The sequence below is a fragment of the Carya illinoinensis genome, chromosome 1 (assembly GCF_018687715.1).
Source record: "Carya illinoinensis cultivar Pawnee chromosome 1, C.illinoinensisPawnee_v1, whole genome shotgun sequence".
In the NCBI taxonomy this organism is placed as follows: domain Eukaryota; kingdom Viridiplantae; phylum Streptophyta; class Magnoliopsida; order Fagales; family Juglandaceae; genus Carya; species Carya illinoinensis.
In genome coordinates, this window is record NC_056752.1 from 39,999,839 (window position 1) to 40,064,922 (window position 65,084).

The 65,084-nt window shown below is 35.3% G+C and overlaps 2 protein-coding genes and 2 long non-coding RNA genes across 5 annotated transcripts; 3 read left to right on the forward strand and 1 right to left on the reverse strand.

Moving 5' to 3' along the window:
- Nucleotides 1-2,878: 2,878 nt before the first annotated feature.
- LOC122302680 lies at nt 2,879-5,060 on the forward strand. Its single transcript, XR_006240501.1, has 3 exons — nt 2,879-3,178; nt 4,026-4,073; nt 4,541-5,060. It is a non-coding gene; the product is annotated as an uncharacterized LOC122302680 (long non-coding RNA).
- Nucleotides 5,061-21,858: 16,798 nt separating this feature from the next.
- LOC122318671 (glyoxysomal fatty acid beta-oxidation multifunctional protein MFP-a-like) lies at nt 21,859-29,459 on the forward strand. Of its 2 annotated transcripts, none has more exons than XM_043136234.1 (18): nt 21,859-22,141; nt 24,829-24,900; nt 25,000-25,065; nt 25,159-25,218; nt 25,334-25,401; nt 25,492-25,573; nt 25,740-25,795; nt 25,917-26,219; nt 26,303-26,389; nt 26,551-26,725; nt 26,896-27,017; nt 27,116-27,279; nt 27,364-27,618; nt 27,730-27,851; nt 27,969-28,090; nt 28,221-28,369; nt 28,453-28,591; nt 28,998-29,459. In XM_043136234.1, the coding sequence occupies exons 1-18, from the start codon at nt 22,036-22,038 to the stop codon at nt 29,031-29,033; spliced, it is 2,184 nt and encodes a 727-aa protein (XP_042992168.1). In that variant the 5' UTR covers nt 21,859-22,035; the 3' UTR covers nt 29,034-29,459. The 2 variants fall into 2 exon arrangements, with proteins under 2 accessions (XP_042992168.1, XP_042992177.1); XM_043136243.1 differs by lacking the exon at nt 21,859-22,141 and adding an exon at nt 24,434-24,723.
- Nucleotides 29,460-43,890: 14,431 nt separating this feature from the next.
- LOC122318683 (glyoxysomal fatty acid beta-oxidation multifunctional protein MFP-a-like) lies at nt 43,891-55,404 on the forward strand. The gene is made up of 18 exons (XM_043136251.1): nt 43,891-44,199; nt 45,205-45,276; nt 45,357-45,422; nt 45,512-45,571; nt 45,676-45,743; nt 45,823-45,904; nt 48,791-48,846; nt 48,955-49,257; nt 49,345-49,431; nt 50,438-50,612; nt 52,948-53,069; nt 53,159-53,322; nt 53,399-53,653; nt 53,738-53,859; nt 53,976-54,097; nt 54,389-54,537; nt 54,615-54,753; nt 55,160-55,404. Exons 1-18 carry the CDS (start codon nt 44,097-44,099, stop codon nt 55,193-55,195), a joined length of 2,181 nt encoding a protein of 726 aa, XP_042992185.1. The 5' UTR covers nt 43,891-44,096; the 3' UTR covers nt 55,196-55,404.
- A 3,223-nt stretch (nt 55,405-58,627) lies between these two features.
- Nucleotides 58,628-59,830, reverse strand: LOC122318691. Its single transcript, XR_006244898.1, has 2 exons — nt 59,263-59,830; nt 58,628-59,013 (listed from the first exon to the last, which is right to left on the reverse strand). It is a non-coding gene; the product is annotated as an uncharacterized LOC122318691 (long non-coding RNA).
- Nucleotides 59,831-65,084: the final 5,254 nt, after the last annotated feature.

Consider the following 65,084-nt stretch of genomic DNA (forward strand, 5'->3'; position numbering starts at 1 on the left):
CCAAGAAATAAAAATGTACAATAAAAAATAATTAAAAGCTAAGTAAAAAAAACACTACAACTCAATATTAATAAAATAAAATATTTAAAGCCTAACAATAGAATATATATAAAGTATAGAGTAATTTAAATGTGAAATAGTAACTAATAACAAGAAAGCACATTAAAATAATTTACACGACTTAAAATCATAAAAAGAACCCAATGAATAACACATTAAATTTAAAACAAAAGAGTCATAAACCATAATAAATAAAATAATCTTTCTATACAAATACACGTAAAAACAGGGTATCACATCTTTGAATTCTTCCACTATGTTCACTGCAGTTTCTACAACCAATCTTGGACTAGCAAAATCTTATTCAAAAAGAAATTTATTCCTTCTAAACCAAATCATTTTCATAATCAACCCTACTACTTCTAGTTATTGTCTGTCACATTTCCTCCTCAAAGACCACCAAAACTACATAAAGTCATTTTCTCCACTTGAACTTTTCTTAAAAATACTTCCTTTTTCTACCCAAACATCTTAAGCAGAAGGACATCTCCAAATGGCATGCATTAATGATTCATCTTCCACTAGGCATACGGGACATAAAGGTGTATCAACCACCTATCTTCTATATAAATTTTGTCTAGTAGGTAAAATATTGTTGCAAGCTTTCCACAAGAAAAATCTTTTGGACCCTTGTACCTCCAACTCTTCGATATGCTTCCATACACAAACTTTATCGTTAGCTCTTGAAGACTCTCCCTAAGTATTCTTCTTAAGTGTTTGTGCCAAGTGATAAGCACTCTTGACTGTAAATATACCATTTTTGCTATAAATCCAAGCTTGCTTGTCTTCTCCCCCCATTCTACTAATCGGGGGAATATAAGATCTATCTCATCCTTCTCAAAAATCTTAGACATAAGAGGCACATTTCACTCCTTTGTTTCATCCAAAATTAGCTTGCTAACAATAGTTGTAGGTTCCAACATCTTAATAAGGGACTGAATTTTGAAAGATGACTTCTTTGGAATCTACCAAATTTTAATGTTCTTCCCATCCCAACTCTCCATTTCAATCCCTCCCTTAGTAGGCCCACTGCAGCACACATACTCTTCCAAATAAAAGAAGATAACTGCCTTGTCTTTGCTTCCAATATGCTAGAGTTCTTGAAGTACTAGCTTGTGAATACGCTAGCTACCAATGAGTTAGGATATTGTAGCATTTTCCAACACTGTTTAGTCAGTAAAGCTATGTTGAAATCCTTAAATCTCAAAATCCTAGGCCTCTCCCAAATTTAGATTTCCCCAACTAACTCCACTTCCTCCAATCGATTCCTCTTTCTCTGTTTTTGTTTCCCCACCAGAACTTAGCAATGGTGGCTACCATATCTTGACACAGCTTTCTTGACAGTTTGAATACACTTATTGTGTATGTAGGTATTGCTTGTAACATTGCCTTGATCAATACCTCTTTTCCAGCTTTAGATAAGAAATTATTGTTCCAGCTTTGGATTTTCTTCCATATCCTTTCCTTTATGCCTTGAAAAGTTTGATACGTTGATTTACCAATCATAGCTGGAAGTCTCAGGTACTTGTCATATCCTCCTTTCTCCTCCACACCTCCTACATCAGTGATTAATTTCCTTAAGCTAGCATCTGTATTAGAGCTAAAATAAATGGTGGTCTTTTGATTATTAAGAGATTGACTCGAGGCCCTTTCATATGTTTGCAAAATGGCCTGAAGTATTAGCCATTCCTCCTTCTACAAAAAATAACATTATCATCAGCAAATAACAAGTAGTTAGTTGAAACCAAAGATCTCTCTTGAAAAAAGTATTTTGAAATTACTTATGCTTATAAGACAAACAATTAAAAGGATAGAATAGATTTCACCAACACATGTTTTGCCACGTGTGCCTGAAATTATTAAAATTGAAATATTACTTTCAACTACTACTTAAATACAACACATTGTCTAAAATAAACAGTGCACGTGACACATTTTTTACATTAGAACTTAATAAACAGAACATTATAACTCTTAAGAAGTTGGAAGTGTAATGTCTCAATTTTGATGGTTTAAGCATCTGTTTGGGATTGCATTAAGGGTATTAAAAATGCTTAAATTGACTTAAAAATTCTTTAATGATAAAATTAAGTTGTTTGAGTGTTACATATTAAACTACTTTTTATTATCAAATCAGTTAAAAAGTACAATTGAGGAAAATCATCATTTTAATTTTTTTTCTCAAACATGCTTTTTTGGATAATGTTAAAAAAGACTATATATGAGTGAATATACCCATACAATTTTCAGATAATTATAATTTTCAAAAGATCAAGAATATGATCACAATTTTTAAAAATCAACTGGTCTTTTATGTTATTTCTATATCAAAAAAATATTTTTTCAATTTATTTTCAAATAAATATAATATATTTAAAAGTGTTTTAGATATATGATTGGTAAATAGATTTTTAATAATAGAATTTATTAGTTAAGTTTTAAGTTATAAACCCTAAAGTTAAAAACTATATTACTCACTACGATTACAAATATGCACTAAGTGTGGGATTAGAGCATTAAAACTGTATTTTTATTTAAAAATAATAAATAAGATATTAAAAAGATATAGGCTTTGCTACATACAGTCGGCAAATGCAGTCGGCTATACGGAATGAATAAAAAAAATTATAAAAAAATTTGTTTATATTCAGGGGGACCTACATGAATAAAAAAAAGTTATAAAAATAATTTTTTTTCATGTAGGTCCCGTATTAATTCACTTTTTTACAGCCGACTGCATCTGCCGACTGCAAAAAGTATTTCTCAAAAGATATAATAATAACAAAGGCTCAGAGCCGGTCGGGATGTAATACCCTTTTTCACACCAGCCAATAGGATCGCAACATGTATGAGAGGTATTTGTCTTCCAATGGATCCTACCTCACGAAACCAACTCTATTCCTTTCCCTCACCTCTCTCCTCTCCTGATTCTCTGCTCTTCCTCTCCCCTCTCGATTCTCCGTTTCCGTCCCAATTTTCTTCTTTTCCTCTCCCCTCCCAATTCTCTTCTTTCTCTCCTCTTCCATTTCTCTTCTCCCCTTTCTCTCTTCTCTCCCCCGCGCCCTATGCCCTTTCTCCTCTCCATCGAGTGATTTCGAAAGAACCAACCCATTAACCTGTAAGTTTATTTTGTTTATTATGCATTCTGGATTTAAGGTCGATTTCGTTTGGGCATATATTTATGGTCGACTTTATGAAAATTGATGGCACATTAAACAAATTAACCATGGTATTTGCTATTTTATAAGTTACTTTTTAATTTGTTTGTATGTTTTGTCTATTGGTACTTTTCAGTGGATTCTTTTTTACTGATATGAGACATGTGATAGTTGAAAAAACCATGAAGGGCAGATGCTAGTAATCAATGACTGATGAGTAATTTTTGAATTGACTAGTGGGGAGATAAGTTGGAACTCCGGTTTTTGTTTCTGGAACTAGTCTGTTAGTTTGCTGAACAAATTGTTATATTGTGACTTTGAAAGTTCTCTTTCTTTTTATAAGCAGAAGTATCTTGACATTATCAGTATAATGGCTTGGGGCTATACATGCATAGATGGAAAATTCTTTCCAGGTTTCTCTTAGGTCTTCTATACATGGGTCTATAACAGTATCTATGTTTTACGTATGTATTTATTGTTTAGTACAGTAATGTGCTTGTTCCTTTTAAACATTCACTGAAATCCTGGTGCTAAATTTCATTTGCAATTTTGCATAGCCTGGACATTGTCGGCAAGACCAGAATACAATAACCCCCTTTGGAAACGTAGGCCTAATGAAAAGTTGAACTAAAACAAGGACGCCTTTTGTGATATTTGTTGCTCATTTTTCCTCGCGCATGATTTTGTCTGTTCAATTCAAATAACTCCTGATGTATGTTTAAGTTTAAAAAAGTAGCTAATCCTTTTTAAGTTGATAATTCTTTTATCGTACTTAATAACTTTTTAATTGCTTATTTTGAGCTGCAGCTGAGAGAATACATTAATGATACAGAAGATTACATCATTAATATTCAGGTAACCAATCAAGAATTTAAGATTTTTTATTCCCGGCCGTTGGAGCATCTTATATGATCTGGAATAAAACTTCAATTATTCTGCAACTCGACAATCATCAAAATTAGCTAATTCAGGTGCTTTAAACTTCCTTGTGTAATCTTGTACTTGGGGATATTGCTAAGTCCTGGAATTTTCTGACTTATGACAAATTGAGATGAGATGAGATGGTGACATTACACGTCCACGAGAGTTTAGACCACTAGATTGGTTCTATTCTCAGGGTCTCAAAAAGTAAAGAATCTATGAGCAACATTCCTTCCATATGGACAAAAAAATAACTAGGGAACACATAGCTGCCATATGATTCTAAGTCCCAACACACCAAAATCCCACTTTTCAGACTTTTTTGGAGCTAGCTACCTTGTTTGTTTGCTACTACATGTAATGGATGATTAATGTATCTAATCCAATTGCATTCTTTGCAGCAATATGGAAAGTAGTGAATGAGACACCATATCTAGTATACAATCTATGAGGGCAAAAGATGAAGTGATCTCCGGACGAAGACCACTATATTATTGTGGCATTCCTTCCAAATTGCGGACGTCGGATAATCCAAAAAGTTTTGGTTGGTGGTTTTTGAATTGACCATATTAGAAGGTTAAAAAACAGTGTGGATTTTTCGAATAAGTTGATCGTGAAATGAAACAACCGGATTGTTGTAAGTAAACCTTGGAATTAGGACAATGAAGAAATGAAATGATAGCATATGAATGTACAAGAATAGAACACGCAAAATTCTAATCAATGAAAAAGAAGTACAAAAGCGTATTGATTGCGTTTTAGGTTTTATTTATTGAGTTATTAGTTAGTCTAAACTTTTTTAAAGTCAATGATAATGTAAATCTTTTAATGCTACATTAAGATGTACTTGGCTTATTAAGTTGTATTTATTTTCTGAATCAGTGCACATGGGTTGTTGCAGGCTGCATTCAAGTTGTATTATCAAGTTGTATTTGTTGAAGACTAAATCATATTTTCATCTAGTTATGCTTTTATATATATACACATCCCTTGAACTTTAAGATATTATACACATATCTTAACATAAGCTAGGTATTGAACTTTCAAATGTCATGGCCTGTTTTAATGTCACAGGCATTTTGGTGCTTGAATCTATCTTATTTATGTAAGCATGGAACTTTCTGGAAGTATCTGCTTTAGAGGTTGATACATATCTTTTCATTCAATGCGTACTAGAGTATAATGCTTAGTATTGTCCTCCAAAGTCGCCAACAATAGTTTGAATTGCAATTTCTTATCTACCGAATCCAATAACTATAGCTGACCAAGATGACAGTGATCGGTGCAAAACTGCAAGTATATAGTATCGTAGTTTTATAGTAAAGTAATGAGAAGAGTATCGTTTTTAGGAATTGATAACTTATTTTTGACAAGTATTGAAATTATACTAATCTCGACTTTATTTAGAAAAGTCACTACAATTTTTGTAATTGCAATTTGAAATAAAATCAATTCAAAGAAGATATTCAAAGGACAAGAAAACTATTGTTCAAAAATCAAATTAATGAGAAAGAAAACTTCTACGAACTCGATTTCACCTAATCCCTCAGTATGTTTTACTCATCTAACTAATTGAATTTAATTCTCTCTATTTGTTAGTAAATCTCTAAAAGTCTCTTTCGATGGTCAATTGATAATATTCTTATTCATCATTTTACATAAAAAGTATGCAAATTAATAAAGCAATAAAGCATTAAGACCAACGATTTTAATACTACATAAGTTCATACAAGTCTTTCGATCTTTATATTTACCTACGCCGAAATATCTAAGATCTATCTTATAATTCCCTCTTTCGATAGCAAATCACAATATTAAAATCATCTAATTAATGGTCAGTTAATTAGAAGTAATAAGTTCATAATAAATCAAACAAATATAGAAAAGAATTACTTTAAATTAGCATAGAAAAGTAAGTATAGTTTAGAATTAAATTATATCGTTTTCTTAAAATAAGGAAAATTTAGTTAATACCAAAAATTAAATTCAACATAAACGAATTCACCATAATTTTTCTGAAAAGAATTGAAGGAAATTAACACTAAAAAAAAAATACTCGTCATAGTCCGCATTGTCGTCCTCCAAGTCACAGTGTCCTTCTCTTTTTTTCTATTCCTTCCATTCTCTTTTTTTATTTTTTTTCATGCTGTGTTCCATGCAAAACAAGAGTAAAAAAATCTCTCCGTCCTTTTCAAAATGGATAAAATCAAATATTATTGCCAGTGTCTCGTTCCGTTAGTTCTGCTTGGTGCGTGTTGCAACTGGCTCCAACATTCAAAAATAGAAACTAGTCTTCCATCCTTGCGTCTAGCCTCCAAAATGGAAAATAAAATTAAATAAATTCCAAGGCTGCTACTCGTTATATGTGGATCCAAACTAAACCGCTAGCTTCCTTCACCGTGTTGCATGCCAGCTTGCATCTCAATGTCAAGTCAAACCCAAAAAAGTTTAGCGTCCATTTCAATGCCAAGTCAAATCCAAAAACTTCTTCATTCAATTCAAATTAAGGACCCCACGTTGCATGCCTCCACTTTTTCAATGGTAAGCGTCCTTTCTCTTTTTTTTTTCTTGTTTTTAGATTCATTCAATTTTGACTTTTAATTTCAACTTAATCTTTATCTTTAAAATAGTTCTGATGACCAGCTCTCATATTCAGATAAATTTTCATTTAAATAAGAGAGAGTCCTTTAGAAAATTAAATTGTGATCTACAACATGTGAGTGTATACTTAATGTTGCTCAAAGTCATATGTGGCAGTGGTGATTTGTTGGTGTAAAAGACTATGTGACACCCGATCGGCTCTAAGTCTTTCCCTATAATAATACCTACTCATAGTAAGAATTGTGGGCATCTCTATTAGAGGGGCTACAGTGCCACTAAAAAATACGGCTTATTCAAAATTTAAACGAGAGGCGGGATGAATGAAAGGAGTCTCTCTCCTCCTCCACTCTCCACATGGAGAATGGCTCTTCTTGGATGCCTAGTGTTGAAGTGTCCCATATTAATGCCAGTTAAGTATAAGGGAAAATCCCACATTTTGAGGTAGTTTTAGGAGTTAAGACAGGGTCATAACCACCCAATACTGGTATTAGAACCTAACTTTAGCAACAATCTCAACCCAACAGTCTACGGGAGAAACAAGTTATTGCTGTTCTGATCGAGAACTCGATGTGTGAGGGAGATATTATTGGGATAGTCCCACATCGATTGTGGAATGGGTTGATGGTTAGTATAAGTGTAAGATAAAGTCTTATCCCTTGAACTAGCTTTTAGGATTGAAAGATGACCATGACCACTCAACACATAGCGCATGTGGGAATTGCAGTATGTTTCACAAAGGTGTTTGGGGTCGATGATCTTGAAGTTCCACAAAAATTTTGAGTTCTAGCATTCATGAGAAGTTACATATTGATTGAAAGATAAATAATATTTACGGTCTTAGAATGTATAAATTTTGTGCATTTCCTTTAAAAATTAATAAATCTAAAATTCACATAAAAAAATTTTTAATAATAGACTTCAATTTTTTAAAAAAAATAAATTAAGGGTGTAAGTTGTTAGGTTCGGACAGGAAAAACTAACAGGACCAGATCAGAACAAACTCTAAAACAATCGGTCTCAGTCCTAAAAAGTGTGGACTGAATGGTATTCGGTCCAATCTCGAGGTATATAAATTTTGGACCGGACTAAATAGACCGAACTCATATATATATTTTTAATAGTTTAATATATTATTTTTATATAGTAATTATATAAGTTAATAATGTAATTTTTATCTAATTTATTAACATTAAACATATAAATTATTTTTTTAATGAATTAATTACATAATCTATATTAATAGTTCACTTAATTTTAATTTAACAATTTAAATAAATTCTGTTATTAATTTATTTGAAAAAAAATGATGAAAGAAACAAAAAAAATAATTGTACTGGACCAGATCGATAGGGGACGGGTCCCTATGGATGTTCGGTCCAGTTCGATCTGAAAAAAATGATAGATCATTGTTGGTCCATCACACCCTCGATCGGACTGATTTATATCTTTAAAATAAATACACAAGATTTACGTACTCTAAAAATATATCTAAATTGAAGTAAGAATATGATTATATCTAAAATTCATCTAGAAGACACTTTTATTACCGCTTTCGAATTTTGGAAAGCTGCTGCATCCACCGAGAAATTTCTCTTGATAGTGCAAATTTTTTGTTTTTATTTTTTAGTTTTACAACACGTTTTTATGTATTTTAAAAAGATACAAAAAAAATAAAAACACAATAGAATAAAAAATAAACAAATATAAATATTAAAAAAAATACACTCGGCAGCTTTTATCGTGGAATCACTCTTTAGTCTATGGACACATCATTTCGCTTTTGAATATGTATATGCGTTGACTCACTTTATGACTACATGCTTTAAAAATGTATTTAATATTATTAAAAAAAAGTTAGATGTATATCACATTCCACTGCCATAATCATTTTTCAATAAATTATCATTCATGTTTAATTGGTTTTGTAACTATTATAGGTAGGCGTGATGTTATTGGCTGCTTTGCCATTAGAGTATTGATATTGGTTTTTCTATATATATTTTTAAAATTATATTAATTTTATATATATTAAAAAAAACTTTCATATTAAATTATATATCTTTAAATTAAATAATAATTAAATATTTTTTTTCTTAAAATTATTATTTTTTTATAGATTTTACAATTAGACATGGCCACATGATGTCTTGACGTCAAAACTGTAAATTCTTCATCTGATATTGACATCAATTGATGTTAATGGAATCGAGGTTATCATTTTTCAAACAACATTAATGCTATACTCATCGCTATCAATATTACCGTTGATTTTTTTAAAATTAAAATATTAAAAAATTGAAAAAAATCACATTAAAATAACAAGCGGCGACTGGCGAGCTACCAGCCCCGCTTTTCCAAAAGCTACATATATAGGAGAAGGTAGGTGGGTCAACTGGTGGACTATTTGTGGGGTGGGGTGGGAGCGGCGATTTCGCTTGGATAATAAATTAATAGAAAAATTTAATTGTAAGTATAATTATATATTAATATATATTAATTTAATAAAATTAATTAAAAATTATATTTTATTAAAAATAATATTAATTTAAATTTTAAATATAAAATAATTAATTTTAATATATAGATCAGTACGTAATTTTATTTATATGTAATAAAATATCAATTAAGTAGTACCACTCGTGTGTAAAGTGTTTAACAGACGCTCTGCAAAAAGCTAATTAAGTAGAGAATTAAAAAATAAAAGAGAAATTAAGGAAAAAGAGGATCAGTAAATTAATTATGAATTATATTCAAGTCTAATAATTAGTTAGGTGATTCAATTGTCGACCCCACCCTACGAATAGGAGCAAGTTAATAGATTATCCATGTTGAAAAATTATGCGAGTAATATTATGGATAAGTTTTAGAGGGTCGAGGTTTTGCAACGTTACTTTATAAAAAGTAAATAAAATAATTATACTTTTACATTTTTTTATGCCTGACGTCTACTCTTTTTTCTTTTCTTTTTTTCTTTTCTTTTTTCAAGAAATCGTTTTATATAAGAACAACCACACTTATATTATAGAATCAGATTAAATAATTTGTGAAATACAATCAAGATATGAATTTCACTAAACTATCATGTCATTAAAATGCTAGGCATGTTTTGCCATTCTCTGAGCTGTTTCATTAGTCATGCATCCAGTATGTTGGATAGTACATTTCTAGATCAATTTCATCAGGTTCTTAATCTCATATACTAGATTGTCCTGTAAAGACACAATTCTCCATTATCAAGTAACTCATTAACCATAAGAAGACAACCACTTTCAATGAAAAGCTCGTGTATGTCCAAAGGTATGTAAACTTGTCAACCTTATAGGTAGCAATAATTTCAATCTCTATTGGATAATTTACCTCATTTTCTTTGTACTATTAAATAAGATGACTCCATCCTTAATGTATGTCTAAAGGTATGCAAACTTGTCAACCTTATAGGTAGCAATCAGTTCAATCTCTATTGGATAATTTACCTCATTTTCTTCTGTACTAGTAGATAAGATGACCCCAACTTTATCATCTCTGAAGATAATCCCAACACTTGCTCTACATTGATCGTGGAATATAGCCCCATCAACGTTCAATTTCAATGCCCCTGAAGGAGGAGGCAACCAACTGCAACTGAACAACTTTTTCTGCTTTTGGTGTTCTTGAGCTTCCTTATATTCATGAGATAAGGATAGGGCATACTCTACTACTTGCTTAGGTTTTAATATTTTAACCTCATACATCTTTTAATTCCTTCTATACCACATATCCCATGTCATAAAAAAAAAAAAAACTTCTCTGCATCCCCGTTACTCCCCTTGGGCATAACTTACAAGTTGTTGACGTCTACTTGTTTCATAAAGGATTTGTATGAAATTTATATACTTTTAAATTAAATAATAATAATAATAAAATTGACTAGACATTCTCAAGATGAATTAAATTGACAAGTATGCTACTAATAGCAACAAGTCTTTCTTTTTTTTTTTTTTTTAATTTGATAAAAGGAGACCATAGAGGAGAAAAATATAGTTAGTTGCTAATTATAAGGTTTTTCTTTGAGAAAACTTTCTGGTCACTATATCTGAAGTAGGCTTAAGAACAGCCTCCAATAGAATAAAACCACGTAGCCCACCCATTACTAAAGGAATGATCGTGCACTGCACTGAAGCTCTCTCTCTCTCTCTCTCTCTCTCTCTCTCTCTCTCTCTCTCTCTCTCTCTCTCTCTCTCTCTCTCTCTCTCTCTCTCTCTCTCTCTCTCTCTCTCTCTCTCTCTCTCCAAAAATGCATGTCACAAAAGCTAGCCTCTCCCTCATGCTCGTATGTCTCTCTCGAAGAGCTCGTCTCTCTCTCTCATCAAATACCTATCGATAATTGTGGAAGGCGTGGCAACAGAGAGGGAGGAGATGGAGCTGGCCGTTGGGCTCAAACTTGGAAAGGCAAATGGCACGGTCGGTAGTGGAGGATGTGCGACAAATGGTGGAGGAGAAGGTGAAGAGAGGCAAAGAGTGGACAAACGAGCGGTTAGGATTCTCTAGAAAGATGCGGCTAACAAAGAGGAACTGAGAGTCTGTGCCAGTACTAGAGTTGAAAGTGGAGGACGCAGGAGAGAAGTAGCTAATACAACGGCGATTGAGATGATAGAGGAAAAGGCAGAGGGAGACGGAGGAGAGGACTATAACGAAGAGGATGAAAATGATAATAAGAATGCTAGGGTGATGGATGACAACGTATGAGGCAGTGCAGGTGTAGTGTATCCCGAGACTATGCCTCCGAGAACGTTCGACCTTGGAAGTGGCAGAGAATAAAAAGAAGAAAATGACATGGTAATGGAATAATCAGAGAGAGAGAGAGAAGCAAATATATATACTAAGAGAGAACCTTCTGTCTAGTGGCGGCAATGTCTTTGGATGGGGGTGGGAACGTGCGGCTGGGTGAGGTGAAACACAGAGTGAAAATATGTTTAGGGATTTTTGAGAAAAAATCTTATGGGTGGCCCTCATAGCATGGCTTACTATATTATTGACGTGGCAATTTCTTATTTAAGACTGGTTTCACCCCAATAACAGAAGGTACCGCTCCAAAGCAGTTCTGTTTTTCTTTTATGTTATTGAATCACGTTTTTTTTTTTAATGCAGTTGTACATAGACTATCTCCGTTAATAATTTATATCCTACGTGTCATTCAAATCTTCTTGAAAATTAAAGAAAAAGTTACGGAGTAGCTACATATATTTATCAATTTTATTTATAAAAAACATACAAGATTTATTTTGTCAATTTTTTTAAAAAATTTATAATTTGAATTTATAATTTTATAATTTTTAATATATCAATAACTAGAATATAGAGAAGTGAGTTTCTCTTAAGTATAATTAACATTTCTCAAAATTATCAAGATCTTACTAATGATATATATTCTTTATTATTCTAAAATATCTTAAAATAGATGAAAGAATTATTAGCATGGATCTTATAGTCGACCATATTCAGACCCTGTTTGGAGACAGAAATAGTTGCATATCATTTCATTTCATTATTATAACGTTTTCAAAATTTCACATAAAATATAATAAAATTTTTAAATCTCAAAACAATAATAATATTTAAAATTCGATATTATTATAATATATTATTCAATTTTCAATTTTCATCTAAAATTATCTCATCTCATTTTACTATGTAAATTACACATATTCTCTCTCTAAAATAATTCACATTTTCAACTAAATGAGTTGAAATGTAGCAAAGGATGGTATGTTTGGCAATACAACTATTTTCAAATATTTTTAAATATTTTTAGAAAAGTGATGAAAAAATAATCCACATTTTCAACTAAATAAGTTGAAATGTAGCAAATGATGGTATGTTTGCCAATATAGCTATTTTTAAATATTTTATTCCCAAAAAATATTACTAAAAACAAAACATTTTCAATTCCAAACATTTAGTTTTTTAATCTAATTATTATCACAAATTTTTCAAAATTTTCAAACAAAATAAAAATAATATTCAAATAAATTTTTAGTCTATAATATTCTAATTAATTTTTTTTCTTTTATTTTGAAAAAAAAAATCAATAAAACATCAGAATCAATAAAAATCTAATTTCTAATATTCTAATTAATTTTTTTTTCTTTTATTTTGAAAAAAATAAGAAAAATCTAATTTTTTCTTTGTTACTATTCAAAATATACTTTAAATTTGGCTCAAGCGAACAGTTGATTCTGGTGGAAAAGGATAGCTTTCATTAAATTTTTTACTCAAAAGTAGGAAGAGCACGGTCCGGTCCGAGTGATGGTCCATCATTTTTCCGAATCGTACTGGACTGGACATCCCTAGGGACTTGACCAGACCAGACCGATAACTATCAATCCAGTCCGGTCGGTCCAACCATTTTTTTTAAATCAATTAATAAAAAAATTAAAATATTAAATTACAATTAAATGGCTTATTAAATGAGAATTACATACAAAATTATACAATTATTCATATAAATTAATACTGTTGCCCAGATGACTAACACAAGAGGGGGGGTGAATTGAGTTGTATTAAAAAAATAACAATTATAAATCAAATATATAATATAAAATATAAACAAAATATGAAATAACAATAAATATAAAGAGTAAGGGTAAGAGAGAAGCAAACTCAGTATGTTAACGAGGTTTGGCCCCACTGCCTACGTCCTCGCCTCAAGCTACCCCTTGAGAATTCCCAAATTCACTATTCAACCTCCTTCAGGTGGAGATAGAAACATATTACACCTTTGAACAACACCGCTACAAAAGATCCGTGTAGAACACCCTCTACACTTGCAATCACCTTACACGTGGTGATTCAACTATTCCCCGTGTAGAATACTTTCTACACGCACAAGGGTTATACACACCCTTTTTCTAATACAAAAGCTGATAGTGGGTAGGTTATCAGAAAACACTCCTCAATGAGTGAAATAAGAATAATACAGCGCAAACTATATCTCTCAAAATGAATAAGGATTAAGGCTCGATGCTTAGAGAAGAGAGAATGAAAGCTTTGAATGAATGTTGTATGCTCTTGGTGTTGTGAATGTGAAACTCTCAAATGATCTATTTATAGGCATATGAGACTTCATATTCAAATTTAAAAAGATTCACATGTCAAAAATAACATCATTCACTTTTTCAAAAAATTCAAATAAAAAGTTCTTCTTTTTTAATTGTCAAAGACAACATCATTCATTTTTTTAAAAAAATCAAACCTAATCTTTTACTTTTGACATATGACAAAATGAGCACACTTTCCTTTTCAAAAAATTCAAACCTAATATTTTACTTTTTGCATATGACAAAAGGAGCACACTTTCATTTTCAAAAAATTCAAACCTAATTTTTTACTTTTTGTATATGACAAAATGAGCACACTTTACTTTTCAAATTTTTCAAACAAAATCATCTACCTTTTGTATAAGTCTAAAAAAAACATCAATTACTTTTGAAAATATTCAAATAAAACATGCACATGTGAAAAATGACAATCAATCATCTTTAATATTTTCAAAGTTCAACCCTTTAATCAAGGCATGCACATGTAAAAGATGACAATCAATCATCTTTCAAAATTTTCAAATTTAATTTTCAAAAAAATTCATGCACATGTGGAAAATGTATTTTAATTCTTTATGATAAAATATTAATTTTGAGCATTAATCCTAATTTCGAATTTTAAGAGATTTACAACATTACTCTATGACTTTAATGTGAACTTGTTTCTTTCTTGCTCATGCTTGGTTCTTTAATGTGCTTGATTCCATTGTGTGAACAACTTGAGCTTGAAACTCCTTTATTCTTTGAATTCATTTGTTATCATCAAAATTCATGTGTAGATTTATAATCACATAAAACTTGAAACCTTGGGTTCAACAATCTCCCCCTTTTTGATGATGACAAATACTTGATAGAACTTGAAACCTGTATTAATACTTAAGCTCCCCCTGAAAATATGCATTAATTTTTCAAGCAAAAGTATAAATATAATTCCAAGCATATATAACAAGTTTAGCAATTTAAACAATGTTAATGTTCCAGTCTAAAACTTCTCCGCCTTTTGGCATCATTAAAAAGGATCGGCAGCAAGTAAATGGACCTGAAAAAAACGGTGCGTTAGTAGACACTGTAGATAGTTAAAATAAAAAAATAAATAAATAAATTTCATCCGTCCGTAACCCGACAAGTGCGGCTGGAGATTTGAAAAAATTGCCTGATGTTGTTGACAAACGAGATTGAAGGTTCCGAGTTTCTAAAAAATGTCATTTTCACCGATCAGGAAAAAAATACATTGCTCTTTGACTTGGATGATAGCTTGTCTTATTCTTTATGCTATCTCTATAAAATCAGTCCTGAAGTTCATCCAATCCGCATCAAGTTTTCTTCTCATCTCTATAACTCATCTGCATTCCTTCAACATTCTCATTTTAAGCCTTCTATTATTTTCTCAATGGCTCATTCTTCTAACATTTCTCTAGATCCATTCATGAGGCATTCTGCATCTCAACCTCCTGTCCTTTCTGCAGCTGCCATTGGTGCCATGTTGCAGTAAGAAAATAATAATCTAACTAATAAGTCAGATTCTGATGCTATTTATGACTTGGTGAGTCTTGAGACTCGCTACTCTTCCTCTATTGTTGCTTTTTCTCAGCGGCTACAAGCCAAAAATCATGAAGTTGAAAAGCTCAAAAAACAAATTGTTGTACTTCAACGAATTGTTCAAGAGTCTCACACAAGGGAAGGAATCATTCGGCAGAAGAATAAACAGTTGAAATCTTTATTAGATTCTTCATTCCGCTTGCCGGTTCCCATGGATAAGAATGACATGATATTGTATGAAGAGAATGAACGTCTCAAACATGAGGCTAAGAATCTCAAGTTTATGTAAAAGTATTTAAAAAATCTATCTCCATTTTTATTGACTCTGGTCTATCTTTTAAGAGATATTCATAGCATGCATCATACCTATTTCTCTTCTGATCATACATAATCTATCTTCTGGTAAAGGTTTTGTGAAAATATCTGCTAACTGATCGTGTGTGTTTGTGAACTCTAGTACTATATCGTCTTTCTGCACATGATCTCGAAGAAAATGATATCTTATTTCAATATGTTTAGTTATAGAATGTTGTATTGGGTTCTTTGAAAGATTTATAGCACTTGTATTATCACATTTGATTGGAATGTGATTATACATGAGTTTAAAATCTTCAAGTTATTGCTTCATGTAGAGAACTTGAGCACAACAACTACCCGCAGCAACATATTCTGCTTCAGCAGTAGATAGTGCAAAAGAATTTTGTTTTTTACTAAACCAGGAAACTAGAGAATGACCTAAGAAATGACATGCTCCACTAGTACTTTTTCGATCTATTTTACAGCCAGCATAATCTGCATCTGTGTAGCTGATTAGATCGAAAGATGTGTGCTTAGGGTACCATAACCCTAGGTTAATTGTACCACTAAGATATCTAAGAATGCGCTTAACTGCAATTAAATGTAATTCTTTTGGAGATGATTGAAAGCGTGCTCATAAGCACACACTAAACATAATATCTAGTCTACTGGCTGTTAAATATAATAAACTACGTACCAATCATACCTCGATATATCTTCGAGTCAACTGGCTTACCGGATTCATCTTTATCAAGTTTAGTTGATGGGCTCATTGGTGTTCCAATTTCCTTAGCATTTTCCATCCCAAACTTCTTCAGTAATTCCTTAATATATTTTGATTGATTGATGAATGTCTCACTTTTTACTTGCTTAATTTGCAATCCGAGAAAGAATGTAAGTTCTCCCATCATGCTCATCTCAAATTCTTCCTGCATAGTCTTAGCAAAAACTTGACACATATTTTCATTAGTAGCACCGAATATTATATCATCAACATAAATCTGAATCAAAAGAATATCATCATTTTCATATTTAAGGAAAAGAGTTGTGTCGATTTTTCCTCTTGAAAAACCTTTTTCAATCAAGAAACCACCGAGTCTCTCGTACCAAGCTCTAGGAGCTTGTTTAAGTCCATATAGTGCTTTTGTGAGTTTGAAAACATGATTTGGGGAAATATGATTTTCAAAACTTGGAGGTTGCTCAACATATACCTCTTCATTTATAAAACCATTTAAGAAAGCACTTTTAACATCCATTTAAAAAAGTTTGAAATCTTTATAACAAGCATATGCAAATAACATTCGAATAGCTTCTAATCTTGCGACAGGTGCATATGTCTTATCATAATCAATTCATTCTTCTTGATTAAAACCTTGGGCTACAAGTCAAGTCTTATTTCTAGTAATGACTCCAGACTCATCTTTCTTGTTTCTAAAAACCCATTTTGTTCCAATAATAGTATGATTTTTGGGTCTAGGAACAAGTATCCAAATATGATTTCTTTCAAATTGATTCAACTCTTCTTGCATAGCTAGAATCTAAGATTCATCAAGAAGTGCATCATCAATATTTTTGGGTTCAATTTGAGATAGAAAAGCAGTATGATTGCAAATATTTCTAAGAGATGATCGAGTACTTACACCTAACTATAGGCTTCCTCAATTTCTAATCTAGATTGAAAGGGTGAAAAGAAACCAAAAAATAATAATAACTTGAAAATAGAACAACAGTTTTTTTATAAAAAAAAGTGTTAAGGTATCGTTAGGTAAACTTATAACTCAATTCCTCGCCTCCTTTTCTTTCAACATGCAGGGTGTTTTTTTCTTTTTCTTTTTTTTAAAAAAATTCTATGCGACATCATGATCACGATTGGGTTGGTATATATGGCTGCGGGGAAGAATTATTTTGTCAATTCAACTACGATTTGACATTAATTTTTTTTAATTCAAAATTATCATAAAATCAATCGCTCAAAGCACATGAAAATTATTAATTTTTTACTCTTAATTATAATTAAATTGTAGTATAGTTTCATTTGATCATTTTCTAAAATAAAATGACAACAACAGTAGTAAGCATAAAATATCATATCCTTTTGATTGTTTGTTATTTGTTTTCAACAAAAGAGTAGTGTTAAGCTGCTGCCTAGCAATAACTGCTCGGCATGCCGCTTAATATTTTTGTAAAATTTTTATTTTTTTGTATTTTTTTATAGTCAATTAGTTGTTAATAGTCTTTTTGTTGTTATAAATTAGTCGTAAAAGCCCGTTTTTCTTGTAGTAAATTTTTAATATATTTAAATATTTTTAAAAAATAAAAAATATAATAACATATTAAAAATTACTTTGTTAATTATTAAATAAATTTTTTTTAATGACCGGTCAAATGTAATATTAGTAAGAGTGAATAGAATAATAAATTTAAGATAATGATACACCAACAACTCATTCATAATTTATACACAACTTTAAATATAATAATATTTTTTATTATATTTAAACGCATCAAATCAAAAGAAAAATCAAAGTAAAATTTAAAATAATATTATTTTATTACATAGTTATATAGAAATTGTTCATTAGAAGTAAGTTTTTTATTTTTCATAAATTTATTCTTAACAAAAATGATAGGAAAATGATAAAATAACTATTCATTTACAATTTCTCTACAACCTTCAAAAAAATAATATTTTTTTAAAATATTTATTATAATATTTATTTTAATTTACTGTGCTTGAAATTTAAAAAAAATATTATTTTATTCATAAATTATAAATGAATTGTAAGATATCATCTCCAAAATGATATGGACACATGTCACACATCATGGTGGACTCAACGTGGGCAGGACAATAGATATTATATATAAGCAGTGGGCTGGTATGGCAGTCAAGAATCATTGCATTTGGAAGGCCGTGGTCTTGTCAGTAAATGCGCCACTTTTGAACGGTGACCCGATTTATTATTATTTTGTGTTTACTGTTATTTCCACCTTTGTCTTTGGCTTCTTTGACTGTCGTTTGGGAATTTAGTGATTTAAGTGTGTTACTCGTTTGACACATTTCTCTACCGCATGATAAAATATATAAAGAAAAACTCTATAAAAATGGCTTTTAAGCTTTGAAATTAAGAAAATATTTTAGTTATAAAATAATTATATAAAAATAAATCTACAAACTGACGTGATTTGACATAATATTTCAGATTGTAAAATAATTTTTATTATAAAGTAAATCTAATAAATTTCATAAAATCATATTAGTTTGTACGTTTACTTTATATAATTTCTTTGTATCTATAACAGTTCTCTTAAAATTATTGGAATCGAGAGTAACTTATAAGATTTGTATAATTATGTATATTTTTAAGCCATGAGTATATATATTTCTTTTAATTTAAAATAACTCCAAAGTGCGTTAATTATATTCTTATATATAAATCATGGAGATCTTTTGAGTTTGAAGGAGATCTTTTGCAAGTGCCACGGATCGAGTATAGACTAGTGGAGGGTGCTTTGCAATATTGTACACTAAATTGACTTGATATTTCATTTCTAGTGAATCAATTGTATTAATTTATGCACCGGCCAACTATAGCCCATTAGTCTGCTGCCAAGAGAGTGAATCACTCCATCATGGTCTAGTATATGGTCATTGCTTCCTTAGCTAAATGACTTTAGTGACTTTGATTGTGCTGGTAACATTGATGATAGGCGCTCAACCACTGGTTACGTCGTATTTCTTGGACCTTGTTTGATATCATGGTCTTTTAAAAAATAGTCCGTTGTTTCTTGTTCAAGCACAGAATCAGAATATTGATACATGGCTTTTGCTATAACTAAACTGTATTGGCTTCGAATAGTATTCAATGACCTTCATGTTTCACTATCTATTGCTCCAGCTCTACGGTTTGATAACCTCAGTGCACTGTTGTTAGCCTCCAACCTAGTCTTCTATACTCGAAATAAGCATATAGAAGTGGACTATCATTTTGTTAGAGAAAAAGTTATATGGAAGGACATTTTTCTTCAACATATCTTCACTACTGATCAATTAGCTTATTTGTTTACAAAGTCTTTAACTAGTGCTCAGTTTCAACTGTTAAGAGACAAGTTAATAATTCATGAACTCCCCATTAACTTGAGGGGGCCGGGAATGTTAAGCTAGTGCATGATCAATTGAAGACCTCCAACTCATCATAACAAAATATTAGAAGATAATAGATCTATCATCAGAAAATTCAAATCCTCAACAACCTCAGTACCACATCTATATCTTAACTACTTGTGTATTTTAAATATTTGAATTAATTCAAACTTATGATAGATCTTATATTGTAACAACAATTGTGACAAACTTATCTATATTAGTACATGCATGGTCAGCTCCAAAGTAGCTGCCAATCACTATTAAATCTTACGGTCAGATCGATCGTGTAATTTGCGTGGAGAATAATTAATACAAGTACTGATCAAAAGCGTCGACAGCTTAGACCTTGATCGATCTGTATGGCCACCAACCCAGACATTCAACTGTTCAAAGACTAGTCATGTACGTACGTTTATATATCCAACTTTACTTTATCAAGCTGCTCCCATCCAATAAAAAAAAAAAAGAAACAAGTCAAGCACGCATGCATGCGTGCTGCCCTGCGTATAATAAGGACATTGAAAATTCAAATGATCACTAACTTCAATCCCGGCCAAAAAATGAAGCCGGCTAGCTCGTAGCTGTTAAAAATAGAATTATTCAACGAGTCGTCGTCCGGCGGCCTATTCACAAATCAATTCTATAGATCAAAGAATGTGATCGAGATAGATATATATTATAAATTAATTATCTGAAGACTATTGACTCAACAAGTGGCGTGCAAACATTGTTTATCATGCATATGTGACAAGCACTTCACCCAACTACATGTAGTTGGATCAGGATCAAGCGCCCCTAGCTAATTCGACCAAATCATGGTTCCTGCGCGCGCTTATGGGTTAATTGCATGCAGAATCATCAGATAATGATCAATTCTACAGTAGACTCGGACCACAAATATTCCTCATCTCCTTGGCAGCCAGCTAGCCAACGATTTAGAAATTATCTACTACCTACCTACGTACGTACGCCAAATATATCAGGCGATAAAGTACGTAAAAGATTATAAAATTGGAATTAAGCATCGATCAACGTCCAAATTTAAATTACTTATATGCATTCATGCATCATATGCCATATTATTCAACACCTTTTAGTTATTGCATGCACCTTTTTTTTTTTTTAATTAATCGACACGTATCAAGGACGTACGTATCAATTGTTTCAGCTAATCAACGGTAAAAACCACTATACATAGCGGTCATGACGTACCAATTGCCTAGTTTTGAATGAGCTAACTAGTCAATGACGTAGCAAAAATAAGCATCAAGTACTCTGTCGAGTAAAAATACAGGAAATTACCCCACTCGAAATATTCAAATCATGGAAACCGGTGTAGCTTCGCTTTCCGAGGGGTCAATAGACTCAATACATCAAGGTTTAAAATTTCGATCATCTTGTATAGATAATCATGTGTACACTAAATTATATACAATTAATAGGTAAATCAAAAACTAATTTCTTACCTTGTGCAATTAATTTCTAGATAACAAAAATTCTAAAACTAAATATACATTACTTCAAGAAAATAACTAAATCATGATATTATAATACACTGTCAATTATCACATGTCATAATACAAGGAGTATCAGTATGCATTCGGTTCATATCTAGTTAATAATTGTTTATGTAGTGAGGAATCATGTGTTTGGTGGGTTTTAAAAGTTTTCTTTTTTATTAATCAATTAATATTTAAAGGAGAAAATTCCTGATTTATTCAATTATTTAAGTTTTCGTATAGTTATTTTTATATATTTTTTATATATTTTACTGATATAATTAGTTGTATTAATTTTTTAATATGTAGTTAATTACATCAATAAAATATATAAAAATAAATATACATAAAATTTTTATTATTTTATATGAAATAATAATCCTCCGTTGATGGGACCCTCATGATTTGATTCTCCATAGAATTATGCAATTCACTGCAGCAAATTATATATAAATATATATATCTATATATATTAATTTATAATTACTTGTTTGCTTCCTTGTTGGAATTTAGAAAAGTCCATCGTCACTCTGCATGGTCAGTTAGACTCGCACAGGTACCACGCCGCCTGGCATCCAGATTATAAAAACCAACGATCCAACCTCTCAAAACAGACGGTCAGTCTTCGCTAGCTTCATTTCTCTGCGAATAGCGAGAGAGAGAGAGACACAGACAGACAGAGAGATCGTGAAGCAGAGAAGAGCTAGAGCAGCAGATCAGACATATTTATACATAAAATGGGTAGCAGTACTGCATATGGAAGAATAGAGATGGAGGTGGGAGCAGATGGGATTGCTCTCATAACCATTATCAACCCCCCTGTTAATTCCCTCTCCTTTGATGGTACTTTTCTTCCCCTACAAATTATCAACTCTAAAGCATCGATCGTATATATCTATATATATATATATATATTATGCCATTTTTTGTGTTTTATTTTTTTCACAAATATATTTGTGGTTTAATTATGCGTGAGACTCTTATCTGCGCTGCCGGCTTCAATGGTTCTTGCAATTTCAATTTGCCTTTAACCACCGGCCGGCCACACGTATTACATATGCATTTCATTTGAAAAGAAAAATCATTTACGGCTCGCTTGTGTATATACATATACATATAGATTTTGTTTTTGAGTTTTTGTTTTGTCAAAAAGATTTTCATGAATTTATCATGGGCCGGAGTCCGGAGTAGATCTTGTATAACTTGTTTCGACGGAGATGATCGAGAACCGGTGATGGAGAGTGGGTAGTGGGTAGTGGCTGTCACACCATATATGCAGGCCACATATAATATATATCAGCTTAATTTCCTTTAAATTCTCTCCGCTTATAAATTAGATGATACTTTTCTTCCTTTTTCTTTTTTTTTTTTGGAAAATTTGATACTTTTCTTATCGATCCCATTTACCAGCTTAATTGCCTGCATATATAACTTTCACTAGTCAATATTAATCATTACATGCAGGAAAAACTGGGTGTCGAGAAAATTTTCATGCTTTTGTTAAGACATGTAAAAACTCTTTAATTATATATTTTTAAATAGAAATATTAGATATAAGTTTTAAATAGATAAATCAGATACAAGTTTTTTAATAAAAAACTGGATCTTGCTAATAAAGAATAAATTTTATTACACTTTTTTTTTAGATATTATTCACTTTTTTATCAGAGTTTGTACTAGAGTTATCTGTTTAAAACTTGTCCAAATCATTTCTCATTTTTAAAACACAAAAAATAAATAAATAAATGTCTAGATAAATAGTAATTTAAAAAAAAAAAATGAAGAGGACGGCCATCGAGGGTGGCTTCCACCGCAGATAGTTTGACATGGGCCACCATAGAGTGACCAGAAACACTCGTACTATATCTATATCACACGTGATAGAAAATAATAATAATAATAATAATAATAATAATAATAATAATGATAGTCTTGAAAGTTCAAACTCAATAACATCTTGTATACGATTTATGTAATAGAATAACCCTTTTTTTTTTTAATTTTATTTTAGCTTTATCTTTTGATTTGATGTGATTAAATTTAATAAAATATATTATTTTATTTAGAATTGTCTATAAATTATGAATGAGATGTTAGCCTAGATCATACATACTACTCGATCAAAACTGGATCGAATGCATGGTGGGATGTTGTTTAATTTTAATTAATCAATTTTTGGTGGCAACTAATATTAATATTATAAAGCATTTGTTTTTGTTTATTATAATCATCAACATGATCATCATGAAAAGTTATTTATTTATTTTATATAACCATATTCTCATCAAGGGGTTCCACCGCTTTTATGTACAAAGGATGTAAATTAAATAAACTCATTTAAAAAAGTCGCCACCATTCTATCAAGAAATTTTTAAAAAATAATATTAGATACAAATTTTAAATGTGTAAATTTTATATAAATATTTTGTAAAAATGTGGACTTCACAAAAAATGAATTCTTCGTGACTTTTCTATAATAGAGTCTATTTTTTATAAAAACACTTATACAAAATTTATGCATTTAAAATTTATATATATCATTTCTTATTTTTAAAAGCTTCCAACATCCGGATATTATAGCTAGCAGTACTAATATTATATCTTTTTTCTTTATAGGAAAAAATAAAAAGCATTTACGTAAATCAAATGCTTGCGTCTCTATTTCCGTCTCTACTTTAGCTTTATTATAAAATAAACATTTATAATTTCTAACATATATTTTAAAAAATAATTATAGGATTTATAAAATATTAGATATATGTGCTTTCAAGGCTCTCATAACTTACTTCTCCAATTTAAGAGTGTGAATAGAACTTCTCTAAAAATATATAAGGAGATGGCCTATAATATTTAGAGTTTAGAGGAATGTTACTCATCATTTAACACTACATATTTTATATATTTTAATATTATTATTTTATTTTATTATTTTTAAATTAATTGAATTGTTCTTTTTATCATTTATATACCATATATTTGTTATAGAAAAAAAAAATAAATTAAAATAAGTATGATGTGTGGTGTGTATGAATGATGAGTAAAATTTTTCTAATATCTATCTAATAGAATAAAAAAAATAATATAAATACAAAAGAATCTCCCACATTAACGGTGACACACTAGAAGTGTGCCATGTCTTCTCCTATTTTTTTTTCCTTTTTCTTTTCTCTCTCCCACAATTTTTTTTTTCTCCCCCTCCCCCTGTGCCCTATCTTCCACTCCGGCCATGAAGGCCACCATTGCCTGCCGTCCGCCACGTTGCTCAGGGGCAATGCTCCGGGAACAGTTGCTTATGCATGACAAAACTCCTTCCCGGTCATGTCTCTAAAATTCAAACTTTAATGTCTGAATCGACCTTGCGATTGAGTAGGATTGACACAAGACTAACCTTTTCGTTTACATGAAAACCATGCATGGTTGCTAAAGTACTGTTGTACTGTCTCCCAGTTAAGAATATCGGAGTTTTGACTAATTGATATGATGAAGTAACTCTCTCTCTCTCTCTCTCTCTCTCTCTCTCTCTCTCTCAGTGTTGCGCAGCTTGAAAGACAGTTATGAGGAGGCATTAAGAAGAGATGATGTGAAGGCAATTGTTATTACAGGTGAGTGTGGAGATATGTCAATTTGTCCTTGTTGTGCATGACTGAAGTTATTTGAGATCTGGAGCTAATAATATCCTCTACATGATGTAATTGGAACAGGAGCAAAGGGCAATTTTGCTGGGGGGTTTGATGTTTCAGCTATTGGAGGATGTCAAGGGGGAACGAGTATGTTTTCCCTTCTTTTTGTTTTGAATATCGAAGTACTTCGACCTTGTTTTATAAGTGAATTATGAAGTCTCAACGTTTATGTGTTTTCAGTGGAGAAAGAACAAAGGCCTGGCTATTTAGCTGTAGATGTTATCACTGACATTTTCGAAGGTACGTATATATTCCGGTTTTTATCTCTGTCCTCGTTATTTCGGGTTGTTATTCAAAGACAGTACTCGATCTATATTCGTTATTTGACAGCTAATTGCTTTTTGTCTAATTTCAGCTGCGAGAAAGCCTTCAGTTGCTGCCATTGATGGGCTCACCATAGGTGGGGGATTAGAGATTGCAATGGTATGTGCCGAAATTTAATTCCTTCGGGCTAGAATCTTCTCTATCAAGTACTTCTTTTACATAATCTTTTTTATGTTTTTGTTATATCAGGCATGCCATGCTAGAATATCAACTCCCACTGCGCAATTAGGGTTGCCTGAACTGACGCTTGGAATAATTCCTGGACTTGGGGGTATGGCTGTTTTGCTTAATCATTTATGTTCATCTCTCTATTTGTATTTTTAAGAAACCATCAAATGGATTTGGAGAAATAGAATGAAATTTTTTCTTTTTATTGAGATTCTCTTAAATTATTATATGTGCACACGTCTAACACTCTGGCTCCTGATATGGCTCAGGAACACAGAGACTTCCACGTCTTGTTGGTCTCTCAAAGGCGCTTGAAATGATGCTGGTATGCTTGATCTGATTAATCTTTTCTTTTGCTTTTCTCTTTGATTTGGCATGCTAGCGACAGAAATCGCATTCATTTTTTTCTCAAATTCTCTATCCCCTCTTGGGGTGCGCTCAAACAGATGTCAGAGATAGTCAAAGGGGATGAAGCTTTTACGTTTGGTCTCGTGGATGCCATTGTTTCACCTGATGAGTTGGTAACAACTGCACGTCGATGGGCCCTTGATATCTTCGAGTCCAGAAGGCCATGGGTTACCACTCTTCACAAGACCGACAAGATAGAACCCCTTGGGGAAGCAAGGGATTTACTCAAGTTTGCCAGAGCTCAGGCCCAGAAACAGGCTTCCAATCTTAAACACCCATTGATTTGCATTGATGTTATCGAAGAGGGTATAATTGGAGGTCCCCGAGCAGGACTATGGAAGGTCCTTATCTGTCTCTAAGATTCTCTTTGTTCCCATGTTAACGGTGAAGTGCAACTGCTTGATGTTGTGTCTGATTTTGGCAGGAAGCTGAAGCTTTTCAAGAACTTCTATATTCTGACACTTCCAAGAGTTTGGTCCATATCTTCTTCGCTCAAAATGGAACATCAAAGGTTTGAAAAACAAAATTTTTATTGATAGAGCATAGTTGATTCATCCTCAAATAGTGAGAAAGAGAACCTTGCATATAGGTTTTTATTTTTTCTCTATAAATATAGTCCAATATCCTGAGGTTAATTTCCTAAAAATGCTCTCTTCACATAACCTTAAACAGGTACCTGGAGTTACTGATGTCGGTTTAGTTCCAAGACCAGTGAATAAGATTGCTGTCGTTGGTGGAGGACTAATTGGCTCTGGAATAGCAACGGCATTAATTCTTAGTAATTATCAAGTAATCCTTAAAGAAGTAGATGAAAAGTTCTTGCAGGTTGCGATTGGTAGAGTCAGAGGTGAGTCTAGAATCCCATATTTGCATTATAGTTTCTTATTAATTCTGAAAAGGAAATCCTGTTTGTTTTTCTGTGCATATTATAGCTTCCATTCTTGTGGACAGAAAATTCCAATTGGTCTTTGTTTCTAAAAAGTTGAATTTTCTTCTGTAATATTCCTTTTCATTCAGCCGACCTGCAAAGCAGTTTGAAGAAAGGGAAAATGTCTCATGAGAAGTTTGAGAAAACCATCTCTCTTCTCAACGGTGTCCTTGACTATGAAAGCTTTGAAGATGTGGACATGGTGATTGAGGTAGTTCACAATGCATTTAGTTTACCTTTATCATTGGTTTTTATTCAGAAAGTGGGTGAAAAAGATATTCAATATTCGTTGTTTGACAATTGGAACAGGCTGTTACAGAGGATGTTTCTTTTAAGCAACAAATTTTTGCTGATCTTGAAAAGCATTGCCCACCACATTGCATATTTGCAAGTAGCGATTGCACAATTGACTTGAACCTGATTGCAGATAGGACAAAGTCAAAAGATCGTATTGTTGGATCTCATTTCTTCAGGTAGTGCCAGATTTACCATTGTCGTTTTCCCTTCTGCAATCCATTTTGCTCAAGTCTAAACTATTTAGTTTTGCTTCTATGCAGTCCGGCTCATGCCATGCCAATTTTGGAAATTGCTCACACCAAGCAGACGTCTCCTCAAGTGATTGTTGACTTGATGCATGTTGGAAAAAACATGAGAAAAACTCCAGTTGTAGTTGGAAATGGCACTGGATTTGCCATAAACAGGATGTTCTTCCCTTATACACAAGCTGCTCTTTTGCTCGTTGAGCGTGGTACTGATCTCTATCAGATTGATGGGGCTATTACCAACTTCGGAATGCCAATGGGCCCATTCAGGTTTTTAATTCATACCTAAAATTATGACACAGTAATATTGATCTTGTTTGTTGTTGCCTGCTCCAAGTTCATTCACTTAAATGGCTTTTTTGTTCTATTTTATCCATGCAGATTGGCTGACCTGGTTGGACTCGGTGTTGCAATTGAGACTGGCACGCAATTTGTTCAGAATTTTCCTGAGCGAACATATAAGTCAATGCTTATCTCACTTTTACAGGAGGACAAGAGAGCAGGTATGAGTTTGTTGTTGAAACTGAAAGGAAAAAGTGATTAACCTATTGATTTAAATCTATTCAAATGTCAGTTTGGGTCTTTAACTATTCCTTGGTTTGCCTTGCACTCTGTTTCAGGTGAGACTACTCGCAAAGGGTTCTATGTGTATGATGAAGAACAGAATGCTAGCCCCGATTCTGAATTGGAAAAATATATTGAGAAGTCAAGGAGCATTTCTGGAGTAACCATTGACCCTAAGGTCTCTCTCTCTCTCTCCCACACACACACACAGAGATTAGCACACGTACCTGCCGATATAACATCTATATTTGGAGTCTGTCCCCCTCCCTCGCTCTTCTAATTTTTCTTGAAATTGAACTTGGAAACAGCTAATGACGTTGCCAGAAAAGGACATTGTGGAGATGATATTCTTCCCCGTGGTGAATGAGGCCTGCCGAGTCCTTGCTGAAGGTATTGTAATCAATGCAGCAGACCTTGACGTTGCTGCTGTTATGGGCATGGGTTTCCCACCTTACAGGTTTGTAAACTTCATTGGTTTAATGAAATTCCTGCTGAACTTCATGAAATTGTAGCTAACCTGTTGGGGTTACATCGGATCAGGGGAGGTATTATGTACTGGGCTGATTCTCTCGGATCCAAATACATTTGTTCAAGATTGGAGGAATGGTCAAAGATATATGGAGAATTCTTCAAGCCCTGTGCCTATTTGGCTGAAAGAGCTGCCAAGGGGACTCCTCTGGTGAGATATCTAAAACTGAATTTTGTTTATCCACTAAATGTAGCAATGAAGCTCTTTGATATTTACGAATCCTTGACGGATAACAGTAATAGATTACAAGAAGTGAAATCCATGCCCACATGGGGCTTAGTATTGTCAGAAAATCTTTGTTGAACCCCCCTAGCTTTCCACTGTTGGAAAACTCTTATAATTTATGGACTAAGACAACTTGGGTCCGTTCAACAAGCAACCACTCGCATACTCGTTCGCTTTCACGCAACACATGCAGCACACACTAATTAAGGGATCCAGTGCAGCAAGCAGCACCTCAATTTAAGCGTTGAATTAATTGCTATAGACGCATAGTAAGCTGATCATTGCTCGGTGGTATCAACTTCTAATGGTTCTATGCACTGTTTGGTTGCAGAGTTCTCCAGTGCAGCACGCAGCACCTCAATTGTAAGATCGAATTACTGGGTTGCATCTCCTACTTGGGTAAAAAATCTCCTTGTATTTCTTCCACGAGCCTCAGTCCCACAAGCATTTTGACCAATTACACGAGTGAGACCATCTTCAACAACCCCTTCGACCAATTGCAGTCAAGCGTACTATCAAAATGTTAACGATTTACTCGAGTGGATAATGATGACAGACCATCAAATAATGCTGCTGAAGATGTCGAGGATATCATCTGATCTCTCCTGCCAGTTGCAGCTTAGCTTTTGGAGCTCATCTCTCTGTTATATTCCCCGTTTTAACTTTAAATGTTGTAGATTATATCATTTTCATCTCTTATGTTGTAGAAGAATCCAAATAAAAAGGGTGAGCACCAACTGCATGTACAGATTGTTTATTGAATCGAAACTGAAGGAAAGACTGCTCTTCTTAATATGTTTCCACATAATCCCCATGAATGTTCTTTTTAATCTAAATCGAATTTCATATTAGAGTTAAACAACTCTTGGAGAATGAATGTTTTCGGATGCTATATAAATTTCGGTTTAGGTTCCAGCCTTCTAAAACAACTACAAAAAGAAGAAAGGGGAAAATCAAAATTGGAAGGGGAGCTACGGACTGAAAAAGGACATGGAAGGAGTACTTGTTATAATGATGATAATGGTGTCAATCATCTTCGCTCAGGTTGTTGTGGAAGTAAACGATCCTTCTGTTTCCCCTTTCTCACTCCCCCCATCTTCCTCCCTCAATCACCCCCTTTCAGCTTCACTACATTTGAATATGATTTCCGTGAGGAATGGTAAATTAAAATGTAAATATTAACGTAGAAATAAAATAAATGAGTAATTCTACTCTTAAACCCTTGTCTCTCCAACACCACACACCAGTGAGGTGGATTTATTTTAATCGCAGAATGTGCATTTTACCCACCCCAAATATCCTGAACCATCCCATCCCATTCAAAATTTCCCCCCTCACTTGCCCACGTTCTCCCTCCTTCGCCCACAGCGTTCAGGTGACGTGACATTTCCAACTTGCAGGTGCCGTCCGAGGTTCTCTCTCTGTACATGGCTGGGATATTTTACACTTATTTTACAGGTCTCCTCTTCTTTTTCGATGTGTTTGCGTTTGTTTATACATGACTGAGTTGTTATCACGAACATGACATATTTTATGTGGCCCAACTCTATCCTCTTTGTTTGGGTTTTCTCAAATACAAAATCGTAACTTTATATATAATGATTTGATTTTTTTTCTCTCTGCAGTACTCAAAACTACAGTACTAATAAACACAGCAATATAGAAGGATTTAATTTTTTTTATCTGCATTATTGAAAACCACAGCAGAAAGAAATGATGTAGTAGTAGTTAGTGGTCTGTAATCCACGGGAATGAAGTAGTATGAGCGAATCACCACTGGGTAATTGGAACAAAAAGTGAACCTGAACAATTATTAAATTTTCAACGTCTTTCACCATTATTTGGCTACCACCTAAAGGCCTAAAAGGGCATATATCCCCCTTTATTGGTAACCTCACACGTCAATCTCACGTCAATCTCTTATACAATTCACTTTCAGGTGTTCTATCTACGATTCTTTTCATCCTTGAATCGAATCAAGGTCCTTGATTTGATTTGAGCTACAACCTCCTAGGTGGAGACGTGTCCTTACTATTTTCTTGTAATGGCAGCTCATCTAATGGATGGCCAACTCCATTCACATAGTTGACATGTCTAGCAATCAGTTCAATGGGACATTGCAATCCTCATTCCTCCAACGAGCATGGAACTTGACCCCAGCTCATCCTCAAAAACAATAGTTTAACAGGCTCTATCCCTTCCTCTCCTTGCACTAATTCTCCATTTGTCCAGCTCTTCAATTTCTCTTTCAATGATCATAGTGGCTGAATTCCTAGTGGACTAGGGGGTGTTCCAAACTAGAGATCTTTCGGGCAGGTTTTAATCCTCTCAGGATTTATTCCACATGATATTTATAGTGCAACATCATTAGAAGAAATCTCCATGCCTTACATTTGATGGTAATTTATGATCATGTAGTATCTAGAGGGCCTATAATTGCATTGAACCAAAAAAGGGTTTGTCCTTTTTGCGTGATAACTATATGATAATTTAATCGTTTCAATAATTTAGAAGTGCAAAGTGGTGAAATGATTTATGTATTTTTGTTTAATAATTTTGTTTTATGAACTTGATTGAAATATCGTGATGGATAAAAAGGGAGATGAAAGGCCACCCGGGCCTTCTACATCAATTCCAACGACTCATGTATGATAGACATTGGTCATGATAATAATATAAATGTTGTGTCTAATATTTTCAATTAGTTAATGTATTTTTATTTGTATATTCAGGGATATTATAGTCTAGGAAATTTGTACTACTCGCCCTTTATGGTACATCCAAATGCATATCCAAATTCAAATACACATGGGGTAGCTAGGTAGATTATTTTCTAACTTTCTATTTTTTTTTTTTTTTTGTTTTTTTACATGCATTTGAGCCTCTCTAACACCGTACCTAATTACAGCCCCTATCAATGCGATGGGGGCAGCCAGAGATTATATGAGAAGATGTGCTCGTTGAGGGAAAGGGGTGTTGGAGGTGTCTGGTGATGGACAAAGGATGAAAACTATGACGTGGTGACCAGACTGAATTCTCCACGTCAGGTGTATTAGGGACCTCGGTCAAGTTCCTAAACACTATGATCTTTTGGTCTCGTTTTGCCTTGGGATGACAAACTATTTCTCGTCGTCTTGCTTGGTCTTGAACAATTTATGGCAATGAAGGATTCATAAGTTAATGAAGGTATGGTGTTTAGTGATGGATTTGATTATGATAATGAGTTATGGTGATCTAATTGATGGATTTGTGTGTTTGATGTGATGTAAGACGGGTTGATGATGACCCTTGGTGTTGGCACCACTTGGATGATGTTTAGGGTTGGTATGGTGAAGTGAGGTTAGGGTTGAATATTGAATGGATATGGCTGCAAATTTTGGAGGAGTTGTTTTGGGTAGTATAGGTTTTTGGTTAGGTCAAAAATGGAAATGATCTTAGGGTTTGTGATGTGTAGGATGAGATCCAAAAGTGTAGGAATAGTTTTAGGGTTTTAGGAAATGATTTAGGAATTGGTGGAGGTTAGGGTTAGGGTTTCCTAAAATATAGGATATCCTTATGGGAATTAGGGTTTATGGCTAGGCTTGTTGGAGGCAATAGATCTAGGATAGATCTAGGGTTTTATGGATTTATGGAATAGATTTATGATGGAATTTGGATCTATGGATGTTTATGAAGTGTTTGGTAGGTAAGAATGTGTATGGAAAGTATGTGGTAATGAGTAATTTGACTAGATCTCTTGGGAATGGTAGACCTAGGATGTTATATGAATGAAGAATTAAGAAATTATGGAATGGAATGGAATAGGCGTGATTTGTGTATGGAATATGAGATGATGCAAGAAAATTTAAGATCAATGGAAAATTAGATGAACAAGTATGAAAATATATATGAACAAAGAATAAATGACTCAACAAAGGAATGATGAAAACTCTCTTTTTGGTATATATGGATATTTGGAGAAATCAAATAATAGTAAGAATAATGCTTAGGATATGATTGATACACTAGACAATATAGATTAACAAACTAGGAAATAAATAAGAACAAAGATAGGTAATTGAATGAAAAAAGGAAAATACTCATAAGATTGATAAATAATTCAATACCAATTCACGAATTGTACAGTGATGAAAAAGATAAATGAATCACCACATATTCACGTATTGTAAGGTGATGATCATCTCCTTGGAATTCATGAATTGCACCCAAGTAGCCCAAATGCATAAGCAATGAAAATAGTCTCAAGAACAATGTAACCATTCTCTAGAGAATATGCCAAAAGATCAAAGATCAAAGATGTAAAATGAAATGCTAAGGATCCTATTTATAGACTAACCTAGTTGGAAACCCTAATAGGTTCCCTAAATAATGAAATGACTAAAATAAATAAATGATAGTGGCATGGGGCCCATAGCAATGGCCCTTGGTGGCTTGATCTGGCCTATGGGCAGGCTGTGTGTGTGGCTGGCATGGCCCAAACATGAGCTTGGGTGTTGGGCTGTCCACTGGTGTTGCCTGACATGGGTGGCATGGCCCAGATAGGTAGCCTGGGCTTTGACTTGTTGTGGCGTGCCTGCTGGTGTGTCATGGCCCAGGCATGGGCTAGGGCGTTGGTGCTAAAGGGTACAAGCAGGTGCCATGCATAGAAATGGCATGGTCTAGGTAGGGGCTAGGCTCTACAGCTGTGGGGCGTAGGCAGGGGCCATGCGCAGGGCTGGCATGCCACTAACTTCCCTCGGTCGCTACTGTGCACGCTGGTCATGTCATGGCACGGCCCTGGAGTTGTCATAGCCAGGTCGTGTACTGCTGATGTGCACCTAGGCATGTCACTAGCCTCGCTGGTGGCTTGGGCCTGCCACTAGGCATGTTGCTGTTGTGTGCATGGCCCAGTTAGGTGATCAAAATGTGCTGGCATCTTGCAAGCGTTGAAAACGTTCAACTCAAGTGCCATGTTTCCAAAGGTAAGCTTCAAAACTCCACTTCTGTAATTGATCAATGCATTTGATGTAATTAGAAATGGTCTTCCTAGGATGACAGGAGCTTGGTAAATAGTGGAGACCAGCTGCTGCATGTCAAGAACCACAAAATTCACTGGGTAGTAGAATTTGTCCACCTGGACCAACACGTCCTCTACAATACCCCTCGGTACCTTAACTGATCTGTCAGCCAACTGTAGCATGATGGACGTCTTTTTCAGCTCACCCAATCTCAACTGCTCATATACTGAGAACGGTAGCAAATTCACACTACTCCCCAAATCAAGTAAATCTCTCCCAATGCGTGATTCACCAATCATAATGGAAATGTTGGGAGAGCCGGGATCTCCAAACTTCTGAAGAGTCTCGCTCAATATCAATGTACTAACTTGTTCCCTTAGAAAAGCTTTCTTTTTCACATTCAGCTTCCTCTTCACTGTGCACAAGTCCTTCAAAAATTTTGCATATGAAGGCACTTGTTGTATGGCATCCAAGAGTGGAATATTGATCTTCACTTGCTTGAAAATCTCTTGAATCTCCGTGTGATACTTGTTCTTTTGGTCAGCTACCAATCTCTGAGGAAAGGGAACCACAGGTTAGTATCCCTTACTAGTCTCAACATCTGCACTCACAGGTTTCTTCAGCTCTGGTCTCACTACCTCTGGTTCTTTCTCAACTTCATCAGTCTCTATTACATCTTCAGGTGTAGGACCAATTACCTGTGTGTCCATAGGCATCTCTGGTTGGGGAACTTCCTTCACACTTCTCAAAGTAAGAACTGTTTTCGCTGTCTCCATAACATCCCCTGAGATATTATGCACTTGCTGTTGTTGTTGCCTATATACTTGAGGATTAGGCTGAGGCTGTGCTGGAAATTTTCCTTTCTCTAAGGTGCTCAAGGTTGTGCTCATCTTATTAATAGTGCCTCGCAACTTATTTATGACCTGAGTATTCTGATTATTTGTGGTGGCCTGAATCTGCATGAATTGCTTAAGTGTATTGGCCATCTGAGCCATACTGTCATATAGAGTCTTCTTTGCAGATGATGAAGGCTGAGAACTCTGTGCAGCTACATAAGACTGAAATCCAGGAGGAGCTACATAAGGATAGCTCTGAGGATTCTGATATGGCGGATACTGGTGCTGAGGAGCACCCTGATTAAATGGCTGCTGCTGAGGTGGTGGGGACCGACCAGGTTGATCATTTCTCCATGAGAAATTTAGGTGATTCCTCCACCCCGGATTATACGTGTTAGAGAAAGGCTTATTCTGTGCTCTATTAACCCAGTTAGCTGATTGCATCTGCTTAAACCCACATTCTTGAAATACTGGCATAATCTGGCAGTCTTGGGTCTTATGGTTTGAATCAGCACATATAGAACATGCCTCTACTACTTTCACAACCTTCACTTTTTCCATTTCCATAACCTCTAGTCTTCTAGTCAATGCAGCTATTCGGGTTTGAACATCGGTGTCTTCCTTAAACTCATATCTGCCCCCTCCAGAAATAGCCCTCAGTGGCTGTGCTGCTAATGGAACTCGATCAGTACGAGTGTTCCACTGTTGTGCGCTCTCAGTAAGGTAGTCAAAAAATGATAGTGCTTCATTAGGTTCCTTGCTAAAGAACTCCCCATTGCACATTGTCTGAACAAGCTGCTTGCATTCTGGAGTGAAACCAGTGTAAAAATAGCTCACCAACCTCCAAGATTCAAAACCATGATGTGGGCAAATGTTCACCAAATCTTTAAATTTTTCCCAACTGACCTGAAAGGTCTCATCAGGTCTCTGATTAAACTAGCTGATTTGCTCTTGCAAAAACTGAGTTCTCTGAAAAGGAAAAAAAATTTGTAAGAATTCACGCTGCATATCAGACCAACTAGAAATAGAATTAGGCCTCAAAGAATTAAACCAAATCTTCGCTTTATCCTTTAAAGAAAAAGGAAATAAACGAAGTCTAATGAATTCATCAGTAACAGCCCTAGTGATAAAAGTAGTGCAAGCCAACTCAAAATCTGTCAAGTGCTGGTAAGGACTCTCAGAATCCATCCCGTGGAAATGAGGTATCACTGACATCATGCCATACTTAATAGAGAAATTAGGTACATTTTCAGATAAAACTATGCATGAAGGTGTAGTGGTGCGAGTGGGTTGTAAATAATCCTTAAGAGTGCGTGGTGCAGGTGCAGCCATGTTTTCTTGTTCAATTTCAATTTCCTCACCTGACTCACTAATAGAAAAGACAGAAGAGCTATCTATCTCCAAACTGTGTATACTACTCTCAACACTCGATGTGACTCTAAACAACCTATTTGAACTGTCCCTCACCCATGACATGAAACATCAGTTTAAAGAGCATAACAAAAATAACGAGTTTAAATTTAAGCTAAAATACTTTCCCCGGCAACGGCGTCAAAAACTTGACTCACTAAAAAATGAGTAGCACTAAAGCTATCCCAAGTGCAGGAGGATGTCATGTAATAATTAGAAATAAATTCTTAAATCGTCTCCTCAGGAAAAGTTACTTAAAAATCAAACTCGTTGAAAATGGTGAAAAACTTCACAAAGAAAAAATAAAATAATGGTATGTGCAATGGATGAAAAAGGGTACTAGTCATGGACTAGATTCATGTTTTTAGATTTTGATTGTCGGATTGGAATGTAAAGAACTAATAGATTAAACTCAGAAATTAATAAAACTAAATTAAGAATTAAACTAAATTAGGAAATAATTGACAAAACATGCATTGAAAATTGAAAAGCCCCAAAATCAATGTTCTAGGGTTCATCATTATATTCAAATCATAAATTCTCAAATTAAACCACCGTAATTGTAATCACTATTAAAATGAAAGTTTAACGAAACGATAAAAATAAATAACATGAATTAAATGAATAACAAATAAATTACTCAAACGTCTAAATCAAAATTCTCCAAAGTAATTTAAAAACTCAAAACTGAAATGAAATAGCAAGTAGAGAATTGAAAAGATCAAGCCAATTGAATGGAGATGAAGATTCGAAGCGGTGGAAGAGGCTGAGCTGCAGTGGCAATTTGACCCCTCAAGGAGTTCTTCAATCTGCTGCAGTGTGAGTGAATGATCCAGTGAAAATTGTGTAGCTGTGTGAATGATCGATTGTATGAATCCTCCTCTCCGAATCTGAACGAAAATCAAAGGAAAAATAAATTCTAAGTGTTTCTCTAATCAAAACAGCGTTTTCCAGGCCAAAAGTCGGCCATAAGATGTAAAAAATCATTTATATACTCCGACGGCGGAATAAATACTAATCTGTAAAATGCGATATTCGCTCGAGCGGAGTGTCGAGCGAATATCGAGCATTCGACTCTGCCTAAATTGGCTCGAGCGGAGGGTCGAGCAAACATCGAGCGTTCCACTCTGCCTGATTTCGCTCGAGCGGCCAAATGCCTTCGCTCGAGCGATTTCCTTTCCCGCACACCCACGCGAGCCCACTATCGAGTGGAAGTCGAGCATTTGAATCTGCCTAAATTCGCTCGCCGCTCGAGCGATATGTACCATAATCCATAGTAATCAACAGTTGATAAAATTAAAGCAGAAATTCATGCTTTTAATCAATTAAAATTATAACTTTGATTTATTCATTTTTTCATATAAAATCAATTATAAAGTAATGAAAGAATTAATATATATTGGTTCCAAAAGCATTAAAAATGCAATAATTCAGCTCAATCAATGAGGTATGCCACTAGCCTTGCTGCTACTGTTGTGTGTGTTGGGTATGTCTTGCCATGGCCTTGGCGTGTTGATGGCCAGGCCATGGGCTGTCACGGGCATGTCATGGCTGGGCCATGGCATGGACATGCCAGCTGGGTGTTGCCGCATGTCAAGGGCATGTCCTGGTTGGGGCCATGCATGCCTGCTGGGCTATCTTGAGGGCCCATGGCACGCTGATGGAAGCTTCACTCTCACTCATTTGTGATTGGCGTGTTGGGTGATTAGATCTAGGATTTTTTGCTTGTTAGTTGGCTAGATCTAGGGTTACTTTAAGGCAACGCAAAGATCTAAATTGGTTGTTGGTAAAAATCAAAACTAACTCGGACTAGCACTTAACTCTAAAAAATATTGAAAATAAAATTCTCATTCATTGAATAAACATAACAATTATTGATTGAATAGCAATGCAAAGCAAAATATATATAGGAAATCCCCCTAAGGTTGGCACCACATGCCTCCAATTTCTTCCCTTAACCTAGATCTAGATCTAGATATCACTCTTAGATTCACTCCTAAATTTTAAGAATCCTAATTTTAAATAAACAACATCTAATACCTAAAATAAAAGAAATTAACTAGGAAAAAAATTAGGAATTAAACTAGGAAATAATATAAACATATTAAAAATAAATAAATCCATAAATAAAAGGATCATGGCAAGCCACCACCATGAATGGCGCCTCCACCCCTATTTTTTAGGAACTTGCCTTCTTGTCATCCAACCTTATCATTTTATCATCCAATCCCTAAAATCAAGGAATCGGTCAACACATGAAACTCTTCTAGTTGCACTTGTCTTAGACGCCCATCGCCTCACCACCCAAGCCATGCATGCAACCTAATGCAACCCTTCTAGTCTCAGCACACCTAGCCCTCCTAGTGGCATTGCGAATGGCTCTTCTCGGATCTCCATCAATCATTCATCCTTCAAGATCGACCTTGTCCTCAAGGTCCAACTCTGAAAATTGACCCTTGAGAATCCGAACACTCTCCCGTGTAGCATTCTCGCTTAGAAACCCCTTCCATTGAACCAAGGTTTCGGTTCTCACTTGACCACCCTTCCTTAGAACCCTATACTCCATGATCTTCTTAGGTTGGATTGTCATAATTCCATCTTCATCCACCACGGACATTTCACTCACCACCTTGGTTGGATCTCTAACCTTCCTCCTTAGCCATGAGATATGAAAAATAGCATGAATGTGAACCCCAACCAGTATATCTAGCCTGTATGCAAGCTGTCTGCACTTCTCCAACACTTGATATGGACCAAAATTCTTAGCCCTCAACTTGCTCAATGTTGCTTTAGATAGTGCCTTGTGCTCTCTTGGTAGGTACTTGAGAAATACCCACTTACCCTGTTCAAATGACTCCATACTCATCCCTTTATCAAAATGCTTCTTTATTTAGTCTTAAGCACGTACCAAATTCTTCTTGATATATTTCAAGACTTTATCCCTCTCTCTAAGTTCCACATCCACTAAATTATTTGGTGAACTCCTCAATTTATAAAATATAAGCACCCCATCATAACCATTTGAGAGTGACAACCTCTCCACAAAATCCATGGTAACATTCTCCCAAATTTGAGTAGGGATTGATAAGGGTTACATCAACCTCTTAGATTTGCTACTCTCACTCTTCACATTTTGGCAAGTGTCACATCTCCTCACATACTCCCTCAAATCAAGAGGCACCTCGGCCGCTAACTCCCTCTCCAAGCCGCCATCCTCCACTTCATGCCCCTTGGTTGGGAGGCCAATGTGATAGCCAAACATTACCCCCTTATCTCAAGATCTTCTCCATCTCACTAGGCCATGTGGTCTTGCATCCTCCTCTTCCTCTCATTCTCATGATCACCCATTTATCCCCTATCATAAACTCTATAGTCATTTTTTTATAATCCGCCACGATCTTCCCCAACTCCTCTGACCATTGCACACCCACACCACATCCAACCCAACAATTGGCAAAAAAAAACAAGACTACCACAATCTCAAGATCTTGTGTTTTCAAACATACATTTTTATAAACTTTTCTACACATCAACTTTTTCCCACTAACTACATTGATCTCAAATGGAATGATAGAAGTCATAGACAACCCCAAGCTCTTGGCCACCTTTGAATTGATGAAGTTCAAAGATGAACCATTATCAAAAAGTACCATTACCTCCATCTTGCCAATATGTGCTTGTGTTCTTATCGTTTTAGGCCCGACAACACCCGCCAAAACATGAATAGAAATTTGAGGGTCTCCCCCCACGGCCTCTTGTTGATTTTACTCCTCTTGCCTTACTTTTCCTCTGCTACATCTTTCTTTTCCTCGGACTCCACCTCCATGAGATTGATTTGCTTAGCTTTGCATTTGTGGCTCATAATGAACCTCTCATTGCAATTGAAGTAAAGCCCATTCTCTCTTCTTCATTGCATCTCTTCCCAAGATAGCCTATTCACCCCGCAGGTAAGGGCTTAGATCCACTTGATGTGGTTCCACTAGGACCTCCCGGTGAGAAGTCCTTGCCAAAAGTCTCGTTTGTACCACTCTTGGAAACCATTGGGGGTGGTTTCCTCACTTCAAACCGGATACTCTTCTTTAAATCTTGAAGTTGATCATCTTTGATTCGTGCAACCTCCAAAGTTTGCATCAAAGTCTTTGGTTTTTTAAACTTTACTTCCGCTGCCAACTTGCTCTTCAAGTCGCCCACAAAGTTTTAAATAAGGGTCTTCTCCAACCACCCATGTGCTCTAGTGGCTAAATACTCAAATTCTTTTTGATAATCTCTTAAAGATTCAGTTTGCTTGATTTTTGAGAGAGTCTCGTGGTAATCCATATATTCGGTTGGCCTAAATCTCCTCAAAAGCTCATTGATGGACCTTTTCTACTTCAACTCCCACTTTTGAGCCCCATATGTCTTCGCCCATCCATTGCCACTATTAATTGGCCTCTCCCACATGAAAGTAAATGGCATTAGCATATGACACTTTTGCATGGCCCTCCATGTGATTGTACTCAAAATATTGTTCGGCTCTACTAACCCACGTACTCGGGTCATCACCATTGAATTTTGGAAAGTCCATCTTTGCTTTGAGAATTTTCTCCCTACGTGCTCCTCTCCTCTCTTCACGATTCCCTTCTTCTCCTTCACTTTCCCTGGTGAATTCCTCATGAGTGATTGAGGAATCTTGAGAAGATGAATCTGAATCATCCACCCTCTCATGGCGTTGGCTTTTTCTAGATCTAACGGAACACTCGGGACTATAAGCTCTTCTTTTATGGCATCTTCTCTCTCCATTCCTCATTTGATCTACTAATTGATAGAGCACCTCCTCAATCCTTCCAAGCCTTTCATTGTGGCGATTTGTTGTGCCTCCAAAGCAGCTTCAATGTTCTCAATACACTCCCTATGAGTTGGTTACCGATTAGCCATGATTTCTTCTTCTTGGGTTGCATCTCTCAATGAAAGTACCAATTGATGGAAACCCCACTCTCACTTACTTGTCTTTGGTGCGTTTGGTGATTAGATCTAAGGTTTTTTACTTGTTGATTGGTTAGATCTAAGGTTACCTAAGGCAACACAAAGATCCAAAATGGTTGTTGGTGAAAATCAAGACTAGCTCAGGATAGCACTTAACTCTTAAAAGTATTGAAGAGAAAATTCACATTCATTGAATAAACATAACAATTATTGATTGAATAACAATGCAAAGCAAAATATATATAGGAAATCCCCCTAGGGTTGGTGCCACATGTCTCCCTCTCTCTTCCCTTAACCTAGATCTAAATCTAGATCTCACTCTTAGATCCACTCCTAAGTTTTAGGAATCTTAAGTTTAAAGAAACAACATCTAATGCTCAAAATAAATGAAATTAACTAGAAAATAAATTAGGAATTAAACTAGGAAATAACATAAACATATTAAAAATAAATAAATTCCTAAATAAAATGATCATGGCCGGCTACTACCATAAATGGCACCTTCAAACCTATTTTTTAGGAATTTGTTATCTTGTCATCCAACCTTGTCATCTTGTCGTCTAATCCCTAAAATTAATGAATTAGCCAACACATAAAACTCTTCTAGTTACATTTGTCTTGGATGCCCATCCCCTTACCACCTGAGCCGTGCATGCAACCCAATGCAACCATTCTACCCTCAACATGCTTAGCCCTCCTATTGGTATTGCAAATGGCTTTTCTTGAATCTTCATCACATGCTTACGGCATGTCTATGGTGCTGACATGGGTATGTTATGGCAAGGGCCATGGCATGACAGCTGGGTTGTCCTGGGCGTGGCCTACGATATGTCTATGCGGTTGAAACATGTCATGGCAAAGGCCATGACATGCTGATGGTGCTGTTAAGTGCGTGTCATGGCGAGGGTCATGACATGCCTACATAGCTGTCGGGGATGTGCCATGGCAACGTGCTAATGGGCTGCTGGGTATGCTGATGGTGCTAGACATTCTGATGGTGCTGGATATGCCGATGGCCGGTGAGGCTGTCAGGGCATGTCAGCGATAGCGTTGTAGGGCTGTTAGGGCATGCCAACAGCAGTATCGTAGGGCTGTCAGAGCTAAGCCATGGTTTAGTTAAATGGAAACATGTGAGTCACGTTTCAATTGACCCATGTCATTCCCGCAATCTTCCTAGGGTATGCATTAGACCCCCAAAAAAGTCTTCCAAAATTAGGCTCAACCCCTTAATTGGTCCGATCTCAGATATCTATATATGTCTAGGATCTTATCTTAAGGCGATTTTTATTGGGATATTGACAATGGTGTTGGAGTAGAAAATCAGTATAAAAGTAAAATTTTATCAAAATGAGAAAAATAAATATTTTGTTATTTTAATGAAAAATTATAAACATAAATTTATATATTATACTTTTTAATTTTGTTAAATATTTGATCTATGTATAATGAGTAAAATAATTTAATTAGATTAAAGTTAATAAATTTTAAAAAAATTATAAAAAATTTAAAAATACAAAAATATGGTGGGACAGATTTATACTGACAAGGTTATTATTTTAATACATTGCTGACGCAAGTAGATACAGTGGACAAGATTGAGGACGGTACATCGACAATCGTGCAACCTTGGAAACATCAACCGCTTGCCATTCTCATCCGATCTGCCAGATAAGATAAATAAACATAATTATTTTTCTTTTCTAGAGGAATACTTATTATAACGTTAGGCAGGCAATCAATCAGAGTAGGCCACGACATTAACGTATTATCCCTACGTGGCTTGCCGTCGGAGAAACACGACCCTCGTGAGGATTTTGAAACTTTCAACGAAAAAAAATACTTTGATCTTTGTTTTTATAAAACAAAAGACTTATCACGTATGAGGAAGCTCCGCTTGCCACCACAATGCGTGAGAAACCTGTAACCCTACCGCTTGTGCTTTAGGTCAATGGGATTTTTACCCCTTTTTGTCTTTAAGAAAACAATAAGACTAGCCATATAGATTATTATTAGGACACAATCTTCGTATTACAAAATGGAGTGTTAAATGCATCATTGTCTGATTCACTAATTAAAAAAATATTTATATTTGAATTAAAATAAAAAAAATAAAGACAGGATTCGACCTTAGAAGTGCAACTCTAATATCATACTAAATTATCAATTATCCTAAATTATAAACAAGAAGGGGTGGTGAAATACTCTAAACTAAAAAACCTTCATTAAAAAATAAAAGAAATGCTCATCATAATATTTGGATTGGAAACAAATTATAACTCAAACACATTTTATTATTATTCATATATAAATATAATATTCTAATTATTCAAACGGTCCTAATAGTTGAGTTAAAATTTTTATTTTGAAATTTAAAAATAGTATTGTTTTTAAAATTTAAAAAAATTATAATAATTAAATAATGAGTAGATAAAAACATATAATTAAAAATTATTTTATATTTGAATGATATTTAAAATATATATATATATATATTTAAAAATATTTGAGAATAGTTATATTGTCAAACATACTCTTAAAATGAAAAAAATTAAAAATTTGGATCTCAAAACTAAATATATCCAAGCTAAATGGATATTTGACTTATTTCCCTGATCTTGAATTAACCTCTTAGTCTTGATAATAATTTTTTTTAATACACCCAAAACATTGCAACGGGCGATGTGAAATTGCTTAACATCAATTACCATAAGATTAATAAAAATTTTATATGTAATTCTTTTTTATATATTTTATTAATATAATTAATTATATATTAAAAAAATTAATATAATTAATCATTTTAATAAAATATACAGAAAGTATGCAATGTGTATAATTGTACTTGGCGTGCCGCGACTCTCGAGCTAATCGAGAGCTAATGCCTAATGGGCAGGAGCCAATGGAGCGTGCCGCGACTGTCGAGGAGCAGGATTGGGATTAACGAACCTCCTCATCCATAGAGACGTATATACGCCACGGGGTTCGCCGGTTCGATTTTTTTTGTTCCAAGATTAGCCCTTCCTTATTACGAACTCATCCAAAACGTCACTATCTACGGTAATTCGCACACGCCAACTTCCTCTATCGATAATTAAAAGTCCCAACAAACCCATCAGAGAACTAAAAGCTCGAATAGGACTAGCTTCAAATTTCAATTATTTGTGCGGAGTGCCAGATAGAGAGAGACAGAGACGGAGATAGAGAGAAGCATACCAGATACACGTAATGGGTAGCGGCTCAAAGGGAAGAACGGTCATGGAGGTGGGAGCCGATGGAGTGGCTCTCATAACCCTAATCAATCCTCCTGTTAATTCCCTCTCCCTTGATGGTATACTTTTTCCTTGATCCAAACTCTTATCATGGTTGCCCTTTTCCCTCGTACCCATTGAAAATTAGAACTGTGTTTTTCCTCTTTATGTTTATTCAGGGAGAATTAAACTTGCATGCGTTATTAGTTTTCATTTCTTGCCGAGTTCTCAAATTCGGGTGAACTTTGGTTGATTTTGCCAATTCTATTTGGGGTGGATTTTTGGAAACTTTTTTTGTGGGTAGAGGATGGAAATTAATAATATGATAGCAATCAGCGGGATCAAAACTTATTTGTTTATTTTACAGATAAATTGTTTGTTGTTTGTGTTATTTGCAGTTGTAATACCACATTAGACGTTATGAGTAGTCGAAAGGGCTGTGAAATTAAAACTAAGATCAGTTGTTTAGATCTTAGGCCCCATTATTTGGTGAATTATGTGTCTTTTTCTTGTTAGATGTGTCTCATGCATACTTTATGTGCACATGGAAAAAACCTCTTTTGGTCATTAATAAAGCCTTAACTTGGTGAAGGATTAAATATTTCTGGTCCTAAAAGCTTGATTCACTTTGGGCTTTTTTCAATGATAAATAAAAATTCATATTTGGATCAATAGAATCCGACTCCATTTTCCCTATTTCCTGGCACTTTCTCCAAAGTTTGAGTCGGTGCAGGGCGAGAACATTAGTCTTGTCTTCAAAACATTGGAATTTTAATTAGAATAATGCTACTTTGCCCCTCCATTTTGTCCCTTCATTTTGACCACTAATATATTTATTTTTTTTAATTTTTTTCAAGAAGTGACTATTAGTGTATTGGTATTTTTTTCCTATTTTTAAAAATATTTAAACATGTTAAAAAAACATGAATAAGAAAAATGAAAAAAATTAGAAAGGGAATTTGGCCTAGGGGGCACGCCCAGCGGTCAGTACTGGGCAGCACTCTAGCAGCACTCTTTTAATTAATCTGATCTCTCTCTCTCTCTCTCTCTCTCTCTCTCTCTCTCTCTCTCTCTCTCTCTCTCAGTGTTGTTCAGCTTAAAGGATTGTTATGAGGAGGCCTTAAGAAGAGATGATGTGAAGGCCATCGTTGTTACCGGTGAGTCTGAAGATTTGTTAATATGTCTTGTCCAGCATTGGTGTTGATTGTGATATGAAGCTAGCATCTTATGTGAGCAGGCGCAAAGGGCAAGTTTTCTGGTGGCTTTGATATTACAGCTTTTGAAGGAGTTCGAAATGGATCGAGTACGTTAGCTGTTTTTCCATGTTTCATATTCTGCTAACTGCTAATTCTCTCTCGGTTCCTGAAATGATGATTTGTTTTGTGTTTATAGTGGCGAGTGAAACAAAACCTGGCTATGTATCTATAGAGATTATTTCCGACACGGTAGAAGGTACATATTTGGATTTTATTCGAGTTCTTGTTGTTTAAGAATTGCTCTCCAAGGAAATTGCTTGATAACTGTTCACAAATTGATCATCTGCTTTTGTTTTTCAGCTGCAAGGAAGCCTTCGGTTGCTGCCATCGATGGCCTTGCTTTAGGTGGAGGATTAGAGGTTGCAATGGTATGTATTTCCATCTCTCTTGGACTGGAAGGGTATCTTTGAACTTTGTTGTTTCATTATTCTCAGTTTTCTGTATCAGGCATGCCATGCTAGAGTATCAACTCCCACTGCTCAATTAGGGTTGCCTGAACTTCAGCTTGGATTAATTCCTGGATTTGGAGGTAAGTCTGCTTTGTCCTTTTTATTTTTAATATATACTACTGATGGAATCATTATGTTTTATCTGTTTCCTATGTTTGAATCAGAACTTTGAAGTTATTATTTTGCAGTTTCTATTTTTTGATAAGTAACAGCAACACTGTAACATAGAAATTGCAGTTTCTATTTGTTGGGGGGTGTCCACAATACCGCTCATGCAACTGTTCTAAAAACAGGCCAGCAGGGTGTGATGTTGAATGCCATAAAAGACTTGAGTGTGTCTTCCCTAACACTAATTGGTTTTATGTAGATTGGCAGTTCACGATCTGACACCATTCATATGCAAAGTGGGTATCTTCAAAATGAAGATCCTAGATGCATATTTTCAATCAAAATCTAGATAATCGATTTCATTATTTTGCATTGATCTTCCAATGTTGAAGAAATTTTGAATGGTGCTACCTTTGAACTGCACTTGTTTAGCCTTGTTGAGTTGGCACTTAGGCAGGCTTTTAAAGGACAGCAGCATGAGATGGCTCCTCCACAGAAGTGGGCAGAATTATGGCTATAAATTGGGAAGATGGAAGTAGCCCATATACAATCAAGCTAGCAAATGAGACTATTAAACTTGTGTAGTGCAAGAGATCAGCATTTGTGAGACATTATGATACAGCATTTTTGGAAGAAAATGGAGGGAGTTGGTTAAGATTTTTTTTGTCCTGTGGTTGAACAGAGGCACAATAAGGACGAGGGAAGGATAAAAGAGAAATACTAGTGGGGGCTGTACATTGTGAGAACTATATTATGGACCTATGTTAAGATGATTAGATTTTAATTATCAAAAGAGTAATTCAGTTGGCTGACCACAAAACTGGTGAGAGCATGCTTTTTACTCAAGAGTAGAGATGGTATATCTTTTGGCTTTTGTTTATGGTCTTGTTTTGAGGATGGCTTATCAATTGAGCAATATTTTATTAGACAAGCAGAATGGCTTAGCCAATCACATCGTGCTTTTTTTTTTTTGGGGGGGGGGGTTAAATTACAGTATATGTCGTTCATTACTGACTTATGTAATGTTCATAAAGACATACAGATTTAACTGCACAAAAACATGTATATTTTTATTAACTATAATTGGATTCCCTTGAACATGGTCATGCTATTTTAAACAAGAAGCATAATTTTATCCTCTGGTTTCTTCTTTCAAAGACTTTGCCCATTTACATTAGTGCGAAGGGCCTTCTTTTAAAGCATTGGCTACAATAATCAACTAGAGGGGCCCCCTCGAGAGCAGCTTCTATATGGGATACAATGATTGAGAAAGTAGAGCGTTGATTAGCAGGATGGAAGATAATGTACCTGTCAAAAGGTGGTAGGATTACCCTGATAAAGAGTACATTATCTAATCTACCGATCTCTTTTTTGTCCCTATTTCCTATTCCAGCAAGTGTGGCGCTTCGTATCGAGAAATTACAAAGGGATTTCTTTTGGAGTGGAATTGGCGAAAAGTTCAAATTTCACCTAGTAAGGTGGGAGAAGGTTTGTAGGCTATTTCGAATGGTGGTTTGGGCATTAGAAATTTGAGAATCTTTAATCGGGCGCTACTTGGTAAGTGGTTGTGGCGATATCATAAAGAACCAAAAGCTTTTTGGAAGATGGTGATTGAGAGTAAGTATGGAGGATTATGGGGTGGATGGTGTTCTAACGAAGTAAGAGGGGTGTATGGAGTGGGGTTGTGGAAAAATATCAGACGAGGATGGGAGGTCTTTTCTCGCTATACCAGAATCAAATTTTGGTATGACACTTGGTGTGCTAGTGGTGCACTTAAGGATCTATTTCTGGCCCTTTTCAGGGTTGCAAGTGCCAAAGATGCTTCAGTGGTGAAAGTCATGGTGATGGTAGGGGAACAAATCCAGTGGAACATCAATTTTAGCGGGGCGGCCTAAGATTGTGAAATGGACAGTTTTGAAACCTTTTTTAGCCTTTTGTACTCAACCAAACCAAGTAACCAGCATGTTGATTTATTGTGGTGGATACCTACAGGTAAAGGCATGTTTTCGGTTAGCTCGTTTTATAAGTCTCTAACACATGAGCCTTCTATTCCGTTTCCATGGAAAAGGCTTTGGAAACACAAGGCCCCTCTCAAAGCAGCATTTTTTGTGTGGTTGCCTCATTGGGTAAGATCCTTACAACAGATAATTTGATCAAACAAAGGGTGATCATTGTAGATTCGTGTTGCATGTGTAAGAAGGGGGGGCGAAGCTATCGATTATCTCCAACTACATTGTGAGGTAGCTCGAGGGTTATGGAATGAGGTTTTTCGTAGACTAGACTTGGATTCGGTTATGCCTGAGATAGTAGTGACAGTCCTAGCTAGCTGGACAGATTTAAGAGGCGACAACCAGATCAAGGCTATATGAAAGATGATTCCTATTTGCATCATGTGGTGTGTGTGGCAGGAGCGCAACGAACGGACGTTCAAGGACAGATAGATCGATGGAGGAGCTGAAAGCTTTCTTTTTTAGAACCCTTTGTACTTGGGCCATTGCCGTTAATTTTAATGGCCACGATTTTCATTATAATCTTGCTTCTATTGCTCCTACATAGCTAGGGCATTCTTTGTACTGAACATGGCTTTTGCCTATTCTTTTATTAATATACTTTCTTACTTATCAAAAACATAATCAACTAGATCTTGTCAAGCAACATATGAAAAATAGATTTGACCAATGTTGTTGCCAGTCTATTATTTAGAGTCAATTCCATAGACGTTTTTTTGCCATTCTTTAATTACTTAGGCTTTGAGAGGTCAATGCAAAAAGGAAAGAGAGAGAATAATACATGTATAAAGAAGCTTGTTATGAAAATCTTCTAGAATCATTACTTATGTTGGCATACTCCATATCCAGGAACACAACGGCTTCCACGTCTTGTTGGTCTCGCAAAAGCACTTGAAATGATGCTGGTATGTTTTGATTTGCCTTTTCTCTTGCTTGGCTCTATTGATTTTGAGTGCTAGCAACATAAATTTCAATCATCTTTCTCTAACACCTCTGGGTGGGTGCTTGAATAGATGTCAAAGCCCGTCAAAGGAGAGGAGGCTCATACTTTGGGCCTTGTGGATGCAATTGTTTCACGGGATGAGTTGGTAAATATTGCACGTCAGTGGGCTTTGGATATCTTTCACCGTAGAAGACCATGGGTTGCTAGTCTTTACAAGACCGACAAGATAGAGCCCCTTGGAGAAGCAAGGGAAATTTTGAAGTTTGCAAGAGCTCAGGCCCGGAAGCAGGCTCCCAATCTCAAACACCCACTGGTTTGCATTGATGCCATTGAAGAGGGTATAGTTTCTGGTCCTCGGGCTGGACTCTGGAAGGTTCTTATCTGTCTCTACTTGTCCATTTTTTTCCCCTTCAAAAAGCAGTGGCACGCCACAGCTTGATGGTCTGTATGATATTGGCAGGAGGCTGAAGCTTTTCAAGCACTTCCACATTCTGACACTTCCAAGAGTTTGGTGCATATCTTCTTTGCTCAACGTGGAACGTCAAAGGTTCGAGAATGAAAATTTTATTTTTCTTGAGCATTGTTGATTACTCTTCTAATTGTATGGAGAAGAACCCTTCAAATAGGGTTTTTTTTTTTTTGGTGGGAGGTTTGGGGGGTGTGGACTGCTGATCTACTAACAGTACATACTAATCAAGACTTCAATTCTTCTCCTGTTGAAACCTGTTTGTGGACGATGACTAAATTTAGGGAATCTTTTCAGACAGATATGTAGTCTTATTATTATGGAAGATTTGATTTTGAATAAAGCTTTGGCTACTCAAGTAGTGGAATTGAGTTAATAGACGAATAAGAAAGTTTGGAGCCATATTGGGTAGTATGATGTTGAATATGTTTTTATTTTATTTTATCGGTAAACAAGATTTTATTGATCATGTTGGAATATGTTGGCATTAACTTGTTTATGAGAATGCTTATCCTAATTTCGAAGTGCTCTGTTTCAGGTGTTCTTATGTATACTTCCTGTGTACACGGGCTATGCCTATTTCTGTCAAATCAATAACATTTATCACTTACTTATAAAAAAAATAAAAATAAAAAATTTTTGAAGTGCTCCATCATTCATGATGCTACTCATGTGTAGTTTAGCTGGCATTTAAGTGGACCACACCATCCTGGGTGGTTAGAATGCTTTTAATCATATTGGTGTTTCCTTAAAAACTTGGCCCTTGAATCAGGAATTTCTGGTTCAGCTTCAGGTTTCAGAGATTGGTAGTTCTGTTCCTTGTAACTCATAACTTAAGTCAGGAGCATGGATAGATCTATACAACTGTTAATCTAATTGTCTTGGTCAATCATGAATTTTTGTTTTTTATTCCTTTCTGTAAATGATCTTATGAATTCAGTCCTATGTTCTAGAATAAGGGTAGTCCAGGTTACTCCTTGCAAACTTGTTTACAAACATATCTTCTACTTTTTAAGGTTCCTAGATTTTCCTTATTGGAAAAAATAAGACAAATTCTGATCTTCTCTTTTCTCATATTCCTAAACAGGTACCGGGGATTACTAATATTGGTTTAGTGCCAAGACGAGTTAATAAGGTCGCTATTCTTGGTGGAGGACTAATGGGCTCTGGAATAGCAACAGCATTGATTCTGAGTAATTATCCAGTCATCCTTAAAGAAGTAAACGACAAGTTCTTGCAGGCTGGGATTGGTAGAGTGAGAGGTGAGGCTAGCATTCCCATCTTCAGATTATGGTTCTAATTAGTTTCTCTGAGAATTTCAGCGTGGCTTTTGTTTCTAAATGTTGTAACATACTGCTTCATAGACTTGTAAAAAAAAAAATCCTCTATAGTTCCTAAGGCCTCATTTGGTTACACAAATGAGATGAGATAAGAAATTTGTGAATAGTAGTGAGATGATATGTGAATAATAGTGAAATAGTTTGAGCTAAGATGTATTATGAGATTTTGGGTAAAGGAGAGAGAGTTGAATAAAAATATTATAAACTTAAAATATTGTCAAAATATAATCTTTTTAATATAATTTTTGTTTTGGGGTTTGAAAAAGTTGAATTGTTTTTTGTGTTATGTTTGGAAGTTTGGAAAAGTTCGAATGATTTGGTAATAATTAAATGAAAAAGTTGAAAATTTCAAATTGAAAAGTTTTTGTGTTTGAATGGTGTTTTATGTTTGGATGTTGAGATGAGATGGATTGAGACCATTTGTGAAACCAAATGGGGCCAGATTCTTTTATTTTTTTATATATAGAATTAATTAGAGATTTTATTACCAAGAACAAGCACAACCCAAGTATATAGAAAGTATACAAAGGAAATACCTACTACACTCTAGAAGCAGGAAAAAGACCAAAACTGATTCACTATAATATCATCATCCCTTACAAAAATCCTAGCCCACAAACACAAAGTAGAAAAGAAAAAATTCCAAAGTTCTCCGAGAGAACGCTCTGTCTTCAAAACATCTCTCATTACTTTCCAGCCAAATACACTACATTAAACACAAAGGAATCATATTCCATCTGGCAGCTACACATTTCCTTCCCTCAAAACCTCTCCAACATGCAAGAAGATCTATAACTTCCTTTGGCATCACCCAATAATAAACCTGTCCGACTCAAAACCTCATACCATAAAGACTTTGCCACTTCACAATGAAGAAAGAGATGATTTACAGATTAACCGTCCTTCTTGCACGACACACCAATCAGCAATGTGTGTACCACGTTTTCTAAGGTTATCCATGGGTCAAAACTTTCCCTACGGCAAACACCCAACTGAAAAACGCCTCCTTAGTAGGAACCTTCAATCTCCAAATGGTTTTCCAAGGGAAAGCACAACCAGAATGACAAGTTAGCACCTTATAAAAAGAACTAACAGAAAACTTGGGACTTTCCAGCATGGTCCCACGGTAAACTGTCCTCCTCTCTTCCCTGCATCACTTTTGAATTATAAATTGTTCCCAACAAATCAGAAACATCATTCACTTCCCGGTCATTTACCTCTCTGATAAAATCAACATTCCACAGAATATTGTTATCCCGCCACAGCAGCATTTTGATCCCTTGCAATCCTAAAGAGAGAGGGAAAATCAGATTTGAGAGCTGATTCCCCACACCAAATATCATGCCAAAAAAGAATCTTCTTCCCTTCCCCCACCTTAAATGTAATGTTTCAAAAACTCCCCCAACCTTTCATAATGAACTTCCATAAACTCACCCCATACGCTCCTCAACAACATTCTTCCATAAAGCATCTCTCTAAATGATATGTCTAAAGCCATTTCCCAAGAAGTGCTTTGTTAAACATCCTCAAATTTCTCACCCCCAATCCTCCACAAGAAAATTGGTTGACAAACCTTGTTCCAACTAACCAAATGTAACTTTTTCTCTCTCCTATACCTCCCCATAAGAAATTGCGATAATTTTTCTCAATTCTTTTAGTAAACCCTTGCTGGCAAAGGGAAAAGTGAAAGAAAATACGTGGGAAGATTAGACAGCGTACTCTTTATCAAAGTAGTTCATCCCCCTTTAGACAAGTATAGCTTTTTCCATCCATCCAACCTTCTCTCGATCTTCTCGATCACCCCTTCCCATAAGGAAACAGATTTGTGAGAGGCACCCAACGGAAGACTAAGATACTTCAGCGGCAACGAAGAATTCTCACACTCCAAAATATTAGCCAAATCTGAAATATTGGCCACTGCACCCACTGGAACAATTTCAGACTTGTTAAGATTAATACTTAGACCCGAGACAGCTTCAAAACATAACAACAATGCTCTCAAAAATAAAAAAAAATGTTCTTGATTAGGTTCATAGAAAATTAAAGTGTCATCGGCAAAGAGAAGCTGAGATAATTTAATGCTATTCCGATCCTCATTTCCCACCTCAAAACCTGACAAGAACCTTCCTTTTACCGTCACTTCAATCATTCTACTCAATGCATCCAAATAGATTCTGCTCTGGTAAACATAAATTTTCAGTTAGTGTTTGTTTTTAAAATGTTAATTTCTTCTTTTACAATATTCCTTTTCATCCAGCCAATTTGCAAAGCCAAGTGAAGAAAGGGAAAATGTCTCAAGAGAAGTTTGAGAAAACCATCTCTCTTCTCAAAGGTGTCCTTGACTACGAAAGCTTTAAAGATGTGGACATGGTGATTGAGGTGGTTACAATGCATTGGTTTACATTTGTTATTGTTGTTTATTCAGAAATGGGAAAATATTAACTATTTGTTGCTGATGCTTGGAACAGGCTGTAATTGAGAATGTTTCTTTAAAGCAACAAATTTTTGCTGATCTTGAGAAGTATTGCCCACCACATTGCATACTTGCCAGTAACACCTCCACAATTGACTTGAACCTGATTGGAGAAAAGACAAGATCCCAAGATCGGATTGTGGGAGCTCATTTCTTTAGGTAGTACCAGATTTACAGTTATATTTCTGTCTGCAATTTTGTTTTGCTCAAACATTTAGTTATGCTTCTCATGCAGTCCGGCTCATGTCATGCCACTTCTAGAAATTGTTCGTACTAAGCAGACATCTCCCCAAGTAATTGTTGACTTGCTAGATGTTGGTAAAAAAATTAAGAAGACTCCAGTGGTGGTTGGAAACTGCACAGGCTTTGCTGTCAACAGGATGTTCTTCCCTTATTCACAAGCTGCTATTTTGCTTGTTGAGCGTGGTACAGATCCCTATCAGATCGATAGGGCAATTACCAAGTTTGGAATGCCAATGGGACCTTTCAGGTTTAACATCTTTTTCCTTTTGTTGCTTCTTAAAATGGTCTAATTTGTTGCTAACTGGCCCTGACATTTATTCTCTTCATGCAGATTAGTTGACCTGGTTGGATTTGGTGTTGCAATTGCAACTGGCATGCAATATGTCGAGCATTTTCCTGAGAGAACTTATAAATCAATGCTTATACCACTTATGCAGGAGGATAAGAGAGCAGGTACAAGTTTTTTGGTTAAGAGTGAAGGGTCAGGTGGTTAAATTATTGATTAAAGTTACTCATATTCAGTATGCAGCTTTTAAGTATTTCTTGGTTTACCATACACTCTTCCCCAGGTCAGTCTACTCGCAAAGGGTTCTATATATATGATGAGAAACGCAAAGCTAGCCCAGATCCTGAATTATATAAATATATTGAGAAGTCAAGGAGCATTTCTGGCGTAACCATTGACCCTAAGGTCTCTCCCTCCCTCTCTCTCTCCCACACATGCGCTACACACACCCACCCCTAAAGACACGGTATATTGTCACGTAATCATATTTTGGCGTCTGGTCTGTTTTACTATGCTGGGGAATTTAAGGAGATCTACTACTGCAATGGTAAACGGCAAAATGGTGATGGCTTGAAACGTATGTGTGCACGTGTGAAACATATTATGTACATATATATATATATATATAAGATAATATTAATGGTTTAATATGGAAGTGTCCTATCTCCTCATTTTTAATATATTGAACTTGAACAGCTGGTGAAGTTACCAGCAAAGGACATTGTGGAGATGATATTCTTACCAGTGGTAAATGAGGCCTGCCGAGTCCTTGCCGAGGGTATTGCAGTCAAAGCAGCGGATCTTGACATCGCTGCTGTCATGGGCATGGGTTTCCCACCTTACAGGTTTGTAATTTTCATTGGTTTTGAAAGAGGTCTCAACACTATAAATCGTGCTAACCCTGTGGGTTACGTTTGATCAGGGGGGGTATTATGTTCTGGGCTGATTCTCTTGGATCCAAATACATCTATTCAAGATTGGAGGAATGGTCAAAGATGTATGGAGAATTCTTCAAGCCTTGTGCCTATTTGGCTGAAAGAGCTGCCAAGGGGGCTCCTCTGGTGAGAAATCGCAAATCATATTTTGCCTAATCTCTAAAAATTGAAATGAAGCTCTGTACGTACTTTGGGACTAGGGATTGCCTCCAATTTTGAACTGAATTAAATCCTTTGGGAGTTGGGATTACCTATTATTTTTAGTTGATTTAGGCTGTAAATTCCACTCTTGGAAACTCCTCTGATTTGTACTTATTTATTTTCTAGGAATCACATATTAGTTCACTTCCATACTACAATATACATAATCTATAATGGGTCAAGATTAATATGGCCACGTTCAGTACACAAATTTTAGAAATATCGATCTGGTTTGAAGAGTTAAATTATTTGAGTTATAAACACTGTAAATTCGTTCCCCCTGCTCACTGTTATTTTTCTCTCTAATGGTTCTTGCACTGTTGCCTTGCAGAGTGCTCCGGCGGAGCAAGCAAAATCTCGGCTGTAGGATCTTCTGCTCGTTTCTTTGCCGGCCGAGAATTTCCTTTTATGTTCTTCTTATGCAATAATTTTTATTTTCCTATAATCCTTTTTCCCTTCACCACCAATAGATAGATGGCTCTGGAGGAGCTAAATAATGTGTATGAGATGTTGGAGACTAAGCATTTCAAGTTTATATGGGCATTCATAATAAAAGGCTCAAGTGTTACGGTTAAACTACCTTTCATCATCTATTATTGCAATTATTAATAGGCTTTTATCTTTGTTGATAATATAAAGGAGAGCTCATAAACTGTTCAAACGACACTTTAATCAACCACATTTTACGTTTATTTGAGTATAGAATATGTTCAACCTCGCATGCCTTTTTTCACCTTCAGAAAGTATTGTCCCTGTAATTGCAAATAATCATACCTCTTCCTATTTGTTTATTAATAATTTTAATTAAAAAAATCCTTTGATAAGACAAAAGAACAAGCTCAATCAGACATAAAACCCCGATGAGAAATTGCTTTGCCTTAATGGAATATCTTCGAGCCCTTTGTGTCGTCATTAACGATGGAACATTTAGGGACGTGTAATTAGATATATGCTTTAGTCATAAATACATCTCATGTAAGAAATTTATGATTAGATATGATGTATTTATAAGATTAATTTTATTATAAAATAGATCATCGTATTATATGAATGCTAGATTATTCTATATTTTGAATTTCCAACTCTGATTGCGAAAACTTCCATTGCGGTGGCCAATTAGACATGCAAGAAAGTTCTACATAGTCCCAATACCATATATATGATTTTCATCGACGTTCCTATGTGTATTGTACGTGGAGCAATTTGCGTGTAAGGGACAAAATTCAGAAATCTGATGGTCTAAATTTAGGGTCTGGACTCTGGTCTCCACCTACTTTTCAATAACACTAAATAATAATCTCTAAATCTATCATTATTTCATGTAGATATATATTTATAATTTTTATTTATTTTAATTTTAATGGTAATTGAAATATTTAGTTCCTTATGAAAAGAAGCACTTATTAAATTTTTAAGGTTTATATTATTCAAACGGATATAGTATTATTATAGCAATCTTATTTTTTTAATGGTCATATTTTCTCCACGGTTATATTTGTTTTAACGGTCTTATTCTTTCAACAGATATATATACTTTTCCAATTGTTATATTCTTTTACTATAAAACAGAACTTTTTATCAATAATTTTATTCACTTCAACTTGAATTTCTTTGTAAAATCATTTTTTTCATTTTCTCTCGTTAGACCGTTCGTTTTTTCTAAAAATACACTTCTCCATTTAGATTTTGGTTGATTTGGGCTTCTCATTGATATATCTGGGCTTCTATAATTTTTTTTTTTTTTTAATGTTAACTTGAATAATTAGATTTTGCATAAAAATGTGTATACTGATCAACTCCACAACGTGTAGCTCACAAATTATAATGCTAGATTAGCTCACAAAAAAGCAAAATGAAAAGAAAAAATGTATGGCAAGACATTTTGACTGGTTACATTTGGTCATTCAAAAATCCTAAAATAAAATTTACTGTAGATTTAGAGAGTTAATTGTGAGTATATTTTGAGCTGGCTAGTCAAATTTGAAAAAAATCTAATTGTAAGTATAATTATACATTAATATGTACACTAATTTATTCTGATTGATCAAAAAGTAGATTTTATTAAAAACAGTACTAATTTAAATTTTAAGTATGAAAAAATCAGTATTAGTATGTAAATTAATACACGACTTTACTTGTATATAGTAAAACTCGTCAAACTTTAAGTTCAGCAAGTCAATGCATTTAACCTGATTTAGGTGCTCTAAGTTTCCCACTGTATTAATTAAAAAATACTGCTACATCTACAAAATAATTACATAATATCAATCTTATAAATTGACTTAGTTTCATCTAATTCGCTATATCTATTTTATAATAAAAGTAATTTTACAATCTGATAAATCATATCAAACTATATCAATTTGTGAGATTACTTTTATGTAAATCTTTAACGGGATTCCACTAGTTTTAGCAGCCAAAATACGTCTCATATCTCAAGCGCATGCCTAACAAACAAAGGATGGAAAAAAGAAAACAGAAAACAAAGCGACTTAAGAAGTTCAACTGTTTATTTAAACAAAGCCTTACAACCAAATCATGTGCGTTGAGAGTGCAAATTAATTAAGAAGTTTAACTATTTATTTAATTAAATTAATCAAATTAAGTTAGACATGAGTGCTGGTAATTAATTGAGAGAGGACACGTCATGGTCCCCTCACTTTTTGAATCCCTTAATTTTTTTTTTTTGGCGAATCCCTTAATTAATATATATAGATAATGACAAAGACCCTCCTTGACTTTTGGTAATTCTTTTTATCTATCTATAAAATATGCTTGATTAAAAATAAATAAATAAATAATCTAACCCTTTTTTTCTGCGGCAATCTCTGGTGAAAGCAACATAAAAATCTTTCTTCTATCTCCAGTTATCACAAAAGCTGTCAATTATGATATTATCGTATCTTTTTGTATTTAATTTCTATCTTTTTTCCCTTCCAAGATTAATCATTAAACAGCTTGCATGCATGCATGCTTGGGATCGAGCTGTTTGTGCGTCTCATCACCCAATTCAATCACTCGAGCTTACTTTCTGCAGCACATCGATCTGGACATTATTATTTTCTTCTGGTAGCTTCTTCTTCAATCGTAGTCTCATCAGCCAGATTCTTCTTCTTCTTCTTCTTCTTCATTTATACAGAGCCTCGATTCAAATCAATCGTAGTCTCATCAGCCAGATTATATATTTTTGACGGAGAGTATAAATTATGTATATCATGATGCGAGGTTGGCTGCCCACTGTGGGCGCCATTGATTTGAATTTCCATTAAATTCCAAAGAGTCATATTCGGGACACAGTGGAAAAATTAATAAATGAAATATTTTGTTTTTCTTGTACGTTTTCTCCAGAATTTTGTGACACCATATATAATTTGAAATATCCTCCTAAACCTTGCAAGAAAATAGAAATTTAAACTTATATTTTGTGCAACCGAATGACAGAACTGATTTTTCTGGTATAGGTACCAAATGGATCTGGGTTTGTACTTGGAATATCGCAGCTTGTGCTATATACGATATACAGAAAGCCCATCTCCCCCAAAACTGTTTCAGATGGAGTGGAAGAAGGATGGCAACATGAGCCCCTCGTATCCTAGCTAAGCTCCTCGAATCAAGCACACGAAATCATGTGACACATTGAATATCTATATATGCCGTCTAGTTAGATTCATTGGCTGGCATTTGGTCTCTTGTGCGTGCATGTGTTCGTTTTTACACCCAGATCAAGAAAGTTTTGCAGTGCATTTTTTTCAGCTTTACAAGTAAACTAATTGACGGCATAGGTCCCCATATATCACAATACACCAAATCAAAAGAGGCAATACATTTATGATTACCAATTGGAAAGGATAAGCATTTTTGTTTAGCAATTGGACGTATAGTACAACTGTACAAGAATCAAACTTGGAATTCAAAATATGAATGTGTTCATCTAAGAGTTGTAATCTAGAAAAAGATGGATACCCTAATCTAAAGTGTGCCATAATGCTACATCAGATTGAACAAAAGAGCAAGTAGAGAAAGATGAATTCTTGCGAATAGCAGATGAGCTGGGAACAGTCAACTTATAGAGAGCATCTTGCAATTCATCCATCCCAATCATCTTCGAAGTTGCTAGGTCCAACAAGAAACATTTATCAACTTGAAGAAGGAAGCAACAGTTGACTGTTTGGGTTAATTTTCTGACTAAGAGAAGGTTGAAAGAAAAAATAGGAACACACAAAACATTGGTTAGTGTGAGGGAATGGCTTAAGATGATATCACCAAGGTGTGAAACCTCAGCATAGGTACCATTAGGCAGCTTGACTAAAGTAGAAACTACAGTAGGTATGTTGGTATAAAAACTAGGAGAAAAAACCATGTGATCTAAAACTCCACTATCAATGATCCAAAAATAGCAATTAAGTGAACTGGCAGTAGCACAAGTGTTGTTACCTGAAAAGTTTGGAACCAGTGCCATGTTAACTGAAGGAATGACATTGTTGACTAAACTGGCAGGAGAAGAAACTGGTTTCAGTAAGGCCAGCAGTTGTTTGGCATTGTTCCACAATTAGGGGCATAGTAGATGAACTCTCAGTGGTCTAGACTGTATTAAAATAGGCAGGTCCACCTTTTGCCTTGTCTCGAAACTTATAGTTAGGAGAATACCGTGTAGTTTATAACATTTGTCAAGTGTGTGTCCAAGAATACTACAGTGACTACAGGTGACTTTGCTACATGCATTTGCCTTAAAATTCTTAAAAGAATTGTCTGGTTATAGACTCAACAGGGGCGGAATAAGTATATCTTTGGCTAACAAGCATTTGACGCTTGTACAACAAGAGAGAAAGCTTTGTTAATAGATGGAATGGGATCTATCATCAATATCTGACACCTCAAAGAATCAAAAGCATCAGTAAACCCCATGAGAAATGTCATCACATAATGTTGATTATGATAAGCAGCAAAATTTTTTGAAGAATCACATGTGCAACCTCTACAATGACAAACAGGCAAGGGTTGATATTAACAGAATCATATCCCACCAAATTAGCCATTCCATGATCTTAGCATTCTATTATAATTGTAAATTATTTCCTTCCTTTTATAATTGTTACCATAGAAAGACAAGGCATGTACTATATATTTTATACGATCCTACACTGTAAACACACTTTAGAAATATATTCAATTCAATTCTTGACATGGTATCAGCCAAACAACGTTCCTAAACCTTCAAACCCAACATCTATCATGGCCGAACCCTCCAACCCCCCTCCTTCTTCTCCTTCTCCCTATCTCCTTCATCCCTCTGATTCTCCTAGCCTTATTCTCGTCTCTGGCCAACTTACTGGAGATAATTACCCCAAATGGCAAAAAGCCATGACTCGTGCTCTCAACGCCAAAAACAAACTCAGTTTTGTTGATGGTTCCCTTCTTCCACCAGACACCGACTCACCCAACTATTCTCAATGGAATCAAACCAAGGACATGGTTCTTACCTGGCTTCTTAACTCCATCAGCCCCTCCCTAGCCAACTCTCTTGAATTCCATACCGATCCGCGTGAAGTGTGGCTTGATCTTCAATCTCGTTTCTGTCATGGAAACAACGCACGGGTCTACCATCTCAAACGAGAATTAGCTTCCCTGCATCAAAACACCACTTCCATTCATGACTACTACAACCAGATTAAACAAATCTGGGATGAACTTACTCATCTCCAAAAATGCAGTGATCTCAAAGAATTTCAACAACAAGCAGAGGATGAAAGAGTTTACCAGTTTCTTCTTGGCCTCAATGATTCCTTCTCTCAACTGAGAACCCAGATTCTAACCATGGAACCCCTTCCCCCCATCACCAAAATTTTCTCTATTTTATTTCAGGAGGAACAGCAGCGGCTCCTTCACCTTCGGCCCACCTCCACCGAAATCACCAGTTTTGCTGCCCACTCCAGTGGCTCCTCGAAACCACCCCTCCGATGCTCCGAATGTGGCCGGAACGGCCACACCCGTGACCGGTGCTGGCGCATCATTGGCTACCCTCCAGGCCGAGCACCTCGCCCAAAGACCCAGCCTTCCCTTCTCGGTAAACCACCGTCGGGCCCCTCACCGATGGCTCATCAGGCCTCCTCGTCCACCACACACTCACCGGTACCCGGTCTCACACCTGAGCTCTACCAAAAGCTCCTAGATTTGCTCAGCCCACCGAATCCCTCCAGCAATTTTGTGGGTAATATTTCTTCCCCTTTCTCTTCCACTTCCGGCCGAACATGGATCATTGATAGTGGAGCTAGCCACCACATGTGCCATGATCGGAATTTATTTTCTGATTTTTCCTCCCTCTCCAATCCTCCGAATGTTTGCTTGCCCACTGGTTCATCACTTCCCATTGAAGGGATCGGCACCATCCCTTTGACCGATTCTCTCATTTTAGCTAATGTCTATTTTGTCCCTTCATTTCATTTTAATTTACTTTCTATACCTCAACTCACATCAACTAATACTTGCCTTGTTCTTTTTTCTTCCACTCAATGTCTTTTTCAGGACCCACAATCGACGAAGCTGATTGGAGCGGGTGAGCTTTGCAATGGACTTTATGTATATCGGACTCCCTCCGTCACGGCTTTTTCTACTCAGACTCTCGCTAATAAGATCCTATGGCACCAACGCCTAGGTCACCCTTCTCGTTTAAATATTCCCACTCTTTTTAATAATAATCCTTGTATTATTTCTGATTGCGATATTTGCGCTCGTTCAAAACATACTCGACTTCCTTTTCCATTAAATGCTAATAAAAGTACTTTTGCTTTCAATCGCATTTTTTGTGATATATGGGGTGGTTACCATACTTCTTCACTTTGTGGTGCTTATTATTTTCTCACTATTGTCGATGATTTTTCTCGTTCCACTTGGATATACCTCATGCGCCATAAATCTGAAACTTATACTCATCTCCTCCATTTTTTTGCACTTATTCAAAATCAGTTCGATACCATGATTAAAATCATACGAACTGATAATGGACAAGAATTTCTCTCCCATAAATTTCAAAATTTTCTTCATGACCACGGGATCATTCATGAACGTACCTGTGTCGAAACTCCACAACAAAATGGTGTTGCGGAGCGAAAACACCGGCACCTCCTGAATGTCGCTCGCAGTCTCCGCTTTCAAGCGCATTTACCCTTAAAATTTTGGGGCGAATGTGTTCTCACTGCTGCTTATCTTATTAATCGCACCCCCAGTCGTATTCTTCAAAATAAATCTCCTTTTGAACTTCTCTTCAATATCTCACCCAATTACGCTCACTTACGCGTTTTTGGTTGTCTTTGTTATGCTCAAACCCTTCATGCTTCCCGTGATAAATTCTCACCTCGTGCCTCCAAATGTGTCTTTCTTGGATATCCCGGTCATCATAAAGCTTACAAGCTTTATAACCTGGATACCCACGCTATTTTTTATTCACGTGACGTTACCTTTCATGAACACATATTTCCATTTCAAACACTCTCCCCCCCTCCAGATCCCTCCTTACCTATTATTCCTCTTCCCGTTCCCGAGCCCATCTTACCACCACCATCTCCTATTTCTTCCCCCTCTATTCCCGACACCCCTCCACCACCCCAATCTTCTCTCTCTCTTCGTCCTAGACGTACCATCACTCGCCCTGCTTATCTACAGGATTACGTCTGTCCGACCCTACATACGGAGTCCACTGCATCCTCATCCGCTGCATCAGTTTCAGGTACTGCTCATCCTTTATCTGCTTTTCTTTCCTATTCTCGTTTTTCTCCTTCTCATCTTACCTTTTTAACTGCTCTCACCACTTCTGTTGATCCTTCCTGTTATTCCACTGCCAATCGCCACCCTCATTGGCGTGAGGCCATGTCTGCTGAGCTCCGAGCCTTAGAAGGCAATGCCACCTGGACCCTCGAACCCCTTCCTCCTGGTAAGAAACCCATTGGATGCAAATGGGTCTTCAAAACTAAACTCAAGGCCGATGGTTCTATTGAGAGGTACAAAGCTCGACTAGTTGCCAAAGGATACACTCAAGTTGAAGGTCTTGATTATCATGAAACTTTTGCTCCGGTTGCCAAAATGACCACTGTCCGCTGCTTACTAGCCGTCGCTGCCACCAGAAATTGGGTCATTCACCAACTTGATGTTCACAATACCTTTTTACACGGTGATCTTGATGAAGAGGTCTATATGACACCCCCACCTGGTTATTGTCCTAAGGGGGAGACTCGTGTGTGTCGGCTACGGAAATCACTATACGGTCTAAAGCAAGCCTCCCGCAACTGGTTTTTTAAACTAACCACTGTGCTTCTTGATGCAGGTTTTCATCAGTCTCAGGCAGACCACTCTTTATTTACTCTTCTTTCCCCCACTAGCATCACCATGGTTCTCGTTTATGTTGATGACATCCTAGTTGCTGGCAATGATATTTCTCATATTGCTATTTTCAAACGCATTCTCACAGTTGATAATTTAAAATCTCATCCCATAGCACCTTTAAAATCTGTGAAATAGGTGCTAACATTATTTTGATTTTGTCGAAGGGCAGAAATTGCAGTTTGCAATTCAAAAATTCAAGTTTCATTGCCTTGAGAAAACCTCTCCTTCAACTCAAGCCACATCGCACGAGAGGAGTCAACATAAATGACACTCTGGGCAATCTTCGAAGACAAAGAATTGAGAAGCCATGAAAGAACAATTGTGTCACATTTGTTCCAAAGAGAAAACAGAGGATCATCTTTGTGTGGAACAAAAATAGAAACATCAATAAAACCTAACTTATTGCATGCTTTCAAAGAGAGAAACATAGATTGCGACCATGAATGATAGTTGTTGGTAGTTAGTTTATCACTAACTAAAAGAATACCGGGATGATCAGCAGTTGTGAGAAAATAGGAGCTACGAGGATCAGATTCAACATTAGCAACGGAATGATTAGTAGGAACGAATCAGCCATGATTGAAAGGAAACAGAGAAGGAATACCTAATTTTCATCTGATACCATGTCAAAATACTCCAATTTCCAGAGAAAAGTAATTCACTTGTATTGAATTGAATTGAATTGTTACAGTACAGAACTATTTTATATACAAAGCTAAAGTAACACGGTAACTATATTGACTTACACTTTAAATAAAAGATAACTTCCTATATATGTACACGTGTGAAATAAAGATAGTCTTATATATTCTAAGTTGTAATAAACTGGGTACGATTTATTCTGAAAAGATTGATCTTGTTTTGCTACTTGCTTTCGCTTGATTTCCCTGCTACTCTTTCATGTTCGAAGTTTGGAAGTTTGTTGGTTGCATGAGTTGGGTCGAGCAAAGCTCAGCTCTTTGAAAAGATGGGTCTTGGAACTAATTCTTTAGCCAGAAGGCTGGACTTGAATTGGGCTTTAGGTTTTATATTTTGGACAAAATTATGAAACTGATCTTGTTCGTGTACATGGGATCGATAACAATTTGTATCACAAACAATATAATTCTCTCCCTTTTTTTGGTCTTTGACAATATACAAGCATTGCCTTCGAAACACTTAGGTGTAGTTTGGATAGGAAAATGAAATGTAATAATTTTAGATGAAAGTTGAAAATTAAATAAAATATTATTAAAATATTATTTTAAATATTATTATTATCTTAAAATTTGAAAAGATTGAATTATTTATTATATTTTGTGTAGAAATTAAAAAAAATTATAATAATGTGTTTCTATATCCAAACTAAGCCTTAGTATTGTTTTAGTGTGTGTGGATTAATTTATTTCTCCTTTTAAGAATTGAAAAAAGATTTATACGAGTTCTAAATAGTTAACTTTCATGCAATTTATTGTAAAAAAGTATTACACATTGTTAAAAACTGTTCTGGATCCATTTTGACAGGAAGAAGTTGTTGGTAAATACAAAGTTTTATGGAGGAAATTTGCTCCCCTGCCTTCCTCGTAAAGTCCTGCAGCTAGATCTTGTGCAGCACTTAGCATATTCGATGTGGTCTGTTGATAACAGGAAATATGTAACCAATTATGAGCCAATTCCAATAAAGATTTATAAGCCTGCTTTCATTGGGAACGACAGGTACTCCATCACTCTCTTGACCATGTTAAAAGTAGAATGCTGTTGCACAAAAAACACATTGGAAACCGTTGGGACTCCATTCGGAAGAAGCCAAACCACTATCTCTCTCTCTCTCTCACGTTGATTCTGCCTGCGGGGAAAAGAGATAAAAAGTGCTAAGATCCATCTGACTCTATACCTGAACG

Excerpts from the sequence above, each read along its gene's own strand:
- LOC122318671 (XM_043136234.1), top strand. The coding sequence starts at position 22,036 with ATGGGTAGCAGTACTGCATATGGAAGAATAGAGATGGAGGTGGGAGCA. Across the intron at positions 24,901-24,999 it reads GAAGGCAATTGTTATTACAG|GAGCAAAGGGCAATTTTGCT; the intron begins GTGAGTGTGGAG and ends TAATTGGAACAG. Across the intron at positions 25,219-25,333 it reads TATCACTGACATTTTCGAAG|CTGCGAGAAAGCCTTCAGTT; the intron begins GTACGTATATAT and ends GTCTAATTTCAG.
- LOC122318683 (XM_043136251.1), top strand. The coding sequence starts at position 44,097 with ATGGGTAGCGGCTCAAAGGGAAGAACGGTCATGGAGGTGGGAGCCGAT. Across the intron at positions 44,200-45,204 it reads TAATTCCCTCTCCCTTGATG|TGTTGTTCAGCTTAAAGGAT; the intron begins GTATACTTTTTC and ends TCTCTCTCTCAG. Across the intron at positions 54,754-55,159 it reads CTGCCAAGGGGGCTCCTCTG|AGTGCTCCGGCGGAGCAAGC; the intron begins GTGAGAAATCGC and ends GTTGCCTTGCAG.